Here is a 66,885-nt window from a genome sequence, read left to right as displayed (position 1 = left end):
TCGGCCAAAGGAGATGGTAGACTCCACTACATACAATGATTTAGGGGTTTGAAGCAGTATCTTTAAATACAAATAATCTCAAAAATGCTAATATATAAAGTATATTACTTACTGTGTTAACTAACCAAAATAGTTAAATTTGTTATCTTTCCTCCCTTTATAATGATGAACCCATTATATAGATTCTGTACAAAATTGCAAAGATCACTTTTTCCTTTTTAAAATTTATTTGTTTTAATTTTTAATAGTGAGAACCTTAGTGTTGGGTAAACTGCTGCACAATTACTGGAAATGCTGAGAGTCTTTCTGAAAAGTGTAGAAGTATAAAGATCATGAAAAGTACATTTCTCCAATGTCAAGTCCTTTGAGACTCTGTCTAGTTGTACTCTGAAGAGATGGAAGATTAAGTACCAGCACAGGACACTAGGGAACAGGCTGCCAACTTGAGGGCTTCCCGTGCACCACAGAGTGTCTGGCAGACTCTTGGAGATTAAATCTGGGCTTTGTCCATGGGTGCGCCCTGAGAGGAGGATTTTGCTTAAATGATCAGAAAATAGACCACCTTTTTTCTTGATAATAAGTAATATTTACCATGTAAATTTCTTTATAAATCTCTGAATAAAATAAAATTATAACCCATATAGAAATCAACTCTTCCTGACAAGCCCCACAGCCTTCTCTAGAGAGCTCAACAGAAAATGTCTGAGCTGGCTGTGAATTGGTCTTCTCTGAAAGCCAACCAGCCCTTCATTGATAGCCCTGGATAAGGAAGGCCAGATACAATTCTTTGAAGATGTTTAGCTGAATTCAGAGCCAAAAATCCTACCTCCATTTGGCTCCTCTGTGAGAATGGATGGCCGGCCTTATTTCACAGGCTGGGCAGTTGAGGTTTCAGATGAGCTTAATTGTTCTGTTCCACAGGGATGGAAAAAGAGGAATGTGACATTGATTCAGTGCTCAGATTTTGCAGGTAAAGATAGGGTCATAGAGGGGAATAAAGATTTCAGCAAATTGGTTTTTTGTTCTCTACAGTGGAAGTAATTTAAGAAACAGTCTCTCACTCCAACTTCTCTTCCCTGTTATCTATCAGTAATATCGCTGTAAAAATTCTCTCTTTAAAAATTTCAGTCTTGGGCCAGCACCGTGGCTTCGTGGTTAATTGCGTGCACTCCGCTACTGGCGGCCCGGGTTTGGATCCTGGGCGCACACGGACCCACCCCTTCTCCGGCCATGCTGAGGCTGCATCCCACATACAGCAACTAGAAGGATGTGCAAATATGACATACAACTATCTATTGGGGCTTTGAGGAAAAAAAGGAGGAAGCTTGGCAATAGATCTTAGCTCAGAGCCAGTCTTCCTCAGCAAAAAGAGGAGGATTAGCACGATGTTAGCTCAGGGCTGATCTTCCTGACACATACACACAAAAAAAATTTCAGTCCTTTTTCTTTGTAGTCTGTTTATTATCATCTTTATGAATGCTTTGATTTCACCATCTCCTTGGCACCACAACGGTAGCCATTGAGATGTTATTATAGTTTCAGTTTTGCAATTTTATCATCTTATCTCTATTTCCTCTGCCATTTCTTAGTTTTAGTTCTTACTGTATCTTATGTTTGAAAATATTTTAAGCTTATAGTGTGTGTCAGTTCCTTATTTTCTCAACTTTTTATTATCTAAGTTCCCTAAACTATCACTTTTTTTAAAAAAGAAGTGAAATACATAACAGAACAATACAGTGTAATAAATTGACCACTTATAAAATTGTTAAACCTGAAATCCCTCTCCACTTAACAGAGACCATCTTTCATAATTCACCATGCTTTAGTTTGGACAGGGTCAGTTTATCAATGATTTTTGGATGTTTTAAACCACATGAGATGAATACAATATAAGGTAAAATTGTTAATCTTGCAGAAGTTGTAGAAATTATTGATGGTTAGAGAAGTTGATGGCAGAGAACCTGAATCATATGAAAAGTAGTTGATTAATTAGCACCTGACAGAGTTTGTTAATTTGTTAAAGATGATGATAAGACATACATGTTGAAAAGATAACTTTGCATATCAGAGTATTGTCAGAGCCCACTGGGAAAATTCATAATGTTCTCAAATACTACAAAAAATGACCATTTTTTCATAAAAGATGTCATACATGATGGCATCACATACTTCTGTCAGAAAATTTGCAATGAAAAAAATTAACACGAGTCATTTTAATTTTAACAAATTGTTCATGCTTACTAGTAGGTTAAAAACAATTTTTAGAAATAAAGTGATAAATGATGTACTTGCTTAATTTTTAATTTTTTTTGGAAAAAACTTTTTCACAGTTTTAAAAATTATTTATTTGTATTTATTTTATGCTGAATTTATTCCTAGGCCCAAAGACTTTTTTTTAATTAACTAACACCAATTCTTTTCAAACTCGTTCAAAAAGTTGAAGAGGAGAGAATACTTCTAAAGTCATCCTACGGGGTTAGCACTACCCTGATATCAAAACCAAAGACACTAAGAGAAAGGAAAACTACAGGTCAATACCTTTCATGAATATTGATACAAAAATCCTCAATAAAATATTAACAAAGCAAATTCATCAGCATATTAAAAGGATTATACATCATTTTTAAGTGGGATTTATTCCTGGAATACAAGGATGTTTCAATATATGAAAATGAATCAATGTAATTAACCACATTAACAGAATGAAGGAAAAAAAAGTGATCATCTCAATGGATGCAGAAAAGGCGTTTGACAAAACTAAACATGCTGTTATGTTAAAAACACTAAAAAACCCTCAGGGTAAAAGGAAGCTACTTCAACATAATAAAAGCCATATATACAAATCCACAGAGAACATTGTATTCAAGGGTGAAAGACTGAAATCTTTTTATCTAAGATCAGGAGAAAGGCAAGAAGGCCCACTTTCACCACTTCTATTCAACATGGTATTAGAAGTTCTAGCCAAAGCAATTAGATAAGAAAAAGAAAGAAATAGCATTCAAATTGGAAAGGAAGAAGTAATATTATATTTGTTTACACATAATGTCTTATATGTTGAAACCCCTAAAAATTCCACAAAAAATTTTAGAACTAATAAATTATGCAGAGTAGTGGGACACAAAATCAACCTGCAAAAAAAAGTTGTTCTTCTATACATTAATTACAAGTAATCTGAAAAAGAAATTTAAAGACTTTACATTTTTACTTACAATAGCATCAAAAAGAGTAAAATACTTAAGAATCAACGTAATCACAGAGGTAAAAATTCCAATGATTTTTTTGCAAAAATAGAGAAATCTATCCTAAAATTCCTATGGACTCTCAAGGGACCCTGAACAGCCAAAACAATCTAGAAAAAGAAGAACAAGGGCCGGCCCGGTGGCTTAGCAGTTAAGTGCATGCGCTCGGCTGCTGGCAGCCCAGGTTCGGATCCTGGGCGCACACCAACACACCGCTTCTCCGGCCATGCTGAGGCCGCATCCCACATACAGCAACTAGAAGGATGTGCAACTATGACATACAACTATCTACCGGGGCATTGGGGGAAAAATAAATAAATAAATAAAATTATAAAAAAAAAAAGAAGAATAAAGTTAGAGAACACACACTTCCTGATTTCAAAACTTACTACAAAGTAATCAAAACAGTGCGGTACTGGCATAAATACACACAATATACTAATGAAATATTATAGAGAGCCTTGAAAGAAACCTTTGCATATATGGTCAAATGATTTTTGACAAGGGTGTAAAGATCATTCATTGGAGAAAGGATAAGTTTTTCAACAAATGGTGCTGGAAAACTGGATACCCACATGCAATAGAATGATGTTGGACCCTTACCTTACACCATATACAAAAATTAACTCAAAATGGATCCAAGATATAAACGTTAGAGTTGAAGCTATAAAATCCTTAGAAGAAAACACAGGGTAAAAGCTGCATGTCATTGGGTCCAAATGCCATTGCCAACAATGATTTCTTTACTATGACACCAAAGACATAAGCAACAAGAAAAATAACAAATTGGACTTCATCAAAATGAAAAGTTTTCTGTATCACAAAATACTAGCAACAGAGTAAAAAGGCAACCCACAGAATGGTTGAAAAGATTTGCAAATCACATATCTGATAAGGGATTAATATCTACCATATATAAAGAACTCCTACAACTCAACAATAAAAAAACAACCCAATTTAAAAATGCACAAAGGACTTGAATAGACATTTCTCCAAACAAGTTATAAAATTGTCAGTAAACACATGAAAAGATGTTCAACATCACTAAGTATCAGGAAAATGCTAAATAAAACAACAATGAGATACATCTTCACACTCATTAGCATAGTTACTATCACAAAATCAGAAAATAACAAGAGTTGGCAAGGATGTTGAGAAATTAGACCCCTTGTGCAATGAAGGTGAGAATATAAAACTGGAAAACAGTATGGCAGTTCCTTCAAAAATTAAAAATAGAATTACCATATGATCTAGCAATTCCACTTATGGGTTCTGAAATAATAGAAAACACATTTATCAGTCTCTGCCTCCAGTGCCTGGCAGAGAGCTCCTGAAACTTTGTAATTTCCTAAATGATAAGAACACTAGGAGCAACTCTTATTCTAATATTTGTCTTTGACACCATCCCTGACACAGAGACCATAAACTCTTGTAATTTCCCTTTTTTTTTTTTTTTAGGAAGATCAGCCCTGAGCTAACATCCGTGATAATCCTCCTCTTCTTGCTGAGGAAGACCGGCTCTGAGCTAACATCTATTGCCAATCCTCCTCTTTTTTTTTTTCCACAAAGCCACAGTAGATAGTTGTATGTCATACTTGCATATCTTTCTAGTTGCTGTATGTGGGATGTGGCCTAAGCATGGCTGGAGAAGCGATGCGTCGGTGCGCGCCCGGGATCCAAACCTGGGCTGCCAGTAGCGGAGCGTGTGCACTTAACTGCTAAGCCAAGGGGCCGACCTCCTTGTAATTTCCTAATTGATAAGAACACTAGGAGAAGCTTTTGTTCTATTGAAGCAACTCTGGGTGGGCTTCTGGATGGCTCCTGGATGTGGGCTGGTCACCAGGAAGACCCAGCCCTGATTAGAAGCTTCGAATTTTTAGCCCTACCCCTTATCTGGCAGAGAGGGGAGGGGGGCTGGACACTGAGTTAATAATTGATCTTGCCTACGTGATGGAGCCTCCATTAAAATCACAATAGAAGGAGGTTCAGAGAGCTTCCAGGTTGGCAATGACAATGAGTGCTTGGAGAGTGGTGCACCTGGATATGGCATGAAAGCTCTCTGTCCCTTCTCACATACCTTTCCCTATGCACCACTTCCAACAGGCTTTTCTTGAGTTCTATCCTTTTATAATAAACTGGTGATCTAGTAAATGTTTCTCTGAGTTTTGTGAGCCACTCTAGTAAATTAATCAAACCCAATGAGGAGGTTGTGGGAACCTCTGGTTTATAGCCAGTCAGTCAGAAGTACAGGTAACAGCCTGGGCTTGTAACTGGCATCTGAAGTTGAGGTGAGGTTTGGTGGGTGTGCAGTCTTATCAGACTAAACCCTCAACCTGTGGAATCTGATGTATCTCTGGGTTGACAGCATCAAATTGAGTTGAATTATCTGACGACTAGCTGGCATTCCAAGTATTGCTTGTTGGAGGTGTGGGGGACCCCCCCACGTGTGAAAAAATGAATCTCAGAACACCATTTATGGGCATACACCCAAAATGATTGAATGCAGAGGTATAAAGACATAAATGTACACCCGTGTTCTTAACAGGATTATTCAAAATAGCCAGAAGCTGGAAGCAAACCAGGTGTCCATCAAAAGATGAAGTGACAAAAAATATGTGGTGTATACACACAGTGGAATACCATTCACCCTTAAAAAGGAAGAAATTCTGACACATGCTATGACAAGGACGAGTCTTGAGGACTTTATGCTAGGTGAAATAAAGCCAGCCACAAAAGGAAAAATACTGTATGATTCCACTCATATACGGTACTTAGAGTGCTCAAATTCATAGGAATAGAAAGGAGAATGGTGTTTCCCAAGAGCAAGAGGGAGGGACAACAGGGAGTTGTTGCTTAATGAGCACAGAGTTTCAGTGCAAGGTGAAAATAGTTCTGTGGATGGTTGGAGGTTATGGCTACACAATAATGTGAGTGTACTGCATGTCACTGAACTGTACACTTAAAAATGGTTAAAATGGTCAATTTTATGTTATGCATATTTTATGACCATTTAAAAAAATTAATTATTTTCAACAAATCAACAAACACTAGCTACATGCAGTAACATGGATGAATATCACAACCAAAATGCTGCATAAAAGAAATTATATTCAAAAGGCTATATATTTTTTAATTCCATTTATATAAAATCCAAAAAAGAAACAAAACCGAGGTCTGGCTTCCAGTAATGGTGGAGTGGCTTGTTGAACTAACACTCTCACAGATAACAATGATAAAATCTGCATAAAATATTATGTATATTTATATAGAATCATGTATTTATATGTAATACACATATAATAAATGTGTATATGTGTGTATGTATAAATCTCTTCTGAAAGCAAGCAGAACTGAGAGGGAGTCTTCCCTTAAATGATGGGAATTGCACCAGGAGATATTTGCAAGCTTGAGTCTTTTGCCTCAAAGCATTCCAAAATCTGTACGTGGCACAGACAGGGGAAAAACTACAGTCTTACTTGTAATGTTAGAGGATGTATTTTGGGGCTAACAGAGTAGCTGGAAAGTTAAGGGAGAAATTCTGGAAGGGAGGGAGACACAAAGAGGAAAATCTCAAAATATGTATGTAAGTCTCCCCCCCACACACAACAAATTGGCAGATTTTTGAACAACACACATGCAGGGTAGACCCCAGAGGGCCTAGTGTAAAAACAGCAGTTGGAAGATGAAAGAACTGAATGAGGATTTCAGCTATGCTGACTGTAAAGGAGAGAAGATTGGAGTTTCAGTCCAGCCAAGTTAACTCCCTGCTAGAACAATAACAACACTCTTCAAAGGAATACAATAGAATCCAGAGTCTCTATAACTATCGTTCATGGTTTCTAGTACACAGTTTAAAAAATCATGAGATTTGAAGAGATGGGAAAATGTAATCCATATATGACCAAAATCAGGCAGTAGAAACTCTCCCCAAGGTGTTGCAATTATCTGAGAAGGATAAGAATGCAGCTATTATAAAGATGAGCAAGATGGTATGAAAAATATTCTCATAATGAATGAACATATCTGGAAACTCAGCAGAGAAATGGAAATTATAAAAAAGAACCAAATAGGAAGATTAAATTTAATAAATGCTTTTGAGTTTACATGTACATTAGAAACAGTAGAAGAGGGGCTGCACCGAGGCTTAGCGGTCAAGTGTGCGCGCTCCACTGCTGGTGGCCCGGGGTTCAGATCCCGGACACACACCGACGCACCACTTCTCTGGCCATGCTGAGGCTGCGTGCCACATACAGCAACTAGAAGGATGTGCAGCTATGACATAGAACTATCTACTGGGGCTTTGGGGCAAAAAATAAATAAATAAATAAAATTAAAAATAAAAAGAAACAGTAGAAGAAACATGAAGATAGAGCAATAGAAATTATCCAGTCTGAACAAAAGAATGTAAAAATTTTGAAGAAAAATGAAGAGAGCCTTACCTGTGAGATGATTGAGTCCCCAGCAGAGAGGGGAGAGACAGAAAAATTAAATGAGGCAGAAAGGCAAATCAATAAGTAGTAACATAAAACTTCCAAAATTTGGTAGAAAATCTAAAATTTTAGATCCAAGGAAGTCAGCAAACCCAGAAAATAAAATACAAAATAAAACCACACCTGGGCACATGATAGTCAAGCTGCTAAAATCCAAAGATAAAAAGAAAATCTTGAAAGCACTCAGGGAAATCCATATATACAGGGGAAGACATTACATACAGGGAGAAATAATGTCAATGATGGATGATATATTATCAAAAACAAAAGAGACAAATCAGCAACAAAATGACATCTTTCAAGTGCAGAAAGAAAACCCAAAAGTCAACACAGGATTCTATATTTAGCAGATCTCACTTTCAAAAAGGAGGCAGAAGCCACAATAGTATTCCACACACCTATTAGGTGGCTGAAATAAAAAATAAAATTGCAAATATCAAGTGCTGGTGAGGACAAGGAGCAACTAGAACTGGGAATGCAACATGATAGTTGCATTCGGATAACGGTTTAGCAGGTTCTTACAAAGTTAAACATACACTTATTATATGACTCAGATATCCCACTACTAGGGATTTACTCAATCAAATTGAAAACTAATGTTTAAACAAAAATCTTTGGGTGAATGTTCATAACCATGTTATTCATAATTGCCACAAGCTGGAAATAAACTAAATGTCCTTCATCAGGTGAATGGAGAAAGAAACTGTGGTGAATTGGGACATTAGAATACTACTTGGCAATAAGAAGGATAAACTCTTGATTCACACAACATCATGGATGAATCTTGGCTGCATTTCTCTAAGTGAAGGAAGCCCAATTCAAAAGGCTGTACAGTATATGATTTCATTTGTATGACTTTCTAGAAAAGTCAGCATTACAGAGATGAAAAATGATCAGTGGTTGCCAAGGGATGGAATGGGCGAAGGGGTTGACTACACAGGGACAGTATGAGAGAATTTTGGGGGGTGAAAAAAACGGCTCTGTATGCTACTGTGGAGGTGGATACATGACCATAAAGTTGTCAAAACCCACAGAACTGTACACTACAAAGAGTGAATTTTACTCTGTAAATTTTAAAAATCAATCAGGATGCTGGGGAACTCAGAAGAAATGCAGTGACAAATGAATCTCACTGTATTACAAGCATGTGACATAGCCACACATAATGGGTGGGGATGAAAGGTCCTGACCTAAGTTACTTTGGAAGACAGTGTTTTGATGGGATACTGTGAAACTAAAGTACTGTACACAAACACTGTACTCTAGGTGGTAAGTTTGTTTTTCATAAGGGTATGGATTAGCAATTCTGAAACTAGTTGACACATTAGTAGATATATTGTAGCTAACTGGAGTTAAGTTTCTCACTGTTGGTGAAAGAAGTTAAAAATAAACAAAAGGAGAATGCTAGAATAAACTCTGTGGTGCTGGATAGGAGTTGGAAGTATCAGTATGAATCCATGTCACTTCTAATATATCTATCCAGATAGATGGATAGATTGATAGATCAATAGATAGATGTGTATACCTGAGTTTATATTCATACATACATTTCCATGCTCTGCTGAGAGGATCCAGAAGCAGTGACACTCTAGTATCAATGAGCACACTTAGCTCCCAGATCTTGGTTTCTAAATATCATTCTCCAATAAAAAGAACCAGATTTTCTTGGAGAAATGGCTAATTCTAGGGCTGGAGATGGAAAATACAATATGAACCTGGACCGTCTTGTAGTGCCAGAAGGTAGGAAAGTGCTTTAAATAAAACACAGCAAGTGATGAGATGTGTCGAAAGGAATCAATCTGAAAGATTTCTCAATGGCTCAAGCTGAAAAACTGTGAGCAACATAATAAATAATGGTAGCATTGGATTATTACACAGAGAATAAAATGAATATCCATGAGTGTATACTGACATAAAATTGATTAAATAAGAAAGGAAGAAAGAAACAGGAATAAAAAAGAATAAGAGAAAGAAAGGAAGAAGGAAGGGAGAGGGAGGGAGGGAATCTTCCTCACAGAATTCAAAATAATAAATATGGCTGGATAGCATGAAATAGAAAATCGCCACTAGAACACCACAGTAATAATTATTGTGGGTAAGGCTGACTGATGAATGCAAAAACTGTGGGTGAAACTTAAAAAAAAATACATTTGCAGAGCCTCAAATCATCTGCCTCAAAATACATAACTTTTTTCTGTTAATTACTTTAAAAGACCTATGACTATTGAAAGCAAAAATTATAACACTGTATTGTGGGATTTACAACATGGGAAGATGTAAAATTTATGACAACAATAGCACAAAGGACAGACAGAGGTAAATGGAACTGTTCTGTAGCAAGTCTTCCATATTTTACATTGATTAAACTGGTGCACTATTAAGTCTAGGTAGGCTGTGATATGTTAAAGATGCATATTGTAATCTGGACCAACCACTAAAAAATGCAAAGCTGTGTCACTTAAATGCTAATAAAGGAATTAAAAAGCATACAAAAAGGGTTTGTACAAAAATGTTCACAGGAGATGACCTGCACGTCCCCAAGAGGAAGATGAGCCCACTGCGGGGCATCCTCAGAGCAGAACACCCTCAGCCGTACCAAGGAGCAAACGCTGACACACACATGCTGGGAGAGACTCATCAACCTCGTGCCGAGGGAAGCAAGCTGGACAGAAAACAATACACGTGGGATGATTTCAGCCAAGATGAACCTATGCTGAAAAAACCAGAACAGTGGTTGCCTCGGGGGAAGGAAAAAATTACCTAGGAAGGAACAGGAAGGGGTTTTCTGGGGGTGATGGAAATATCCTATTCTTAAAGGGGTGAAGGTTATATGGGAATGTTTATTTGCCAAAAAAATAAGGTTGAGATTTGTGCCTTTCAGTGTGCGTACTTCTTACACCCCCCACACACAAAAGACTAAAAGAATAATAAAGTGAGGTGGGAATGGGATGGAGTGTGGAAGAAACAAAAATGGCAGATGATTAGTAGTTGTTGAAGCTGGGTGACGAGCCTACTATGCTGTTTTGTTTATTTTGTATATTGTTTAAATTGTTGTGTAATAAAACACTTGTATAAGAAGACAAACTCGATATATAGTGTTCGCTGGTAAGATGTCAGTTACCTTTGGGGAGGAAGGAGGGAGAAAGGGATTGTCGGGGCCTGAGTGAAGCTGGTGCTAGTTCTTGGTCACACAAGTGTGTTCACTCTGTAATAATTCTTTGAGGTTTACATGGATGACTTCTGCATATATTTTGATACGCATGTTATACATCAATAAACATTTTAAATCCGGCATATTTGCAAAAAGATCCTAACTCAATATCTCAGAATAACAGCAGTGTTTTGTTTTAAAGTGGAACACGTTCACTCATGACATCATCAGATGGATTTTAATACTCCCAAGTATCTAGTAATGCCCTCACCCTTGAGTGGCCCCCCTGGGTCATTCCATTTTTGCCTCAATTTGCCAAGTGGTATGGCTTTGAGTTTTTATGATGGGTATGGGCCCTTAAGCTGGGTGGGTTCCAAGGGGAGGATCTCTGCAGTGACCCTGATCACGGGGTCCAGAGGGAGGATCGTGGCAGGCTGGATGGATGCAGGGGATGGTAGGACAGATGGCCTTGAAAAGGCAAATTCCAGGATCCCATGCACCCGGTATTTTCATTTTAGATATTGAATTTACATTTCAAATACTGGCCGAAGAGCTTCCACCAGGGCTGCAAGCATCCTCAGCAATAGCCAGGCTGTTGAGCTCCACTCCTACCTGAGTACTGGCGTCAAAGGATGCAGCCCAACCACACTGCACAACTCTGGGGGATGGGTAAGGCATGGAGAGATGGCATCGTATAGAGAAGAGGTGGGGTAGAAGGTGGGGTGTAGAAGCAGAGGGGCGTGGGCCAGGGGTGGAGGGACAGGTGGGAGTTGGGTCTCCTAGCTGTGCATGCTTGGTGCTTTTGTCTCTTAACCATTCCCTGCTGGGAGCTTGCAGGACTGCAGAACTACAACTCCCAAGATGCTCTGGGCATGGGGCAGTGCCTAGCCCTGGGGGGAGGAGCATGGCGGTGAAGGCTTGCCTTAGGGCCAAATCGCCATTGACTCAGGAATCTGGTCCTGCACCAGCTCCAACTGGACTGAGTCCCGGAGGGATGTGACGGGATGAGAGGGACCAGGGAGTTAGGAGGGTGTGGCAGCTGCATGGGCAGCCGCGGGCCTGCAGCGTGCAACTGCTTTTGTCCAAAATTGAAGCTGGACTCGCGCCTCTTCCCCACTGCCTCCCTCCGTTGCTTGATTCCTCCTCCCCACTGTGTGCCTGTGGGTCATTCCACAGCCTCCTACCTAGTCCAGGGTCAGGTGCTTCTCTAAACTGCTTATGGGAACTGGTTTGACATCCCAGAAACTTTCCACTTTGCCTGCTGCCCTCTGCCTTCTCCAGCCAAAGTGCCATCATTTCATCAGCTTTTGGGAGACATTCGCCCTTCTGGCCCCTCTTGCAAGCACAACTTAAGAGCTTTGCAGGGTGGTAACATTAGCTGTTGCTTGCCTTTTTTGCAGATGTGGAAGTTGAGGCATCTGTGAGGTTAAATACTGTTTTACCCAGGATCCGCTAAGAGCAGAGAAGAACAAATCAATTCCCAGGCAAGTATCTAGTAGGCCATTTTCACCAACCCATTCCAGTGCAGAAGCCTCCGAAACAACATCCTTAAGATGAGAATAGCTTAAGCATTTTGCCCTTTAGATTGATCACCTAATCTCAGCTCAGGCCTGAGTGGCCAGTCTCTTAGGGACAGGGGTGGTGACTCTGATCCCTCAGGAAGAGACCGGTGGTCCAACTTTGGGAGAGGCATGTTCATGGTAGGCAGCACCTGGGCAGCATTTGAAACCCGTCAGCTTTAACATCTCTGCTTTGGATTCAGGCAAGGTTCCCAGATAAACATGCCTTGGGATAGTCAGATGTACCGTATTCTTTAAAAATTGATTACAGCAGTGAAAAGAACAGAACATAAAATATCCTGCTCATTTGCAAAAGATAAAATGCAAGCAAGACTTTCTTGTTAATTTTTTTCTGCTCATTCTCTTGGCTGTACTGTATGCTTGAATGCAGAAGCAAAAAACTTGAATTGCCTTATTCTCTTTTCCTGAGATTGGTAAATTAACTTAAAAGTCTTATTGAAACCTGTGGAGGAATGATTAGCAGTTTTCCTGATTTATGTCATCCTTAAAAGTCTGGGTGTTGATCTAAATGAAAACAAGTCCTTGTTTATATTACACATCCCAATAGGTTACATTTCCAATTCCTGAATGTGGAATATTATCAAAACAACTGGAAAACCTGATCATGGAAACTAGACCCTGTCACGTTGTCAAGAATTTGCCTCTTTATGAATTAATGACACATGAATTCTTTAACATTTTTGTAAAGAAAGGTTGAGAAACTCTGCAGAGTCTCTGAGTGTGGCAAGACGGGGAATTCTCGTTAGACCACATCCTCGGGTTCTTCTCTCGTGTTCAACAGGCCCGGGTGATAGTCCGTGTTGTCAGGTGCAGCGCCACTCCCCCAGCCCCCAGTGTTCCGTCCTACTCTGGCCTGTGACCTCTTCAGGGGGTTCTGATGACATTCGTCCACAAGGGTTGGAAGGAGACATTGTAACATGAGGATATTCTTCATCTTGAAACAAGGATTAATGGAGAGGAAAGTCTCTGGGTCTGTGTGCTCCGATGCACTGCTGTTGGGGTGTGGCTGCAGTGACCACTGTGCTCCCAGCAGTCCCCACAATGGCTGCCTCAGACATTTGATCTCCTGCTGCAACCACAGCAGCTGTTGACAGAGCTGGGCGCTCGCCGTGGTTAAGTGTCTTCCGTCAGATTTTGTGGTGCTGAACCTCCTCTGCTCACCCCCTTCCCATTCCTAACTGCTGCATTGATTGCTTTGTAGTTGTTTCCTAGGAGACACTGTGTGTAACTGGATTTCACAGTGTCTTTAGGGACCCACCCTCACTACACGAGTCATTGTACAACAGCCACTTATCCTGGTGTAGCCCATGTTTGTCCTCTAAAGTGGAGCTGTGAAGAACCCTGCTTACTCGGAGCTCCTCTCATTCTCATGCTGCTGGGGCTGCTTACAAAGGTGGGCATCTCGTCTTTGGTCTCATCACATTATTCTTTTCATCGATTATTCTGAAGTCGGATATGACTTTGTTAATAATGTGACACTGGCTGTCATAGGCACTTCTATGTATCTTCCCCAACAGCTCTGTGAAGTAGGCCTGTGATCCCCATTTTACAGGGGGGACACTGAGGCTCAGAGAGGTCGAGTAGCTTCCTTCACACAGTTTCTTGGTGCATTTTGAGTCTGTACCTGGAACTACGCCTCTCAGGTGTGTGCACTTAGCTGGTGTTCCACTTTGTCCCTCTCTGCCAGCCGCCCCAAAAGCACACATCACATCCTGAGTCCATTGTCTGATTGTTGGCAGTCACCTGCACAAACAGGTCCTGGGTGGGGAGTGGACTACCAGGGCGTGGTCGTCAGGCCTACCTTGGGCAGATTCTAGGTTTATTGCAAGAGCTGGAGTAGTGGAAGATACTGACCATCACACTCACCTGCAAGGTTTCTTATATAGAAATACTCCACTGACTTTTTGCAGGTGTTATGTCTTTTTGTCTTCATTGCTCCTCTAGGCCTTCTCCTACAGTCCATGCTGTGCAGTAACATACAGTACAGAGACTAGTGAACATAATACTGTTGCCCTGCACCAAACGGTCACATCACTCATTTTTCTAATTATGAAAGAATTACATACTTTGTAAAAAAAGTCAAATTATATAGGTCTATGTAAAGTGAAAGCTTCCCCTTCCATCCCCTTCCCTGCAAACTCACTCCCCTACTCAGAAGGAACTATGTTAAGAAGTTGTAGCTTATTCTTCTGGACATTTCCAATGAATTTATAAATACACATAAAGTTTTTTTAACATAAATTACATAACTACATCGTTTTGCAACTTGCTGTTTCCCAAACCATATAACATAGATGCCTCTCCTTATCAGTGCACATCACTCTAACTTAGCTTTTTAGAAGTTTTAGAGCTACTCCAAAGAACAGGAATACCACGATCTGTTTATTTCTTCTTTGATAGAGATGGGGTTATTTCCAGTTTCACTATTATACATAATGCTGCAGTAAGATCCTTGTATGGAATTTATTACACTGCTATTCAACTGCTCAATTTGCTTTGTTCCCTTTTAGTCAGAGACTATGATATATTTGTAACAATTTTATGGGAATTATTTTATAGGGAAATTAATTTTATCTCTGAATAAAGACATTTATGGGGAAACTGGAGTTCAAGGTCATCCATCTCAGTATTCTGGAGAAAAATCATGAAACTTAGAAGGTATTATGCTTGCTGCATCACATTCTAACAAGTCACGTTAACAATTTAAAGTTGAATGTTTGGGCTGGCCCGGTGGCGCAAGCGGTTAAGTGCAAGTGCTCCGCTCCGGCGGCCCAGGGTTCACGGCGGCCCGAGGTTCGCAGGTTCGGATCCCGGGCACTCACCGACGCACTGCTTGTCAAGCCATGCTGTGGCGGCGTCCCATATAAAGTGGAGGAAGATGGGCATGGATGTTAGCCTACGGCCAGTCTTCCTCAGCAAAAAGAGGAGGATTGGCAGATGTTAGCTCAGGGCCGATCTTCCTCACAAAACAAAAATAAAAAACAAAATAAATAAAGTTGAATGTTAGTATAGCCTCTACAGTCTATGTTCAGAAGAAGGATGACTTTTTCTTGTCTTGAAAACTTCTGACTCCAGGGGCTCTCAGTTGGGCTTCAGAGAGGATAAGATATTGGTGTTGTATCTGTTTCTCTTCAGCTGTAGGCTGCATCTTCTAAAGATCATAGAATTGAACATGGTCCAATCGAGATATACGATTTGGGTCAAAAATTCAAAGTAATGAACCCAAGATAGGAATCTATAACTTTGGTTCTTAATGAAGAATTTCCTTCGATATCCTCAAGTCTCTGTGATCACTAGTAAAAACTCACCTATGGATGAAGAGATGTGGTTCTGCTGGCAATGTCTGGCTTGAACATCCATAGTTAAGCCTGCCACATCCCTAGGTAGATTAGACTTGACCTCTTGATGACCTCTACCCTTGTTCTTTGACCTGGGAAAAATAAGAATTTAAAAAAGCTTTTTACTAGCACTGAATGCTAGAAATGCTCATTAAAGAGTGAGTTTGATTTGGTAAACCAAAGGGAGTATAAGCAGAACAAAGTCCTTAATATCTATGAAATTTCAAAAAATTCTAATTTTTTAAAATGTAACTCTATTTTTGCAACAATGCAAAATGTATATATATGAATGAAATATCCCTCTGTCCATTTCTTAAGTTGTTTCCATTGATTTGATGGATTTATCCTCTAATCAGGATTCCAAGTGTGAAAGAACATCTTGGTCTTTCAAAGAAAAGAAGCCATTGATATTTGATTTCCTTTTAGCTCGGCATCCTACAGGTTTGAGGAATAAATTATCATGTAATGATACAATGATTCTGAAAGCTAATTGTTAATTAGAGGGGTGTAAGGGATGATTGAATGGTGGTTCATCCCCATGGTGAGGGGTATTGTACACAAGGACATGTAAACACGATTCAGGAAGCTGCTTCAGCCCTGTGACATCCCTGAAAACCACAGTGCAGGAGGATCTAGGGGCACAGCCCTTTGCCTCGATCTCCTGGGTTACATGTAGATCCAGAGGTCTTGACAGTGGCTTCAGAGCAGCTAACTTTTGTCTATTTCTCCCCTTCCTTCTCTCCAGCTTATCTCAAACAGTCCTGACTATCATGTTTTAAAGTAAGACCAATTATAGTTATTTACATGAGCTTCTTGTTCATTATTGCAGAGTAATAATCAGGGATACCACTAAATATCATTTAATCTACCTAATTAAATTTGTTGTACCTTTTAATTGATTAGAACACTAAAGTTAGTTCAGAGTTTGATATGCACCAAGTGTGTTAATCTGCTTACAACTGTCATGTGCCTCACTCCTCTTAGAAGTGTATCTTTGGCCCATCACAAGATTTTAATGACTCAAATCATCATAAATTAAGATAATGCACTGTCTTTTGATGACCGGGAGGCACATGGGTCCATTTTGGAAATATGCCCATCTGTCTTTGCTCCCCATGGGAAGTTGCTGGTCACTAGGTCTCCAGGTGACTTGCACAAGCCCTAGGTCTGTAATAGCTTGGTGCCTCTCCTTCTATTTGGGGTAGAAATAAAAGAGGTCAGAGAGACTTATTAAAGTTTTGGTTGCATGAAGTCTTCTATGAAGACCATCCATGCATATTGTTCTGGATAGCTCTCTGTTCCTAAGACTACTAGTTATTTTAAGGGCTTGTCAGGAACTGTGAAAGGTCTGATGTTTTACCTTACCTGCAAACCAATAAGTTAGCCTACAATGGTCTTACAGATGCTGGCAAAAGTCACAAGACCCATGCGTCAGAGACAAAGGACTTAATGCCACAACAATAGCAGTGGCCAGAGTATCAGCATTTGCACCGGTTCACTAAATCTCACTTCCTACAGGGTGATACACAGTGGGCCAGGTGACATGCAGAGGGTTGCAAGATCTCAGAGCCTAAGGAACTCAAATCTTTGATAACGGGCAGGATGTCTGCTAACCTTTGCCCTGGGGGGGTGTTAGTTTTATTATACTGGGCAGTAAGCAAGCCTGCCCTTTGCTCCAGAGGAGGCCACTATTTCTATCTTCCAAGGCTGACAGCTCTACACACATCCTTGAAAAGACAGCCTGGTTTTACTTGCTTTTAAAGATAAGCTTGAACGAGATTTGATCATCATTCAGTTCTTCTGTTTCCTTTATTGAGATTGGACAAATATGCTCTTTTCTCTGTAAAGTTCACTAACTTCATTCGTACATAAGATATGCTTTTCTTTTTATTTATTAAGTTGAAATTTTCTTATTAGAGAAAATGATGAAACTATTATGGGTTGGATGTGAAAGTATGTTTTTCCAGGAAAAATGTGAAAGTAGATCGGTGCTCACAGAACTTTGCCACAAGGAGCTGATAGCAACTTAAATGATTTTAATTTGAATACTGTTTTGTACAACTTTCTTCCATCTTACATCATCCTCTCTGCTTCCTGTAATTCCCATATGGGAATGGGGCAGTTTCAGAGATTCACTGAACTCATATACAGTATTCAAATGGTTTTGTCTGTTGTGTTTTTTTAATTGAGATAAAGTTGACATACAAGATTAAATTAGTTTCAGCAGTACGACATAATGATTCAATGTTTGTATATATGTTGAAATGATCACCACAATAAGTCCAGTTGACATCTGTCCCCATATAGAGTTACAAATTTTTTCTCTTGTGATGAGGACATGACATATTTCAAGGTGCAGAAGACTCAACGATGATGTCATACTTTTCCATATACAGCTTGATGAATTTCGACATAAGCATACACCCTTGAGACTGTCACCACCATCAAGGCCACAAACATATCCATCATCTCCCAAAATTTTCTCTCACCTCCTTTATTACTATTATTCTCTGCTAAGAACTCTTAATATCTACTCTATTAGCAAATGTAACGTATGCAATACAGTCTTGTTAGCTGTAGGCACTATGCCGTATCCTAGATTTCCAGAACTTATTTATCTTGATAACTGAAACTTTGTATCTTTGAACATCAGCTCCCCATTTCTCCAACTCCCCAGCCCCTGGCAACCACCATTCTAACGTCTGCTTGTGTGAGTTTGACTATTTTAGATTCCACAAATAAGGGAATATTTGCCTTTCTCTGTCTGCCTTATTTCACTTAGCACAATGTCTTCTAGGTCCCTCATGTTGTCAAAAATAGCAGCAATTCCTTCTTTTTTCAATGTTGACGAATATTCCATTTCTTTATCCATTCATCCATCAGTGACGTTTAGGTTACTTCCACATCTTGGCTATTGTGAATTTGCTGCAATGAACATTAGAGGGCAGATATCTCTTTGAGACCCTGATTTCAAATCCTGTGGGTGTATACCAGAAGTGGGATTGCTGGATCATAGGCTAGTTTTCATTTTTGGAGGAAATTCCGTACTGTTTTCCATAATGGCTGTACTAGTTTACATTCCCACGAGGGTTCCTTTTCTCCACATCCTCACCAACATTTGTCATCTTTAGTTTTTTTGATAATCGCCATCTTAACAGGTGTGACATGATAGCTCATTGTGGTTTTGATTTGCATTCCCTGATTTGTGATGCTGAACACCTTTTCATACACCTGTTGGCCACCTGTATGTCTTCATTGGAAAAATTTTACTCTGGTCCCTTGCCCATTTTTTAAATTGATTTGTCTTTTTGTTTTTGAGCCAAACAAAAAAAGAGAACAAAATTTCCAGGCATTATGGGTGCTTCCCAGTTGATGCAGATGGCTTTGTGTTTACAGTGGTACAAAAAGATCATGTTTCATGCTTTTTCTTCAGCTTGTCATAAGACCAGCAGTAGCTGCGGCATGGCGGATAATCGGGATCTTCTGGGTTTGGAGGTTTACAAAATAAATGAGTGGTAAGGGATTTTTTATTTTTCCAAGGAAATTATTGTGATCATAGTTCATGGAATCCAGGATTGATAGGTGTAGGAGGAAATTAAGGTGAGGATCGTTGATCTGGCATTACTACGGATCTTGAGGGACAGGTATCTACTGTATGAATGTTTGAATAAAAATATTAGAGATCAGGAATTTGTGGTGGGTGAATATGTTTTCTGAATTATTTACTTTTGAACATAACCATTTGGATTATGTGAACATCTGGGATATGGGAGTAAGTTGCTAACAGGGGGTGGTTGATAATGTCACTATTGATTTAACCTCTGTGAACACCAAGTGGTCAATGGATTAAGCAAATGAGTAGACAGAAAACACAGAAATGGTAAGATTTGGGATTTAGTAAAGGACTGGGGACTGACTGTCCTGAGAGGGAGTGCCAGGACTTGTGCGGTTGAGAGTGACAAGGAAAAGAAGAGAATATAATTACACTCAAACAAGTAGGGCGTGTTAACGGGATGGAGGGGGAGAAATGATCTGGAGGAACCTTGAGTTTGACCTTGAGCTTTCTGTTCTTGATGCAAATCTGCCTGATGACATCCCAGGACACAGGTCAGATCTATCCCCAGAGGATAGAGGGGGGGTGGAAGTACAAAACAGCCAGGATAATTGTCCTAAAAAGGCAGGCCTCCTTTATCATTTGACTCAGTTTCATGATTTGTTTTTATAGGGTAAGAGGAAAAGAAGGATGATAAGTCACGTCTTCACAGAAGAAGCAGCGTAACTGTGGGAACCAGTCCAAACCAAAGCCTGGTTTAAGCATTTCCATTCTTTTGAGGATGTCCAGTGACATATTCAAGAGGCCTGTTACTAGAATCCCATCCCATCCTGGCAATGACTGGTCTCTGAGAGGACAACTTGGACCAGCCCCACCAGATCTGCTGGCCCGAGAGACCGCAAGGACTCCAGGTCTGCAGCAGCGCAGGACAACTCGTAAGTCCTTTCAATCTTGCCAAAACGTTGCAAAAACTTGCACCTAGTCACACAGGTGAATCCCTGCCAGGTGTGCTCGCAGGTAGTCTGCACTCCAGGTCCCATGCCCACTCCTGCTGGTCTTCAGATTTGGCAGAGATGATTCCAGGAGCTGATCTGTGCATTCCATAGCTCCATTGTGGAGGTATCAGGAAGGAGGAAAGGGCAGTGAAGAGCACAGGAGCGAGACTGGTGATAGCACTGATGGCGGACAGACTTGCTAGCGAGGCAGAGAAAGTGAGGGTCTAGCAAGACCGTCCTGACAGCAGATGAAATGGAGCAGGCACCTCAGTGAGGTCTCATGGCTGCGTCCCTAATGTTTCCTTGTTTTGAGCTCTTGAAACATTAAAATATATCGATATTTTTCTTTTATTAAACTCTGCTTCGAGACATAGAAAATATAGACAACAGTTTCTTTCTGAAGTGAGAGGTTGAGTTTCAGGTGAGGAGAGAAAGATCTTCCTTTTTCATGCTGTTCTCTCATTTTCCTTTACTATGTATATTATTTATTTTTACTTGAATGTCAGCAGCGAATTATCAACGTCACGGGGTGATTCAGTTTTTCCCCTCACAGTCACAGTAAAACCTACTAAAAGTGGATTATTCTTTTTGTATAATATTCCAATAGATTCCAAAATATTATTTCAAACGCACTTTTATGTCTATGTTCTCAAATTAGATATTTACTTCTAGGTCTCCATTTTTCTGTTCTCTGTTGCATGCTAATTCAGAGTTGCATCTAAGGAAATACCAGATTTCCCTCAGTTTTTTAGATCCATATGTGTTGGAAATTTGATTTATGGAAATGGACATGGCAGTTGGGGGATCGTGCTATTATCAAAAGAGATCTTTTCAGCATCAGTAATGCTGAAAGAAACCACTGCTTGTTGGGATTTAATTGTCTATTTGCGGCATGAAGCTTTCACTGTTGGAACTTCTCTTTCTCCTTGGAGGGAAAGTACAGCGTTCCCAGTCTTTACATTACCAAATCACATTCCTGGGTGATTGGGGTTAGGAATGGCTTGGGGTTAGGGGTTAGGTTAGGGTTAGGTTAGGTTAGGTTAGGTTAGGTTAGGTTAGGGTGGGGCTAGGGCTACGGCCAGGGCTAAGGGTAGGGCTAGGGCTAGGGTTGGGGTTAGGGTGAGGGTTAGGGTTGGGGTTGGGGTTAGGGGTTAGGGTTAGGTTAGGTTAGGTTAGGGTTAGGTTTAGGTTAGGGTTAGTGGTTAGGGTTAGGGTTACGGGATAGGGCGAGGGTTAGGGTTAAGGCTAGTGTTAACGGTTAAGGGTTAAGGGTTAGGGTTAGGGTTAGGGTTAAGGGTTAAGGGGTATGGGTTAAGGGTTAGGGTTAGGGTTAGGGTTAGGCTAGGATAGGGTTAGGGTTAGGTTAGGTTAGGCCAGGGTTAGGGTTAGGCCAGGGTTAGGCTAGGCTAGGTTAGGTTAGGGTTAGGCCAGGAGCCTAGGGCCTAGGCTAGGCCAGGCTAGGCTAGGCTAGGCTAGGGCCAGGGGTTAGGTTAGGGTTAGGGTGAGGAGTTAGGGTTAGGGTTAGGGCCAGGCTAGGGTTAGGGCTAGGGTTAGGGTTAGGGTTAGGTTAGGGTTTAGGGTTAGGTTCGGTTCGGTTGGCGGTTCAGGTTCGGCCAGGCCGGTTAGGCCAGGGTTAGGGCCAGGCTAGGCTAGGGCTAGGGTTAGGGCTAGGGTTAGGGCTAGGGTTAGGGCTAGGGCTACGGCTAGGGCTAGGGTTAGGGCTAGGGCTAGGGCTAGGGTTAGGGTTAGGGGTTAGGGTTAGGGTTAGGGTTAGGGGTTAGGGTTAGTGTTAGGGTTAGGGTTAGGGTTAGGGTTACACATGTCTAAATAACCCACTGTGAAATAGAAAGACTCTTGTGGGGGCAGGGTGTATATGGGAAATCTCTGTGCCTTTCCCTCAATTTTGCTGTGTACTTAAAAATGCTCTAAAAAAAAAGTCTTAATAAATTGTTTTAAAATTAGGAAAGCTCAAGGAGAATAAAAAAATACTTTGAAGTGAATGACAATGGAAATAAAATGTATTAAAACTTGTGAGATGCAACTAAAACTGTACTTAGCAATTAAATGCCTATATAGGGAAGAAGAAAGGGCTCACATTTATAAATGAACAGCCTAAGCTTCCACATTAAGAAACTAGTAAAAGAAGAACAAACTAAACCCAAAACAAACAGAAGGAGAAAAATAAAAGAGGTTAAAAACAGAAATGAATGAAATTGAACACAGAAAATAACAGGAAAGAACAATGAAACCAAAAGCTAATCTTTGAAAAAAATCAATAAAATTGAGAAATGATTAGCCAGACTGATGAAGAAAAAAGAGATAAGATACAAATTACCTATATCAGGAAAGAAATGTGGTTATCACTACAGGTCCTACAGACAGTAAAGAAAGGTAAGAAGAGAATGCTGAACTTAAGATGAAATGGGCCAATTCCATGAAAGACATAAACGACCAAATCTCAGTGAAAAAGAAATAGATACCTTGAATAGTCTTGCATCTTGAAATCAATCAAACTGAATTTGTGGTTGTGACTTTCCAACAAAGAAAATTCCAGGCCCAGTGTTTTTTGCTGGTAAATTCTATCAAAAATTTCAGGAAGAAGTAATGCCAATTCCACTCAATCTCTTCCAGAACACTGAGGAGGACCAAAGCTAGCATCACACTAATATCAAAGTCAGACAAAGAAGAAGGAAAAAAACTACAGACAGGGGCCTGTCCCATGGCCTAGTGGTTAAGTTTGGTACGCTCTGCTTCGGCGGCCTGGGTTCTGTTCCTGGGCATGGACCTACACCACTCATCAGCAGCCATGCTGTGATGGTAACCCACATACAAAATAGAGGAAGATTGGCACAGATGTTAGCTCAGGGCAAATCTTCCCTAAGCAAAAAGAGAAAGATTGGCAACAGATGTTAGCTCAGGATGAATCTTCCTCAGCCAAAAAAAAAAAAACAACAGACAAATATTCCTCATAAACAGAGAGACAAAATCAACAAAATATTGGCAAATCAAATCCAGCAACATATAAAAAGGACAATATATCACAACCAAGTGCATTCACCCTGTGAATATAAGACACATTCAATATTCAAAAATCAATGTAATTCACCATATTAACAGGAAAAAAAATAAAAGCCATATGAACAAATCAATAGATGCAATTAAATTATATGACAAAATTCAACATCCATTTATGATATTTTTTTAAAAGCCTCTCAGCAAACTAGGAATAGAAGGAAATGTGCTCAAACTGATAAACAATATGAGCAAAGAAATCTATAGCTAACATCCTACTTAATTGCAAAGCCTATTTTCCTCCTAAAAAAGAAATAAGGTAAGGATATACACTCTCAGCATTTCTACTCAATATTGTACTAGAAGTCTTAGCCAATGCAATAAAACACGAAAAATAAATAAAAGCCATGACGATTGGAAAGGAAGAAAACTATCTCTACTAGCAGATGACATGATTGTTTACATAGAAAAAAAGAGAATCTCATGGAATCTATAGCAAAGCTCTTAGAATGAATAAGTGAGTTCAGCAAACACAGGATATAAGGTAATATGCAAAAATCAAATGAATCTCTATATACTAGCAATAAACAACCAGAAAGTAAAATTTAACAAAACCAGACCATATGTTTCACTGCAAGGATATACAGACAGCAAGCAAACACATGAAAAGATGTTGAACATTATTAGCCATTTGAGAAATGCAGATTACAACCACAATGAGGTATCACTACACACCAATCAAAATGGCTGAAATTAAAAATACTAACAATGTCAAATAACTGGCAAGAATGAGGAGAAACTGTATCACTCACACATTGCTGGTGGAAATGTAAAACGGTTCAGCCACTCTGGAAAACAGTTTGGCAGTTTCTTTTAAAACTAAAGTTGCAACTACCATACGACCCAGCAATTGCCCTCTTGGATATTTATGCCAGAGAAATGAAAACTTATGTTCACACAAAAACCTATGCATGAATGTGTATAGTAGCTTTATTAACAATTGCCCAACACTGGAAACAATCCAGATGTCCTTAAGTGAGTGTCTGCTTAAACAAATTGTGGAGCATCCATATCATGAAATACCACTCAGTAATAAAAAGGAACAAACCATTGACACACGTAACAACTTGGATGACTCTCCGAGGAATTATTCTGAGTGAAAAGAGCCAATCCCCAATAGTCACACATATGATTCCATTTATATAATATTACTGCAATGACAAAATCATAGAAATAGAGAACAAATTAATGTTGCCAGGGATCAGGGATAAGATGAAAGGAGAAAGTAGGGGTGGCAATAAGAAGGCTACATGAGGTATCCTTGTGGTAGAGTAACTGTTCTGTATCTTGACTGTTTCAATATCATTATTCTGGTATTACACTACAGTTGTGCAAGATGTTACCATTGGGGGAAACTGAGTAAAGCCTACCCAGGTCTCTCTCTATTATTTCTTCCAACTGATATGAATCTACAATTATCTCAATAAAAATGTCAATTAAATATAATAGATTTAATAAAACGCTCATTTTTAAAAGTACCATCTATAATAGCACTAATAAAAATACAACACAAGTATAAATCTAACAAAATATGTATGGGAACCATACACTGAAAACTATAAAACACTGATGAAATAAATCAAAGATCTATGTAAATGGAGAGATATATCATGTTCATGGATTGGGAGAGTAAATATTGTTAAGACGTCAATTTTCCTCAAGTTGTTCTATAGATTCAACGAAATCCCACTCAAAAATCCCAGTAGGATTATTTATAGATATTGACAAAAGTATTATAAAATTTAAAGAGGCAAAGTAATTAGAATAGCCTAAACAAATTTTGAAAAAGAACAAAGTTGGAGGACTCACACTACCTGCTTTCAAGACTTATGGTAAAGCTGGGATAATCAACACAGTGTGGTACTTGTGAACAGACAGACACATCAGTGGAACAGAATACAGTTCAGAAATAGACCCTCAACGTAGCCAACTGATTTTTGACAAAAGTGCGAAGGAAATTCAATGGCAAAGGATAGTCTTTGCAAGAAACGGTACTGGGACAACTGTACATCCATATGCTGAAAAAAAAAAAATAGGACTCAACTCTACACTAACCTCACACCTTATCCAAAAAACTAACTTGGAAACGGATCACAGGCCTAAATGTAAAACCTAAAACTACAAAACTTCTAGAAGGAAGTAGAGAAGAAACTCTTTGTGACCTCGGGTTAGGTAAAAAGTTCTCAGAGAAACATCAAAAGCATGTTCCATAAAATAAAAAAATTAATTAATTGGATGTCATCAAAATGATAAACTTTGCTCTACAAAAGACACTACTAATAAAATTCAAAGATACACCACGAACAGGAAGAAAATGTACATCACATATTTGGTAAAGAACTTTTATTTGATATACACAACAACTTTCAAAGCTTAACAATAAGAAAACCTATTTTTTTTAAATGGCCAAAAGATATGAACACTTTGCAAAGAAGATATTTGTACAGTAACAACGCACAGGAAAAGATATTTGACATCATTAGTCATGAGGGAAATGCAAATTAAAACCACAATGAGATACCACTACACACCTATTAGAATAGCTAAAATAGAAGAAAAATTGACACCACCACGCACTGACGAGGACGCAGAGCAACTGGAACCCTCGTACATTGTCGATGGCAATGCAACAGGGCACCTCCACTCTGGGAAACAGTTTGGCGGTTTCTTACCAAGTTAAACAGTTACTTGTCATATAACCAAGCAATCCATCTCCTAGGTACAAACTCAATAAAAACAAAAACACACGATCATACAAAAACTTGTATGCAAATGTTTATAGCAGCTTTTTCATAATCACCCAAACTAGAAAAAACTCAAATGCCCTTCAACTTATGATTGGATCAACAAAGTGGTACATTAATGCCTTGGAATACAACTCAGCAATTAAATGGAACAACTACCAGTACACACAAAAACATGGAGGCATCTGAAATGCATTATGCTAAGTGAAAAGAGCCAGACCCAGAGGCTACATACTCTATGCCTCATATATTTTTCTAGAAAAGGCAAAACTATAGGGATAGAGAACAGATCTGTGGTTGTTGAGATGCATGGGAGGGTTTGACTATAAAAGGGCAGCACGAAAAACATTTTTAGGTGATTGTGGTGGCGGCCACATGGTTCTATGCATCTGTCAAAACTCATAGAACTGTACACCAAAAAGAGTAAATTCTGGTGTATGTTAACTAAAAAATAAATTTATACAAACCATATGTATATATGGAAACTTTGTTTTCAATAAAAGTATATATATGGCTCAAAAGGCAAATATCAAAATACTAACGTTGGTGTCTATGAGTGATAAATATTTTTCTCTGTAATTTAAAACTAATTTTTATATAGAATATGATTTTTCTGAAATCTGACTATATATGTACACACACATATATACATATACACATATATATCTGAAGTCTGACTCTCTCTCTGTGTTTCTGTGTGTGTATAAAGTTCTGAAATGAATACAATCTTCAAGCACTAAAATGCTAAGATGCACAGAAAATTAGAGATAATCAAGATGGAATATATTTTCTTTCCTATGGTTTCCTATATTGTACAAATTTTCTATAATTCTATGTATCGCTTTTGAAATTAAATTAACACAGCCTGACAGGTCTAAATATAAGTCAGTATGAAGAGGGTAGGCCATTGTCTAACTGACTTTTTAGAATTCCATGCTCCTAAAGCATTGTAATGAACACATCCCGAATTCTCAAGATTCAAAATGACAGTGTTCTTGCCATTTTGCAAATTCAAGCAATTTCTCTGGTTGTGCTTGATTAGCCTGTGTTGATCAGGCCTATGGAAGCCACATCCTGTATCTTGCTCCCCTCCACAGTGGGTCTGATCAAGGAGTCTCTCACATTCAAAGAGAACTCTGTGCTCACAGGGCAGGACTAACCTGTAGGTGAGAAATGGGCCCTTTAACTGTCTAGCCACAGGCTTCTAGACACAAAAGAAAGCTCTGTTGTTATGGAATCCTAAGCAGAAAGATTTTTCCAAGCATGCTTTGGATCACAGGCATGTCTGATTCAAGACAGAAAATTGTACTATCGTTCACGGTTCCACAGAAACACATGACATTTCAGGAGAACACAGAGAAACAAATGAAAACCCTCAAGAGCAGCTACCAATTTTGCTAAATGTTATACCAGACGCGGGGGACGGTGGGGATGGGAAAAGAAGTGACCTCAACGAGTGGTCAGATGACTTTCTGTAATTTAAAAAACAGTTGCAACTAAGAAAGAGGATGGGCGATTATATCACCAGCTATTTCCCCCACGCTGAAAAACCCAGGCCCCTGTTTTATGTCTGATCCAAAAGAAACACTTTCAAAGAAGGTGAAGAAGATTCTACACAACGTATTATACTCGCAATTCTTCCCCTAGGTTAGGAAACAGCATTATATAATCCCTAAAATTTATGTGCACATGTCAGGGTCAAGTCTGATTCTACCGAAAAAAAATGTGCAGTTTTACCCTCTTTGTATAATATCCAAAAAAAAATAAAACACCCACCTAACTTTGTTCACTGAGTACTCAATGAATTACTGGCCTTCGCATGGCACTCTGTGGTTTTGGCTGGCAAGCTAAGTACCATAGTTACATAATAATATACAGAATCTCTTCTCAAGATATTTCATTTCCTATTTAAAATTAAGCCATGAACTAGAGTCAAGAATATTTTATAAGTCTATAAGTAAATACGAGACCAAATGCATTATTTAGGATACTTATGCAGTTTGTTTTGCCTTTTTCACACTTTTTTAAAGGTCAAAAATTCTTAACATGTCTAAAAGCAAAAATGTATCCTCCAGGTATACTTGATGATTTCCTGCTCTTTGAACACCCCAAGCTTTTCCACATCTGAGCCCTTATTTATCTTGCTCCCTCTGTGATTTTCTTAAATTCTTTTGCAATACGGATTTAGATAACAAAAATAAATGCTTAGATTATATTACTTTAAACCTCTACAAAAATGCCTTCAACCAGTCAAAATATAGGACCATACCTTTGGCTGTCATAAAAATCAGATATAAGAAACATCAAGTGTAAGAATATTTCTATACCATATTCCGCTAAAAAAACAATCAAAAGCATTACTTACTACGCTACTCGATGTCCTTTATATGACAATCTGAGTGATAAATAACCTTGAAAAGTCAGTGCTTGGAAAGAACTGTATGTTTCCTGATAAATTGTTATGGTTCCTTTATTCCAACACTACAGACAATGCAATCAAACGTGTATTCTTTTTCGCCTTGGCTGCCCTGAAGAGTAGCTAAATTTGTTTCTCAATTGCAATAAATAATCTATCCCTGGTGCCTAATACATATTTTTCTCTTCCTTTTATTTTAAAGTTGTAATTTTTTACAACACATTTTTAATTATGTCACAGTAAGAGTCACCTTAAATATGTTTTGAAATATGTTTAAATATGTGTTAAAGGCAGAATTAATATATCAAAGCTGTGTCCTACAAGACATTCCATGTTAACTTACAAAACAAAAGCAGTGTGTCCCAGAGTTGCATTTATCAAACCAGAATGTGCAAAGAAATCACCTAGAGGTCTTCTTAAAGTGTAGATTCCGATTCAGAAGGTCTGGGATGGAGCCTGAGCTTCCACATTTCTAGCAGGCTCCCAGATAAGGCCATCCTGCTGGTCCTCAGACCACACTTTGAGGAGGCAGGCCCTGAGCAATCTTCCGCCCATGCATGAATGACAAGTCAGTACAGGAGGAATAAAGAGTAAAATGGAGCCTTTCGAGATGATAACTCTCAAAATGGTGAGTACCACAAACTACAGCAAATGAGATAGCCAGATGTTTGTTTCAATCTTTGCAAATCAAAATATTCCAAACCCAGCATCAAAATTAATTTTTAATAATGAATGTCCAGTTCACGTTTTCCAAAGAAGTTGATTCTGACTCATGTATCAATCAGACAGTCTACCATATACATCTGAATAAAGTTCTAGTTGTATGTTTCAAAAATCCCTATTATTTTGAATGTTTGAGAAGGAAATAGGACAAGAAAAGAATACTCACTGAAAATTTGGAAAGGGAAAGTTTCCATTTATTCAAATGTCTACTAAACACCCATCATACTCCAGCCTTACACTGAGGCCTCAAACTAGAGTTGCCTTTTTCTTTTAATTTATTTATGCTCATTTTATTCTGATTCCCCATTTTTATTATCTTTGGGGGCAAGTATCCTTTAATGAGTGAATAAGTGAATGAATCTGCATCATTTGAAGAAGATTCATCAGCTGTGATACTGGTTAAGGAAACACTTGGACATCAGGTAGTTTAAATTTTCTTTCTTTCCAGGTTATTTCCAGTTAAGAGTATTCCTTCTCTCGGCATGACATGTCGCATAATGATAATTTCTAAAATACTTCCCAGTAAAGCGAAGACCTAGTTTTCCCAATGTTGGTCAATTTTTATAGATTCTCATATTGTCCATTGTTATATGTATGTCTTCTCTGCATAGCTTCATGGATTCAGTAGGCAAAAACCTGTATTTTGGTGAAAGCTAAAATTAACCAGTTATCTAACATACATAAAGAACTAGCTGAATCACTACATAAGCACAACAACATTTAAGTTTTTCTTGTGGGTCAGAGGATTGAGAGCCAAGTGTACTAGTTTTCTATTGCTGCTGTAACAAATTACCATAAATTTAGTGGCTTAAACTACAAGCATTTGTTATTTTACACTTCCGGAGGTCAGAAGTCCAGAATGGTTCTCACTGGGCTAAAATCAAGGTGTCAGCAGGTCTGTGTTCCTTCTGGAGGCTCTAGGGGAGAATTTATTTCTTTGCCCTTTCCAGCAGCTAGACACCTCCCACATTCCTTGGATCTTGGCCCATTCTTCCATCTTCAAAGCCAGCAATGTTACATCTCTCTGTGATTTTCTTCCACAGTCACATCTTCTTCCATCTGACCCTTCTCTTCTGCCTCCCTCCATTTTCAAGAACCCTTGTGATTACACTGGGTCCACCATGGATAATCTGGGATAATCTCCCTATTTTAAAGTCAGCTGACTAGCAACCTTAATTCCCCTTTGCCATGTAACAACATATTCACAGTTTCTGGGGATTAGGATGGAGACATCTTTGGGGGCTCATTATTCTGCCTACCATGCCAAGACAGTGGTCCATTTCCATTTAATAACTTAAATTTTCCTAAAGCACTTTAGTTATCTTGAAGCTCTTAGGGAATAACAATATACGATTACTGATAGCAATAACTTGCATTTCAGTTTTTAACCATGAGCTCTGATTCTATCAAGATGACTCACATACTCAAAGAAAGATACGGATATAGCTGGAATGGCCACTGCCACATAACCATCTGCTCCCAGATACACGTAGCCTGAGCTTCCCGATTTACGTTCCAGTAAACTGAGGCCATGGAACATAGAATCAGACTGTGGCCACCAGGATAAATGTCCTGACACTGCAATCCAAGCTGGTTAGAAAAAGGGCCTTCTCGTTAAAGTTTAGAGAAGGTAAATCATCTTCCAAAATTGCTCTAGTGAGCTTAGAATCATTAAAATTGTCCAGGGCACAAAGTAAGAAAGTTTATTCGTTTTTTTTTTAAACACACAAAAAATGAAAGTGAAATGGGTAAATTCTAGTAGCCAAATCTTTTCCTGCCATTACTAAAGATTGACAGGTTGGTTGTTTTAACAGCTGTCCAATGTTTAAGCTCTGAAGACTTTAAATCTCTAATAATAAAGAGAGTAACACTTCGCATGAGTGTTTTTATGACTATATTCTAGACACTGTGTTTATGACTATATTCTAGACATTCTCACAGGAAGTCTTGATTAAAGATAATTATTGTATTTCAATCAGAGGCCACAGAGAGTAAAAAGTTTGAATGATTGGCTGAAGGCTCCATACAGACTGAATCAAAACATGAAACAAAGTAAAAGTTTCAAATTTGAATTTATGGCCTGCCTGAATTCTGATAGACAAAAGCATATTTGCCGTGATTAGTGTAACTTAAAATAGGCAAGTCCAATCATCAAATGCTATATAAATATAAACTGCATGACAGTTTTAAGTAGAACCAAGTTGGCTCTGCTACAGTTTCATGTCACTCAAAGGTTAGGAGAGGGAATGGTTTCTTGTGAGTCATTTTTTTTAAATAAGGAAGATCAGCCCTGAGCTAACACCCACTGCCAATCCTCCTCTTTTTGCTGAGTAAGATTGGCCCTGGGCTAACATCCGTGCCCATCTTCCTCTACTTTATATGGGACGCCGCCACAGCATGGCTTGATAAGTGGCACGTCAGTCTGCACCCAGGATCCGAACCTTCGAACCCCAAGCAGCCGAAGCAGAGCGTGTGAACTCAACCGCTATGCCACAGGGCTGGCCCCAGCGGTGTTTTTTAACACTCAGTAAGCAATGCCAGTGTGAGAAGCAGTCATATCTCATGGGTTAACCAACACCCTCAACTCCTACCCCTCTCACCTGTTGACCCCGTCCTCTGCTCCCCCAAAACTGTACCTAATGCAGAGGTGCTTCTGAGAACTGTTCACAGTTCCTGTGGCTCTGGCGGAGTCTCCATCAGTATTCTAGCTCAGCACTGTTCCTTGGCAACACGCAAATGGGCCAGCTCTAAGCAAGATCTGACTGAGGAATGGTATAAGGTAGTCATCCAAGAGGAATTTTGTTCACACGGCCCCTAAAAGAACTCTGAAAATCTGTGCACATATTTTTAAAGAACATCTAAACATTTTTAACATAAGTTTAAACATTTGAGAAAGGGACATGATTTCTAACGCTCTGATACATATTTATTGGAACCTCAGGGCTGCAGGTTTCCCTCATTCATCTATGGAAAATGTCTGCTATATAACATAATTGGCAGAGCCAATTGTCATTTACAGGCCAGTCAACCAATAAGACTTTCTGTTAAAACAAGTCTGACTTCGTTTTTCAATCAAATATGAAGATAGTCCTGGTGGCAACCATCTACCTTCTGAGTGCTTAAAAGGAACAGATAAATACAGCACAGAGCCTTGTCATGTGCTCGGCCCTTGAATGAATAGGGAAGAAGAAAGGAGAACTGGCAGGCATCACCCATGTTCAAAGGCAGATCAGTTTCAAGAACCGGATGGAAGTTGAGGGTCTGAAATTGAATCCGCTGAAACACTCTCTGCCCTGAGAAGCTGGGTATGTGCACAGTTGGGAGACTGCTGGGAAAAAGAACTTAAATTCCTCTCTGAAAGTATCTAACATGATACAAATATAAGGCAGTATTTCTAAACAAAAACTCTCTGCATTTCTCTGAGGCATCCTAAGCCTTTGTCAATATCTTAAAACAGGTTTCAAGTTCTCTTCATCAATATGGAGGATCAACAATTAGAGATCATAAGCTTGCTTGAGTAGCCAGCCTCATGTGTAATCTTGGACAGTTCTAGCATCCCAGGAATCGGTTCTACATTTTCTCTAGTCCTTAGAATTAGTTGCTCTTGTTTTGACTCTCTGCCCTTATTTTATCATCTCTTAGTATATGTTTGACCCAGTCTAAATTAGTCATCTTTCACCCTAAAGTTCCTAGATTCCTCCCCATGTTATTACTGGGCCTTATGCTTCTGTTCTGATTCTCTGGCCCTTTTAGTGCCAGAAGGGGACACGCCTTTAAAAAAAAAACAAACAAACTCCAACTGCCAAGGTTACCAAGTTGTGCAAAAGAGGAGCTGCTTATGCAAACTGCTTCAGACTTTTATACGGGAAGGAAGAGTGCAAAGTGACACTGGAAACGCATTTTGCAAATCTCTCTCCCCTAGTGTTTCTGGGGTAAAAGGTTGTAAGTAAATTACTGACAATGGGCAAAAAAACACATGGAAAAAAACACTTTATTAGGTGCTTTCTCTTCTTTAGGAAGAGAATTTTGGTCCTTTCAGAGGAAGCTCCAAGTAATTCGACAATGCCCAGTTTCCTTCAGTTGCTGCAAGTGGATCCCACGGTGGGTGCTCTGGAAAGCACCTTGGGGGCGAACGGGTCTGAGGCTGCTCATGATCAAGGTCGTCCAATCCACTTGCAAAGTTGAGAATCTTGCCGTGTCACCTTAGCAGCAGGTCTGTGTAAGAGCCCCACCTGGCGCACCCCACCTCCACTCGGGCCCCAGCCACCAGGTAACGTCGGGCGCTTTAGAAGGTGCTGCTGCGGGGCCGCTTCAGACGCAACCACCGGGGAAGAGGCGAGGACAGGGGTGGATGCTGCAGGCGCGCGCGCGCACCCACAAACACACACAGGCTCGGGGTGCGCGGAGGACGGGGAAGGGGCGGGGACGGCCTTACCAGATCAATGAACGTCAGGAATTTCCAGCTCCCTCCGTAGGTCTGATGCGAGGGCATTTCGACGGCCTTGTAGTTGCACAGGATGGAGCAGTAGGACAGCAGGATCGCCACCGCAGCACCTGGCAGGGGACAAGCGCCATGTCCGCCAGAGGCCTGGGCGGGCGCGGCGGCGACGAGGGTGGGCGGGAGCGCAGGGCGGGGGCGGGCGCCGTGGGAACACGGGCGCGGCCGGCGGCGCGGGCGGGGGCTGCGGCGGGGCGCCCCCGGGGGACGGCGCGACTGCGGGCGCCCGGCGACCTGCGCGGGCGGGGCTATTGCGGGCACTGCTGGCGGTCGGGCGGCGTGGCGTCAGCTCTTTCGTCACCTCCGTCATTCTGCTCCTGCGTTCGCGGGGTCCCGGGACACCCGGCCGGGGGCGCCCCCTAGGAGTCCCGGCGGTGGGTGGGTGGCCTCCGAGCGCGCTCGAGCTCCGGGGCCGCGGCTGGTGGCATCTGTCGGGCGGAGAGCGACGCGGCCCGGAGAGGGAGGTCGGCAAACCTGCACTGAAGGAGGGGACCCCAGTGTAGACAAACGTTCCAGCCGGGGCATTGCAGCGGAGGTCAAGGGTGGCTCCTGTGGCCAACTGGGGTGCTCTGTGGCCACGGGAGGTGGAGGCGTGAACTTGGGGTGTAAGCCCGCGCCCCGGTGCCCCCGAGTGACTTGCTTTATTTTGGACCCAATTGAATTTTCAGTGTTAAACTACTATTAATCACTATGAAATTCCCTTATAAATTCTATTCCAGTGCCTTGCACTTTTCCACGGGAACTTTATAAATATCATATCAGTATATAATATAACAAGACAGGCTATGCACTTTGGACAAGAGGTGTATACGTGAAAGATTATAAAGGAAAGAGTGTCAGATAACTTTCTGCTACAAGATTACATTCAGCTTAAAAACAAATCATTCTGAGTTTGGATGTAAAACCCAGTGTGTAATTTGATACTAATCTTTTGAGGGTTAAACGGGTTTTGCCCTTTTACTTATTTGTTTTTTCCTACACTACAATACCAGGGCTTCATGGAAGGAAAATAAATATCAACTGGATTCCCTCTGCCTTCCAGTAAATGTTGTCACGCTGAAGTTGCATCAGTCTGTGGGCAGCATTTTTTTTTTATCACGATCGCATTTCAGCCAACCAGATGCAGGGTCAGATGATGAAAAGACCACATAGGTATTTCCTGTGGATCCATTTAAAACAGGTGTCCTCTCCAAATAGTCTCTGAGTCAGAGGATGTGGAGGGAGGGCGCAGGGAAAGCCGAGTGTTAGAGAGAAAGGAGCAACTCATGAATGTTTTCCTGAATTTTTCCAATGAAGCTCTAAACCAAAATAAAGAAACCCCGTAGATTTCTTTAATTGGCCTTATAATTATGCTAATAGAAATTGATGTCACAAAAATCAAGATAATTCCAAGAAGATTCTACTGGCATAAAACTATTTATTATTGGCAATTTCTACTTTTATTTTTATGGAAAAGTTGGGTCTATTTTTTTAATTGTGTATCCATGTTACATGTTCATAAGATTGCAAAATTAAAAAGTAGATCTATTGAAGATCTGTCTTACTAGGTCCTTAATAAAGTTTTATGAGTTAGAGTGATGTCCTCAGTGTTTGATATACCTTCCTACCTTACAATTTAGAAACTCATTAATGAGACTCTCTGTCCTTATCGTTACAAAATATAATAATATTTTCATAAAGTCATTTAAAATTTTATTCTATGGTCAGTTTCTTTTTAAATAACTATAGGACTAAAATAAGTGATTTGAACTTATTCTAATGTGTTTGCTTTTGTTATTTTGTGATTTTCTAACCACAGTAAGATAGTGAGTTTTGTGTTTGTTTTTTAATCAAACATCTGCATAAATTTTGCTTCAAATATTTTATGAGACTGTCAGTCTACAATATCTGGAACTTCTTGGTAACTGTGTATTAACAAGTCCAGGTTGCTCTTTTTGCTTTTTAGACCATATCTAATAATTTTAGTTATGCTTTAAAGGTATTCTTTGTGAAAAAATATTAAGCTATACACAGTTTGTGTCTTTACAGTGTAAAAATACAATGGGGTGTTGCTTTTAAAACATCACTCAGTAGGTTATCCCTTTTTATGAACTATAATACTTTATTCATTGATAAGTATTTACATGATGATTCCATATTCGAGTTACAGAATACTGTTTTTTATTGTATAGAAGAAATATCTGCATGTCACTTTTTTGTCTTTTTCATTCTACCATACAGTTAGTGGGGATGGAGGAGAATAGCCTTATCCAGTTGAGTTTCATGGAAACATATTTCCCAAGGGAAGATTTCTAGGCCCTGTTTTAGCTTCTCATTACATTAGTGTACTTGGATGATTGTAACAGCTCCTACTCTTTATATGTGGGCTGAAGATATTCTTCCTTAAGAACGTCTAAAAGCGGATACAGACTCCTCATTCCTTTCTATTTTGGAGGGGGAGGGTGTCTGACATACTGGTGATGATAATCCTTGCTAATTTGGGAAATGACAGGGACCCCTGGGTCTCCCTTATGTTGTATTCCAAGAAGCCAACTTCATACAGCCATGAGTCTTGGCTTAAAAATTCAGGAGGAAGAATCGTGTTCATGCATATCCTTACAATATTCAATGTTAATGCTATTTCCTTTGGTTCTGTATTTACATTAGATAAGCATTTTCTAACGATATCAATATAGATGAGCAATTCGTTTTTCCCCCTTTACATTTCTCTGCACAACAAGGGTAGAAGTTGGGATGTATCCCTTTGAGACATTTGGGCATCACAGAAAAGACACTGTGGGTTTCTTATTTTTTCTTCATTATAAAAGTAGCTTATTTATGATATTAAAATAGGAAAGTTTAAAAAAAATTACCACCACTCTCATCAACCAGAGAAAACACTGCAAATATTTTAGCATGTACCTGCCAGTCTCTTTATAATATGAGGCTAGTTATGACACACTGTGTAACAATTTGCATCAAGCAGATTTTTTTGCTTTAAATTTAATAAGAATGTTTCCTTATTATTTAAAATTCTTTGTAAAAATCACGTCTAGTGATTGCATAGTATGACATAATACGAACTTATCATATTTTGCTTAAACTTTTCTCTGCTTTGGGATATTTAGGTGTTTCTAGTTTATCACTATAAATACACTATAATGTCTGCATTTTGTGTTGAAAAAGCCACTTTTTAAGGATTTTTTGTAGCCCAAAACCAGTCAAGAAACCACCCTTTTATAATCTAATGTGTATATTTCTTTACACGTGTTTATATGAACTGAGGTGCCAAGGAGAGCTCTTTCACGCTAGAGGGCAGTTGGGAAAGATTAAGATCTAAGTAAAAGAAGTAGGTGCAAGTCACTCTTTTTTCCAGCCGTTGATGCTCATTACAGATTTTAAAAATCGCCTTGGATATGAAACATAGTGCCAATGCATTTCATCAGTCAGATTTTTTGCTGGTAACCAGAAAGAGCTATTTACAGCCTAAATGAGCAGCAGCTACTAACAGCTGTGCTGAGGCTGCTGGTTGCAACAGTTTTCACAGATTTAAAAATGGACTGTATTTGCTGTAGAGAACTCCGCTAAATTATGAGATTTCTAAACACTAAGGATTCTATGGAGGGTCACTGATAAGCTTTAGAAAAAGTAGTGTTGAGATTAGGCTCGAGTCGCTGGCTAGATCTCATACAGATCTGAGACATCCTCCTCGCTCCCTGAAGGCTGTCGGTGCATCTGCCTGGAATGCTATCTCTTTGTGTGTGTATATCCAGACCCAGCACATCTGGCAGGACTTGGTATGAGTCCACTTTGACAGTCCCTCTTCGGGACGTAGGATGTGGTCTTCCTGCTCTGAACGACCCACGTGGATGGCTTACTGGTGATTCAAATTCTACATGTACTCACTATATCCTTCTTAGAAACTACCCACTCTGCAGAGTCCGCAGTCTCCGGAAACAGCACCAGCATGCTGTTAGAAACATTAGGATGGAGCCAGATGGCCTGGGGGTGCCAGTCTCTTAGTGGTGTTAAAATGTCTCTGGAAGTGTAGCAAGGGAAGGTAATCCACTTGCCAGAATTCTTCTCGTGGAGGGGACTGTGTGCTGTTAGAAGAAACACTTTCATAAACTGTGGTGGATGGGGGTGATTGGTAGGAGAGACCTTCTAAAGCATTCTACGATAACAGTACGCCATTGCTAACTTTCTTCTCCCCAGTGGGAGTTGGGGTAACTGCAGAGATTTTGATTTGCTGAGTGGACTGTGTACATGGATTTAGGACTGGAACTCTATTGCTCTGTGTAGTGGAGGAGAGGCAGACTTCCACCAGGAGGGTCTTTGTTTCCCACAGCCTTGAGCCTCTTGTCTAAATAAATGTTGAGCAGGTATTTAAAAGACATTTCAGGGGGCCTGCCCAGTGACATAGCAGTTAAGATCGCACACTCCCATTCTGCTGCCCGGGGTTCGCAGGTTCGGATCCTGGGTGCCGACCAACGCACCACTTGTCAAGCCATGCTGTGGCGGCGTCCCACATAAAGTAGAGGAAGGTGGGCATGGATGTTAGCCCAGGGCCAATCTTCCTCAGCAAAAAGAGGAGGATTGGCAACAGATGTTAGCTCAGGGCTAATCTTCCTCATTAAAAAAAAAAAAGACATTTCAGAGGTCTTAAACTCAAATCCTTTAGAGCCCAGGCACGTATCATAATTAAGTAAAGCTAGATGTAAGGTAATAGGGCATAATTGGGCCTACAAAAACCTAAAGTAAATGCCCTACCTAGATGCACTTCAATTCAAACTTTTTAACATTGTGTGAGCCAAAATAAAAGAAAAGCACACTTGCAGAAAAGCTAGATTCAGCTGCAGGTAAAGACTTTTGGATTATCCTTTTGAAAGAGTGCCATGTGAACATCTTACCCAGAGTGTCCAAAAAACCCTGTCCCTCACTCCTCCTCCTCAGCTGCAAGAGTTAGGATTACTTTGGCTGTAATTGATAACCCTATTCCTTGAGGCAGGATGGAGGAAAATATGAAGACAGGCCAAAAGGGCACATGTACACTGTCCCTTGAAGATGGTTTGCCGAGGAAGCTGTCACACACCAATCCACCTACACCTCATTGGCCAGCACCCTTCCACATGGCCAAAGCTAGGAATAGCAGCCTCCCTTCTGGGTGGCCATGTGCCCAGCCCGAAATCAGGGCTCAATTAGTATGGAAGGAGGATGTTACGGGTTGAATTGTGTCCCCCAGAAAGATATACTGAGGTCCTAATCCCCAGTACCTCAGAAAGTAGCCTTATTTGGAAATAAGGTCATTGCAGATGTAATTAGTTAAGATGACATCATACTGGCATAGGGTGAGCCCTAATCAAACATGACTGGTGTCCTTATAAGAAGGCAGAGACACACAGGGAGAATGCCACGTGATGATGGAGGCAGAGATTGGAGTCATGACAAGCCAAGGGATGTCAAGGATTGCAGACAGTCACCAGAAGCTAGGAGAGAGGCCTGGCACAGATTCTCCCTCACAGACCTCGGAAGAAACCAACCCTACCGACACCATGATGTGTAGCCTCCAGAACTATGAGACAATCAATTTCTGTTGTTTTAAGCCATCCAGTTTGTGCTACTTTGCTAATGGCATCTCTAGGAAAGTAATACAGGGGAGAAAACAGATATTGGAAGATCACTAACAGTTTCTACTACAACATCCAATCAACAGTCAAATTCTAGTAATTTATTCTCTGAAACATTTCTCAAATATGAGCCTTCATTTCTCTTTCTATCGCTGTTGCCTCATTGAATAAGCTCTAACTGGCTTCCTGCCTCCATTGTCGCATCTCCACATCACCCTTATCACTGCCTAGAATTATCTTCCTGAAACTATAGATCAGATTATATCACTCTTCTCCTCAAAAATAATCAGTGATTCCCCACGGGCTACAAGAAACCTCAGTATTTCAACTTTCACTCCTGCTCCTTTTAAAATAATTATGCATTCCATTATCATGGGAATACTTATTTTTCCCCCAAACTCAACATGTACTTTTAGTCTTTCATGCCTCTCAGGCACTAATGATTCACATCACCTTCTCCATCTATTAAAATTCTACTCATCTCTCAAGACCCAGCTCTGGCAGAAATTCTCTAATAATGTCTACGTTTGCAAATACTTTGCCAACGTATTGCAACGTATTGCAGGAAGCACTTGCACCTTATACTAAATGGCGATCGTAGCATCTTCTGATGGGGCAGCCCGTGATCATCCCTGGCACGACCACCGTCACCGTCCTATCACGGGATTACCCTGAGATGCCCTTCACATGGAAGTAGCCAATCCATAGGGGAGATAGTTGTCAGAAAGTGTTCCCTCTCTTTTGTGAGATGGAAAGCATATTACCCAATAGATTGAGATCACGTGAAGCAGCTAACTAAACTATCCCCTTGGGTCCTAGACTCTGTCCATAGAAGGCAAGCCTTTGGGGGACCTGGTAGCCTCTGCAGCAAGGCAATGTCACAGAATGTGGAATGCAGGGATGGTGGGATGGGTTGCCACTTCTTACCATATTAAGCTACTTTCCCCCAGAATGAAGGTCAGCTAAAACGTCTGCAGCCCATTTATTGGCCCTCTGTGTTAGTTATCCTCAAAGGTAGTTAAAAGTCTGTTTTAGAAACACTTGTAATAAACATCCAGCACAAAAGAGGAGTTCGATAAAATTAAACCAAATACCATCATTTTGTTTTCAGGAAACATGTGATCTGCCATGAGAGGTGGCAGCATTAGGCAGTCTCACCAAGTGCCAGGAGCCAGTCTAAATTGTCTGTGAAGGTGGCCAACTGAGGGCAGAGAGAACTCTCACTTCCCTCGTCCTGAGGGAAGACCCTGGTCGCCAAGCAGGCCTGCTGGAGCCAAGGCTACTTCTGACGCCTCGCCCCCCAGGAGCTGAGCATGTAGTTTTCATTCCTCTCAAGAATTCCTGTGTCAAAAAATGCAGGTGAATGGTCCACATCACTGACGGCTGCGCTCTGAACATAGAAGAAGATAGCGGACCCACAAGGATGTTTGGAAGATTGCCTGGGAATGCAATGATCCGGCTGGGCCAAGCCGTGGTTCTGAGAAAGTTGGAAACTGCTGGAAGGATTTCCGAGAAATAGTTCACTAGTGCAGCCCTTCTCATCTCTATTTTTTCCTGCTTTATTGTGTACATGATGGCTGGAGCTGCAGTAGCCATCTTGTAAGCATGAGGAAAAGAATCAGAGGATCACAGAGATCTTGCCCTGACATCCATAACCTGCTGAACCAATGCCAGCAGTGGCCTCCTTCCAGACTTCTTGTGATGTGAGGAAAATAACCTCCTATTTATTAAAGCAATGTAGTAGAGGGTTCTGTTACATGCAGCTAAATAATGGTACAAGGAGATGTTTGGGGTTATTTCCTGGCATGCTTCAAAAGTGCTAAATCATGGGATAGTGGGATAGTACTAAGGAGATTAGGGCTCAAATTTACGTATTTTTTATTTAATAAACACTCATATAACACTTACTGTGGGCCAGGCTCTGATCTAAGCACTTTACAAACATTAACTCATTTTAGCCGCACTGAGGGTGCTTACTTACTATTATCATCTCCATTTTACATAAGAAGAAATGGAGGAACAGAGAAAATTAGGTAAAGTACTCAAGGTCACACAGCCAGTAAATGGCAGAGCTGGGATCTGAAACCGTGTATTTTGGTTCTTTTTTTTTTTGCTGAGGAAGGTTTGCCCTGAGCTAACATCCTTTGCCAATCTTCCTCTTGTTGTATGTGAGCTGTATGGCCACTGACAGATGAGTGGTGTAGGTCCACGCCCAGGAACTGAACCTGGACCACCAAAGCACAGTGCACCAAACTTACCCACTAGGCTACCAGGGCTGGCCCTGGGTTCTTAATCATTACACTAGACTGCCTGATGCTGCCAGTTGGTGCATATCACATCCCACATTCTAATTCCCCTTCTGCTACTGGTGAGGGGTGTGATTTTGATTGTATTTTCTCATATGTTAAAGTTCTGACCTCCCCTCCCAGGTGGCTGCCTACTCCTCCCACATTAATATCTGACACAAACACATCATATCAGCCAGAAACAACATCTGTATTTCCACATCTTTGTAGGCATCAGTGTCTGATTTATAAGAACGAGAAAATTTTAGCTAAGAATTCCAAGAGCCACAAATCATTTCATAATAACTTTCATGAAACGTCTATTACCGACAATCTCTCTGTTACCATTTAACTACGTCATTTAATTTCATGGCACCTGAGGCATCTGAAGTTATCTTTTAAAAACTTGAACTCTATCATCTTTAAATGAATGCTTCAATACCTATTTATGCTCCATTTCCCCCTTATTCCTTTCATATAAATTACATTTGATCACCAGATTCATCCAATAATTATATTGTTTATTTGCCAGAATTGCATAATGATATTCCTTTGAGTTTTGCTTCAATTGATGAATTATTTTCTTTCAAAATACTTTTTTCCTCTATCATAGTATATATTGGAGGCCAGGCAGTCACAGAAAGATAGAATCTTCTATTTGGAGGAGAACTAGTCCAGTCCCTTCATTTTATAGATGATAGAACTGAGGCTCAGAAGAGTTAAGTGACTTGCCTGAAGTCACACCGTTAGTAGCAGAGCTGGATCTAAAACTTCCCTTAGGGTAATTTTTTTCTTTTCTTTTTGTTTTGCTTAAATTAATAGATTTTATTTTTATTTATTTATTTATTTATGCAAGGAAAGATTCACCCTGACCTAACATCAGTTGCCAATCTTCCTCTTTTTTTTTCCCTCCCCAAAGCCCCAGTGCATGGTTGTATATCCTAGTTGTAAGTCCTTCTAGTTCTTCTATGTGAGCCACCACCACAGCATGGCAACTGACAGACAGGTGGTGTGGTTCCATGACCAGGAACTGAACCAGGGCCACCAAAGCAGTGAGAGTGCCAAACTTTAACCACTAGGCCATCAGGGCTGGCTCAATAGATTTTATTTTTTAAGAGCAGTTTTAGGTTTACAGAAAAATTAGCAGAGAGTACGGAGAGCTCCTATATACTCACTAATTCCCTGCCATACACAGTTTCCCCTGTTATTAATATCTTTCATTAGTGTGGTACATTTATTGCACTTGATCATTACTGGTAATTACAGTCCGTAGTTACATTAGGGTTCACTGTTCTTGTGTTGTACAGTTGTATCGGTTTTGACAAATGTATGACATCGTGTATCCACCATTAGAGTATCATGCAGAATAGTTTCACTGCCCTAAAAGTGGCCTGTGCTCCACCTATTCACCCCTCACTTCCTTTCCCTGAGTCCCTGGTAACTATTAATTTTTTTATTGTCCTATAGTATTGTCTTTTCTAGAACGTCATATAGTTGGAATCATACAGTATGTAGTCTTTTCAGACTGGCTTCTTTCACTTAGCAATATGCATTTAAGGTTCCTCTATGTCTTTTTGTGGCTTGACAACTCACTTCTTTCTATTGTTGAATAATATTTTATTGTATGGATGTACCACAATTTATCCATTCACTTAAGGACGTCTTGGTTGCTTCCAAGTTTTGGCAATTATGAATAAAGTTGCTACAAACATTTGTGTGCAGGTTTTCTTGTGGACATAAGTTTTCAACTGATCTGGGTGAATACCAAGGAGCACAATTGCTAGATTATATGGTAAGACTATGTTTAGCTTTGTAAGAAACTGCCAAACTGGATTCTGAAGTGGCTGTACCATTTTGCGTTCCCACAAGCAATCAGTGAGAGTGTGTATTGCCCCACATCCTCATCAGCATTTGGTGTTGTCAGTGTTTTGGATTTTAGCCACTGTGTAGTGTGTATCTCATTGATGTGTTAATTTGAATTTCCCTAATGACATATGATGTTGAACACCTTATATGTTTATTTTCCATCTGTATATATTCTTTGTTGAGGTGTCTGTTCAGATCTTGTGCCCAGTTTAAATCGGGTTGTTTTCTTATTGTTGAATTTTAAGAGTTCTTTGCATATTTTCCAGACAAGTCCTTCATCAGATATGTTTCACAAATATTTTCTCCCAGCCTGTGGTTTGCCTTTTCATTCTCTTAACAGTGTCTTTTGCAGAGCAGAAGTTTTAAATTTTAATGAAGTCCAGCTTATCAATTCTTTCTTTCATGAATTTTCTCTTATGTTATCTTTTAGAAGTTTTATAGTTTTGCATTTTACATTTAGGTCTGTGATCAGTTTTGAATTAATTTTTGTGAAAGGTGTAAGGTCCGTACCTAGATTCATTTTTTTCCGTTTGGGTGTCTGGTTGTTCCAGCATCATTTGTTGAAAAAACCATCCTTTCTCCATTGAATTTCTTTTGTTAAAGATCAGTTGACTATATTTGTGTGGGTTTATTTTGGTTCTCTATTCGGTTCCATTGATCCCCTTGTCTACTCTTTCTCCAATACCACACTGTCTTGGTGACTATAGCTTTACAGTAAGTCTTGAAGTCAGTTAGTGTCAGTCTTCTGACTTAGTTTTGTTTCTGTTGGCTATTCTAAGTCTTTTGCCTTTCCATATAAACTTTTGAAATAGCATTGCAAAAATAACTTGCCGGGATTTGACTGGGAGTGCATTGAATCTGTATGAATCACGTTGGGAAGAGCTGACATCTTAATAATGTTGAGTTTTCCTATCCATAAGCATGGGATATCCATTTATTTAGATCTTTTTTGATTTCTTTCATCAGAGTTTTGTAGTTTTCCTAGTATAGATCTTGTACATATTTTGTTAGATTTATACCTAAGTATTTCACTTTTTTGGCACTAATGTAAATGGTGTTTTGCTTTTACTTTCAAATTCCAACTGTTCACTGCTATTCTTTAGGAAAACAGTAGACTTTTGCTTAGTAATCTTGTATTCTGCAAACTTGTTATAATTTTTAGTTCCAGGAGTTTTTTGGTTGATTCTTTGGGATTGTCTACATAAACACTTATGTCGATATGAACAAAGACAGCTTTATTTCTTCCTTTCTGATCTGTATACTTTTTATTTCTTTTTCTTGTCTTATTGTGCTAGCCAGGACATTCAGTACAATGTTGAATAAGAATGGTGAGAGGGAACATCCTTATCTTGTTCTCAATCTTAGGGAGAAAGCATCTAGTTTCTCATCATTAAGTATGATGTTAGCTGTAGGTTTTTTTAAAAGATATTCATTGTTAAGTTGAGGAATTTCCCCTATATTCCTAGTTTGCTAAGAGTGTTTATCATGAATGGCTGTTGGATTTTGTCAAGTGTTCTTTTCTGCATCTATTTATATGTTCATATGATTTCTGTTCTTTAGCCTGTTGATATAATGGATTACATTAATTGATTTTTGAATGTTAAACAAGATTGGCATACCTAGAACAAACCCCACTCGGTCATGTATAAATTTTATACATTGTTGGATTTGATTCGCTAATATTTTGATGAGAATTTTTGCACCTGTATTCATGAGAGATATTAGTCTATAGTTTTCTTTTCTTGTAATTTCTTTGTCTGATTTTGGTATTAGGGTAATGCTAGCCTCATAGAATGAGTTAGGAAGTATCCCCTTTGCCTCTATTTTCTTGAAGAGATTGCAGAGAATTGATGTCATTTCCTTCTTAAATGTATCATGGAATTCACCAATGAATTTACCTGGCCTGGTGCTTTCTATTTTGGAAGGTTATTAATTATTGATTCAATTTCTTTAATAGATATAGGCCTGTTCCCATTATCTATTTCTTCTTGTGTGAATTTTGGCACATTATGTCTTTGAAAGAATTAGTTTGTTTCATCTAGGTTATCAAATTTGTTGGCATAGAATTGTTCATATTGTTCATATCATTCCTTTATTATCCTTTTAATTTTCATGGGATCAGTAGTGGTGATGCCTCTTTCATTTCTCATATTAGTCACTTGCATCTTTTCTCTCTTCTTCTTGATTAGCTTGGTTAGAGGGTTACAATTTTATTGACCTTCTCAAAGAGCCAGCTTTTGGTGTCAATTATTTTCTCTATTGTTTTCCTGTTTTCAGTTTCATTGATTTCTGCTCTAGTTTTTATTATTTCTTTTCTTCTGTTTACTTGGTATTTAATTTGTTCTTCTTTTTCTATTTTCCTAAGATAGAAGCTTAGATTCTGAATTTACATCTCTCTTCTTTCCTGATATATGCATTCAGTGCTATAAATTTCTCTCTAGTCACTGTTTTCACTGCATCCTACAAATTTTGATATGCTGTATTTTCATTTTGATTTAGTTCAAAATATTTAGAATTTCTTTTAGGACCTCTTCTTTGACCCATTTGTTATTTACAAGTGTGTTGTTTGATCTCCAAGTATTTTTGGATTTTTCCAGTTTATTTTTCTGTTATTAATTTCTAATTTAATTTTCTTGTGGTCTGAGAGCATAGTTTGTATGATTTCTGTTCTTTTAAATTTGTTAATATATGTTTTATTGCCTAAAATGTGCTCTATCTTGGTGAAAGTTCCATATGAACTTGAGAAGAAGGCATATTCTGCTGTTGTTGGATGGAGTATTCTATCAATGTCAATTAGATCCAGTTGATTGATGATGCTCTTCAGTTCAATTATGTCATTACTGATTTCCGGCCTGCTGGGTGTGTCAATTACTGATGGAGGGGTGTTGAATTCCCCAACTATAATAGTGGATTTGTCTATTTCTCCTTGTTATTCTGTATTTCTTTTTTTTTTTTTTTTTTTTGCTTCATGTATTTTGATGCTCTATTGTTAGGTGCATATACATTAAAGATTGTTATGTTTTCTTGGACAAATTGACCCCTTTATCATTATGTAGTACTGTCTTAGTGCATTCAGGCTACTATAATAAAATAGCACAGGCCAGATGGCTTATAAACAACAGAAATTTATTTCTCAGAGTCCGGAAGCTGCAAGTCTGAGATCATCATGTGCTGGCATGGTTGGGTGAGGACTCTCTTCTGGGTTGCAAACTTATTGTGTATCCTCACATGGTGGAAGGGCAAGGGAGCTCTCTCATGCCTCTTTTATAGTGGCATTAATCTCATTCATGAGCACAGAGCCCTTATGACCTAATTATCTCCCAAAATCCCAATTCCTAATACCATCTCATTGGGCATTAGGATTTCAACATATGTATTTTAGGGGGACACAAACATTCAGACCATAGCAAGTACCCCTCCTTATATCTGATAATTTTCCTTTTTCTGAAGTTGACTTTGTCTGAAATTAATATAGCTACTCCAACTTCCTTTTGATTAGTGTCAGCATGGTGTATCTTTCTCCATTCCTTCATGTTAGTTTATCTGTGTCTTTCTATTTAAAGTGGGTTTCTTATGGACAACATATAGCTGAGTCTTGTTTTTTATACACACTATCTCTGTTTTTAATTAGCGTATTTAGACCATTCATGGTTAGGGTGATTATTGATATGGTTGGATTAACATCTACCACATTTGCAAGCGGTATCTGTTCATTGCCCTTGTTTCCTTTTTTGTCTTCCACTCTTTTTCTGACTTTTCTGGTTTTAATTGAGAATTTTATTTTATTCTATTTCTATCATCTCTTACTACATCAATTATACTTCTTTTTAAAATTCTTTTAGAGGTTGTCCTAGATTTTGCAATATACACTTACAACTAATCCAAGTCTACTTTCAAGTAACACTATACCACTTCACAGGCAGTGGCAGTGCCTTATAACAGAGTATTCCCAATTCTCCCCTCCTGTGCCTTATAATATTTCTATCATTCATTTCACTCATCCATAAGCTATAATCACCAAATACATTGTTGTTATTATTATTTTAAATAAACTCTTATCTGTTGAATAATTAAGAATAAGAAAAATAAAATACTTTATTTTACCTTTATTTATTCCTTCTCTAACACTCTTCCTTTCTTTATGTAGATTCTAGTTTCTGACTTATATCATGTTCCTTCCCTCTGAAGAACTTCTTTGAACATTTCTTTCGAAGCAGATCTACTGGCTTTGAGAACAAATTCCCTCAATCTTTGTTTGTCTGAGAAGGTCTTTGTTTCTCCTTTATTTCTGAAGGATAACTTTGCTGTACACAGAATCCTAGGTTGGTGTGTTTTTACTTTCAACACTTTGAATATTTTACTTTATGTTCTTATTTGCATGGTTTCTTACTAGTAGGGTAATTTGGATCCAACTTAGTCCCAATTTTCAAGAATAACTCTCAAAGCAATGATTTATTGTTTTTTCATGTCCTTTCCTTTAATAACTTTTTTATGTAGTACTTTATAACCTCTTTGATGCCAGAAAATACTATGTTCCCCCCTGGTCCTTTTTCCTTCTCCATCCATCATTCTGAAAAAGGAAAATGTACTCAACTCAAGGTCCAAATCAACTGTCTTTGTTTCTCTGACTTTCATTGACATCTACCCCAGCTTCATCCTCATCACCTGTCACTACTAACACCCCAAACAGGCTGCCTCCTCTGTAGTAGCAACTTCTTATACTATTTATCAAATCATATTATGCCTACTTTTATAGGACTTGTCCCTCCTAATACATATACATTATGGGTTCTTCAAGAGAGGACAGTTCTTTAATTAATACAAATGCCCAGAACTCTTTTGGGAAGCTGTGACCCTTTGGAGTATTGGTGTAACTTAAAAGAAAACCATTGAGTGCCATGGACAGATCGTTAACATCCCTTTTTTTGTACTTGTTCTGAAGCAATTGAGAAGGGAAACAGCTACAAATTAATATCAATTGTATTACTGGTAAAGCTGGCAAAAATGAGAATACCCTTATGAAACTGTCAACATCTCTTATTGGGACAGAGCTTGACCCAACAATTTGACTCTATTAAGAAGAGAAGAATGTGGGTATGCTGCAAGGACACTCATCTGAAAGCAAATCAGAAAATAGGCTTCTTTCTCATTTTCACCAGTTAGAGAAATCACTCCTCACCAGGAGTAATGAGCATGAGAAGAAGGGTGTAAATTGTCTACTAATACATTGAGGAAAGAAGAAGAAATTCCTATTTGGTGGGTTAGCAGGAACCCTGAGAACATTGGGGAAAAAAAGACAAAGACTAGTAAAATTAAAAATTGATATATGAGTTGTAATTTCTAAGGCAATCACTTAAAAGATGGTAAAACAAAACAAAACAAAAAAACCAATATAATCTTTAGTTAATACAGAGAACAAATGCCCAACCTACATATAATGATGAGAAAAGACGTTGGGCCCACATGGAAAATCTGGGATAATATCGCCATTTTAAGGTCAGTTCATTGGCAGCCTTAATGCCCCTTTGCCATATAACCTAACATATTCACAGGTTCTGAGGGTTATGACGTGGATATCTTTGGGGGGCCATTATTGTGCCTACCATAATGTCTCTCGCAGAGTTTGTCAGAACAAGTAGGTAAGAAAAATAAAGCTGTAAAAGATTTTAATAACTCAACTAAGAAATGATTTAAAAGTCTACAGAGAGCTCTATCAGCCAATATATAGAACATTTATAAAAATTATCACTAGATCACAAATAAAATCTCATCCAAAAGTAGAAAGTATACTGAATGCTGTAGCCTTCCTCTACCATCTCAAATCCCCAGATGTGCCCTAAAAATATATAATTAATGAAGAAACCCAGAACTTCTCTGGAAAACAAAAAAAGGTGCCTCAGTGGATCAGAAGCTGTATTGAATAACTGAAGGATGGAAAACAAATACAATCAACTGAAGAGGAAATGTGTAGTCCACATGCATCCAGGGTAGGTGTTTATAAAAGAGTTCTTCATGCCCTGGGTTGGCAGATGCAGTGGGCAGGAAGAAGACATCAGGAGTAATGGACTTGGTGATTAGTTGGGGTACTTCAGCAAGAGCAACCAGATGAGTCAACCCCTCTGCACCCTTGCACCCCCAGAACAGGCAGCAGCCTCAGGTGGGAGCAGTGCCCATGGCCGCATGGGTCAGAGTGCCCTGGATGCTGGAACCCCCATTCCCAGTTGTTTGCTACCAAAAAAATGTATACAGTACTCAGAAGAATATGCTTATCCTTAAATGTATTTATGAGGAAAGAAAGATTTTAAATAAATTTTCAACCCAGTAATATAGAAAAATAGAAACCAAAAAATATTATTTGAACAATTTAAAAAGACCTTTAAACATACATAAACTTTGGCAAAATATGCTAATATTTACTTCAAAGGTCTGTTTCCATGAGCATAAGTGAGTTTGGCCTCACTTTGCATTTCTAATCCTGTGATTTTTGAATTTAGTATTAAGATTATAAAATAAGCTGGGTAATTTTCTAAAATTTGGTATAGAATAAGGGTTACCTATTTCTTGATGGCTTGTTAAAAACTTGCTTGCAAAACCATTTGAGTCCAGAGTCTTTTGGGCAGTGGGTGGTCAAGGATTATTCTGACTAGCAGTTCAATTTCTTTGTGTGTGTGTGTGTGTGTGTGTGTGTGTTAGGAAGATCAGCCCTTAGCTAACATCCATACCAATCCTCCTCTTTTTGCTGAGGAAGACAAGCCCTGAGCCAACATCTATTGTCAATCCTCCTCCTTTTTTTCCCTTTTTCTCCCCAAAGCCCCAGTAGATAGTTGTATGTCATAGTCGCACATCTTTCTAGTTGCCGTATGTGGGACGTGGCCTCAGCATGGCTGGAGAAGCGGTGCATCAGTGCACGCCCAGGATCCGAACCCGGGCAGCCAGTAGCAGAGTGCACGCACTTAACCACTAAGGCACGTTGCTGGCCCCAGCAGTTCAATTTCTTTAATGATTGTGCAAATTTTGTATTTCTACTTGGGTCAATTATATGAATTACATTTTAAATAATCTTGTCCGTTTCATCTAACTTCTCAAAATCATTAGCATAAAGTTATTGATATATTAGCTCATGATTTATTAATTCTCTATCATATCTGTACTTATATATCATTCTTAATATCATTTCAGTGTGACTTCTTTTTCTTCTTGATCAGCCCTACCAGAAGTTTCTCTGACTTATTAATCTTTTCAAAGTCTGTTTTTATTTCATTATATTCTATCTTTAAATTTATTATTTTCCTAATTCTGCAATTTTTAGGTGTATTGCTTTCTAACTATTTGAGTTGAACATTTACCTAATTTGTTTCCAATAGTTCATATTTTTAAATACATTCCTCCTGACCTTTAGCTGTATCCCGCATGCTTTGGCATATGTTGATTTCTAATATCAGTGCAGAGTCCGCAGATGACATGATTTCTGTTGTGATGATTCTTATAATTTATTTATATTTCTTTGGTGACATGGCAATATTGGTAAATGTTCAATGTATGATTGAGAAGAACATTTTTTTCATTTGAGTAGGATTCTATTCAAATATATTAGATCATGCTCATTAATTGCACTTTCAAATATTCAAACTTTAAAAGTCAAATATGAATGTCTATGTTTTTAAATGTGAGTTGTTTTACCAGCTTATATTTATTCTGCAATTTATACATGTTGTCACATGTATGTCACAAGAATGGACTAATTTTTCCATTTGTTTTGTTTCCTGATGGCTCCCCTTTATTTCCTTCACTGTTTTGAAGGTTACATGTTTTATTTCTACTGTTTGAGTGCCGACATTTGAAATTTAACATACACATCTATCATTATATTTTTCTCACAAAGTATAAAATTAAGCAATATCTCTGTTTTGCCTTTGAACAGCTCAAGGACCTTAGCATTCTCTAGCTTCCCTTTCATCTTCCTCCATCTCTTGTTTCACGTTACTATAGATATTTTATTTCCACCTTGTTTTTAACATAAGTATAATTCCATTATTACTTAGTGAATGATGATTTAGATTTGCTAATATATTTTTCTGATTCTTTTTTTTTTTGAGGAAGATCAGCCCTGTGCTAACATCTCCCAATCCTCTTTTTTTTTTTTTTTTGCTGAGGAAGACTGGCCCTGGGCTAACATCTGTGCCCATCTTCCTCCACTTTATATGGGATGCCGCCACAGCACACCTTGCCAAGCGGTGCGTCGGTGCGCACCTGGGATCCGAACCGGTGAACCCTGGGCCGCCGCAGCGGAGTTCGCACACTTAACCGCTTGTGCCACCGGGCCGGCCCCTCTGATTCTTGCACACCCTGTTACTTCTTGTGTCATGTTTCTTCTTTCAGTATTGATACTTTTTTGCTGAATTATATCTTTCAATAATTCTTTCAATGGGTGCCTGTTGAGAATAAATTCTCTTAGGTTTTTAAATGTCTGGGAAAATCTATTTTGCAATAAGTCTTGAATAATATTGATAAGGGATTAAATTATAAATTGAAGGTAAACTTTATTATTTTAAATATATTTTACCATTGTTTTCTAGAATTAATTGATTCTGTTGTCAGTCTACTTGTCATTTCTTATGGATACTCTATACTTTCTCCTTGGTACCTTGCAGGTTTTCTATTATTGATGTTATGCATGATATTATGTATCTAGATGTGGACTGTATATTTAACAGGTTTGTGCATTTTCAATATTTATTCAGTGTCTAGAAAATTTCCAGGTCCTGTTCACATACCCTGTTGGAGATTTCCTCTCCTTCATCCCCTTTATTCTCTTCTTTGGAGGCTCCTATAGTAAACTTCTTCCAGTAGACCTCCAGGTCCCCTAAATTCTCTTTCATATTTTCTATCTCCTTGTCCCTCTGTGTTGAATTCAGATTTTTCTTCTCGAATCTGTCTTCCAATTCACTGGTTTACTCTTATGCTGTGTTCAACCTACTATTAATTCTTGTAATGAGTTTTTCTTATTTGAACAACCACGTATTTTTCACTTTTAGTATTTCAATTAGGTTCTTTCCTATATTCACTTGTTTTTGATCCAGTCATGGCTTTCCTTTTGTGGACCAAATACTTTCTTTATTTCTTTGAATGATTTTAAACATATTAATATTAACATCTCTTTCTATGAGTCTTATATTTTTACTTCCTTGGAAATTAATTTTTCTTCTTATTGGGTCCATGGTTTGTCTTCCATGATAATTAGCTCCTTCATATTTTTAGAGTTCATCACATGCTCTGGAGCCTTGTTATTGAACAGTTTTGTGTTATTTTTGCTTTCACTCTATGAGATTCAACAGATCAGAAGGAGTTTTTACTTGGTTTCATGACTCTGTGTGTCTGAACCTATGTGAATGTATTTCATCCTTGCCCAAAGGCAGGTAGTTTGATTTAGCTCTCAAACTCCAGCTGAAGGGTAGAAAATTTCAAGTCCCTATTCACAGAAGTGTCAGTGATTCCTTGCTCTCCGCTTTATGCAAGGAATCCAGTGCCTGGAGTCTTGATTCTGATTCATCGAGAGCTTCAAATCCTCAGCTCCTGACGTGTCTATACAGGTCCTCAATGAGAAGGCCCCAGAGGATGTTATGGATCCTTAGAAAATACAACTCCATGGAAGATGAGTTCACACTCAATAAGTGCAGTATGGTACTAGTCACTAGTGGTAATATGCAAATAACAGAACAGAGGTTGAAAGGATACACAACAAATCAATAACTAGAGTTGCTACTAGAGATGGGACTGAAGGAAATTGCTTTATCTACATTATATGACTCTTTCACAATAATAATATATTTATATGCAACTTGTGTAATTAAAAACTTTATATATTTGAAAATTAATAATACGTACAGGAAATATATTTTGATTCAATGCAATAAACATAGACATTAACATTAAAAAGAGTCAACTATTCAATATCACCTGGAGATAAAAATACGATCTTCTAGATAACTCCTGTAACAAAGAGGAAGAAAACCTGATAACATAATGTAATTGTAAGAGATGTAGCCAAATTATAACAGAAAAAATTTTGTTAAAAATAACTTATATAACTGAAATTTAAAAAGAGCAAAATAAATCAAAAGAGAGGAAAGGATCTAAAAGCAATGATTTAAACAAGAGAAGACCAAACATTAGAGTTTATTGATAAAAACAGTGAGCTGTTATTTAAAAAACTGTAAAAACAAAACAAAATGAACAAACAAACAAATCAACCCCTGCTAAGTCTAGCCAAAATAAAATTCAAGAGAACACAAATATAATATCAGGAAAGAGAAAAAGGATATTAAAAAAAGGAAATTACAATTTTAAAATAAAATTTGTACACTTACCTGCAAATAAAAGTTTAAAATAGATTTTTTTCCCTAGGAAACTACAAACAATTGAATTTAACTGAATGTAATCTAAGAAGCCTAAATAGATTAATATCCATAGAAAAGCTGCAGATTTTAGCAAAACTCCTATCAAATCCTTCTGGGCCTTGTTGGTTTTTTCAGAAATTTTTATCTAATATGTAATAAACAGTTAAATTCTATATTATTTAACTGTTGCAAAGCTTTTTTTAAAAGCTCTAAAAAGCCTAACTTTGATATAGTATACTTAAAAAAAATTTATCACAAAACCATGAGCCAATCTCTCTGAAAAGCACAAATGAAAATGATCTATTATGAAATATCAAATCCAGCAGTAGATTAAAAGAATAATATAGTACACCTGATCAGATTTGTTCAGGAATACAAAAATCACGCAATGTTAGAAATATGCTAATATAATTTTAGTGGATGGTGAAAGGGCATTTTCTAAATTTCAACATTCCTTCTGATTAAAATTCCCAGTGAGCTATGAAAGAAGCAAACTTTCTTAACTTGATAAGGAGTATTTTTCAGAAGTCCAGAGCAAATATAATACTTAATACTAAAATATCAAAAATAACACATTGAAGTCATAAATAAAATAAATCTTTCTGCTAATACCACTATCAGTCAACAATATTGTGGAACTTCTAACCGATGAAAGAATATAAGAAAAGGAAATGAAGTATACATATTGGGAAAAAAATGTACGATCACTTACCAAAAATTATATAATTTCCTTGGAGCAAAACCAAGAAAATTATTTGATATATTAATAGCAACAGAAAGTGAGTACAGAGAAACAGTCAATACAAGAATAATATACCAAAAATCAATAACAAGTTTGAAAATGAAATGGGAGAGAAGGCTCATTAACAACACTAATAAACACACCTAGCCTAGAAATAAATCCAACAAGAAAGACACAAGACCTTTAATGAAATGCAGTCATGTATTGCTTAACAACAAGAATATGTTCTGAGAAATGCATCGTTAGGCGATTTTGTTGTTGTGCAAACATCATAGAGTGTACTTACACACACCTAGATCGTATAGCCTACTACACGCCTAGGCTACATGGGATAGCCTATTCGTCCTAGGCTACAAACCTGTACAGCATGTTACTGTATTGAACACTGTAGGCAATTGTAACACAGTGGTAAGTATTTGTGTAACTAAACATATCTAAACATAGAAAAGGTACGGTAAAATATGGTATAAAAGATAAAAAATGGTACACTGTGAGGGCACTTACCATGAATGGAGCTTGCAGGACTGGAATTGAGTCAATGAGTGATGGTGAGTGAATGTGAAGGCCTAGGACATGACTGTCACTACTGTAGACTTTATAACACTGTACACTTAGGCTGCACTAAATTTATAAGAATATATTTTTCTTTCTTCAATAATAAATTAACCTTAGCTTACTGTAACTTTCTTACTTTATAAACTTTTTTTAACTTCGTGACTCTTTAGTAATAACACAGCTTAAAACACAAACGCATTGTACAGCTGTTAAAATGGCTACGATGTCACTAGGTGATGGGAATTTTTCAGCTCCATTATAATCTTATGAGACCACTGTCGTGTATACATGGTCTGTCATTGACTGAAACATCATTATGCAGCGCATGACTGTACAAAAAGCAAACTGAAATAAAGAAAAAACATAACCATACTGGGGAAAGAGTATAAAGTGATAAATTATAATAAAGTTATTGCAACTCAGTTAAAAACTAAATGTAGCATTTTAAGAACCTTGAAAATTTAATTTTAATTGTATTTGGAAAAGAATACATAAGTTAGAGCATTCAAGAAAAATATAAAAAAGATTAATGAATTTTTGACTTGTAATTTATTAGAATATATTATATAAATTAGTAATTAAAATATCCTGATACTAATAGAGATACAAAACAATAGATCAATAGACCTTGATTTATATGGGATTTGCTATACGATAAAAATGACAGTTCGCATCAATGGAAAAAAGACATATTATTCAATAAATGGGGTGTGAAATTTGGCTATCCAATTGGGAAGAAATGAATTTACATTCCTATATCAAAACCATATCCTAAATTGTCTCCAGAGCAATTAATGCTTTATCCATAACAAAAATAAGACATTTACCAGGAGAAAATAATTTTTATGTGGGGAACACCTTGCTATAGGTATATAGCATCATGATAAACACCATAAAGAAAAAGATGAACAGAAGTGACTATATAAACAAAAATAAAAGACAAACGACAAAAGGAGAGAAATTTAACAGTCAATGTGTTACAATTCTCTCTCTTACAAATCTGAGATAAAGGAAAACACCACTACAGGAAATATACAAAAAATATGACAAAATTCACAAAATAACTACACGTGATCATTAAACGTATCTTTTAAAAGATACTTAAACTCACTTGTAATTAAATAAAAGTAAATTTCACTTAGACTGGCAAAGACTAAAAAGGATTAGAAATTTACAATATTAGGTATGACAACAGGGAAATGAGGATTTTCATACATTCTTGGTGCAAGTATAAATTAGAAAAACATTTTGTCCTAGTAATTTCTAGGAATTTACCATGGAGAAATATTGCCCCAAGTAATTGAAGATACATGTATAATGATATTACCTTCAGCAAAAACATCAAAGTAATCCAAATGTCCGTGACCAAGGGACTGGTTAAATGAATTATGATATCTCCATATGATTGAGTGGAATACTATGCAGCTATTAAAAAGAATGTAGTGACTCTGTGTATATTGATATAAAAAGATGCCCAATGTATATTGTTAACTAAAAAGAAAGTGCAAGTCACACACACACACACACACACCCCCCACACATACACACTATGATGTATTTTTTGGTAGTACTTGTACATACATGTTTGCATAAACACAGTCAAAAAGCTGGAAGGATATACACCAAATGTGATTAGCAGTTTTCTCCGAGGGATGGAGTGGAGATTTTCACTGTTTTCTTCTTTTGAATGATTTTTGCAATATAAAACAAAGAAAAGTAAAAACTAAGAAATATATGGTACAAATGGTAACTCAAAGCTAAACTTGCACCTAGCTCTGACTTTAAATGCCAGAAGAGAAGAAACTTTGAAAGAATACAGCTTAGGCTAGTCCTAAATCTCTGGAATCCAGTAAATTTCATAGTTTTTTGCCTTGACTTCTCCGCTGATTTCACTGGGATTATCTGCTACACAGATTGACGGCGAGTCCAAAGGGCATTGTCTATGATCAGGATGCCAGTGTGTGGCGCTAGAGAGTCACCAAGCCCCAAACGAAACTCAAGCGCTATAGCAGGGTAGGGTTCCCCAGTCAACAAAACCAGGAACCCGTGCCTGCCAAGACAATAATCCGACCTATGGAGCCATCTTTATAATCATCTCTCAATACTCTTCCATTGCTCCATGGACCATCGCTGAAGGGCATGTAAGATGACAGCAGTTGAATCAGGTAAAACCACCTAAGGTTGGGCAGAAGAGATGCTCTGAGGACATGAAAACATACCTTTAAAGTAGCAGGACACTGACTCGCAGGGCTGGAAAGAGTATTAGGAACTGACTCGGGAAGCTCTTTTGGAACACAGACCTCCTGTAGAAGCAGAAGTTTGCTCCGAGAAAATGGCAGCGAATAGGACTGCAGCCACAAAGTAAAGAACAGTCCAGAAAACACAAATGAGCGTGTCTCTTCCTACAAGTAACTATTTATCTTTATAGTATCACCTTCAAGCCTCGCAAATTTCATTGCCTCTACAGCTTTATAACTCTTCGGAGAGACGATTTAAAAAACACCACTGTTCACGAATAAGATTTTAGCGCATATACGTAGTTATAAATAGTGAGATTAGATGGGAGGGAAATCCATACGGTGGTAAAATTAGTTTATAAATTTTTGACTAGCTAGTGCTTTCATCTAAGTAAAAGAATCATGATTTTTTTCTCAGCATTTCCTTTTAAAGAGATAATAAAATTAGGCTGTAAAAGGATTCACAACATCCTGCTGGAACAATAGATGATCAAGTCCAGGCAAATTGTCATTGGCACACACTTGTCTTTCTCCTGATGGGAAGGGAAATTTCAAGAAAAACTCTGCAAACAAAGTAATTTTTATAGAGTGAAGGTAACTGTGCATTAAAATGTGCATTTGTCTGGATTCAGGCCCAGTTCTGCTATTTATTAATACATGGAATTGCTTAGCTCATCTTGGACAGCCTCTACAAACCCTGAACCTCAAAATCAATTTTTTTATCAAAAGATGGGACTGAACTAGATGTTTATAGTTATCAACACATACATGTTATGTTGTAGATTTTCAACAAATTGTAGATTTTTCAACAAAATGCTACAGTGTACATATATCCAAGTTACTAATTCACAAAGAGTTGATAAATAATGTTAGAACGAGGAGGAATCCCAAAAGGACCTATTTAAATAAGGACTTCAAATCTATTAAAATGAAAAATAAAAAAAACATGGGAATGAGGAAAAGCAGCAGCAGCAGAAGGAGGGAGAGGGAAAGAGAAAAAGGAAAGGCATAGAGGAAAGAAAGAAGGAAAGAAAGACGTGCGAGAGTAAATTAAATTTAGAATGATTTCCAGGTTTAATCTAAAAACTAATCTTTATTGACAAAAGTAAATTTATTCTGTTTTTTCAATGGTACTGTTTTTAAAATGTGCTTTTTTCAAATTAATAAAAGTATTTTTTCAAATTAATGTTTATTCTATTTGAAGTCATAGTATATGTTATTGTTTGTTCTCAAAACAATACAAAGAGAGTTGTATGTAGGAAAACAGCCTAGTTTTGGTATAAGCTTTTAAAATAATTATTATAAGTTTTTGTATATGATATACACAAACTATACGCGCAAATGTCATATCACCAGGAAGACATTTTGAGTTGTGTAATAACAAAAACACCCAGATCCCAAATCAGATAAATTAGAAATGCTGTTTCCTCATTGAACGGGGAAAAGTGTTTATAAGAGAAAGAGGTGGATAAGGAGTCTGATTTTTTAAAACTAAACTTTTATTTTTGAATAGTTTTAGACTTACGGAAAAGTTTCGAAGACAGGACAGAAGAATTACTATGCACCCTGGACTCAGTTTCTCCTATTGTTAGCATCTTACATTTTAGGATACATTTGAAACAAATAATGTACAATGGATACATTCTAATTAACTAACACTCAACAAATTAGGAATAGAAAAAAACTTTCTCAACCTACAAACAGCATCGATGAAAAACCCACGGCTAACACCATATTCAATGCTGAAAGACTGAAAATTTCCCCCTAAGACCAGGGACAAGACATTGATGTCTTCCCTCATCTCGTATGTTAATCACAGGTACCAGAGGCTCTAATGAGGGCAATTAGGCAAGAAAAAGGAATAAAAGAAACCCAGATTGGAAGGAAAGACGTAAAACTATTTGTTTTGCAGATGAGAAGATATTGTATATAGAAAAACCTAAAAAATACACCCTCCCCACACACAATATGTGAATCGTATCCCAATAGGTGTATAAAAAATTTAAATTGCCCCATCTGGTGAGTGGCTCCAATATTGGAGAGCACAGTTAGACCGCTAATATTTGTTGAACGTTTCCAGAAGAGGAGGAGGAGGAGGATGCTGGAGGTTGGTGGCCCCAAATGTTAATGCTTTTCTCAACCCCCGAAAACCTATGGAAGGAAACGGTAGGATTAGCTGACAGGGATGTGGGGAAGACTGGGCACCATGTCAGTGACTTCCACATCAAGGATGTGTCACAGGAGCTCAGAGCCATCAGCCACCAGCTCAGCCAATGCTTCCAATCTCCTCAACCTAGATCAAGTTGGTGACCAGGCAGGAGTGGAATATGTCTCACAGCTGGCTGCCTCTATAGAGCTTGGTGAACTAGAACAAACACGAAGGAAAGTGGGTGAGATGGAGGTCTCCTGGAGATGCAGGGGGCCACTGGAACCAGTGAAAGATCACAGACCTTGGGGCAAGGGAGACCTGACTTCAAATCCTGGCTCTGCCCCTAACTCACTCTGTGACCTTAGGCACAATAATCCCCTTACTGAGCTTCGGTTTACTCATGTGAGAAATGGGGAAGGCAGCTAGGACATCACCTCCGGACACTGAGAGAACCCAGGCACGCAGGGAAAGTGAAGGGTTGAAACAATCACGTTAACAGATGTAAGTCAGATGGAGGAATGACGGTGCCCTCAGGGCAAGGAGCGATGCGAGAGGGGAGACCCCACCTGGTCCTGGGTGTCCCTCAGCAGGGCGGTGTACTCCGAGGATGTGGGCTCCGTGTTGCTGAGGTTCCAGCTGATGATGTGGAAATGTAGCTGGTGCTCTCTCTGGATGGACAAACTCTGTGCTGCAGAGCCTGGAGCCACCGAGAGGAAGAGCAGACATTTGGAGACTCTCCGCTCCCAGCAAAGAGGCATGGTGGCACACGGGGTCAGGATGGTAGGTGCAGACGGCGTCCACACTGCTGGCTTCCCCATGCTTCTCAGGCCTGGGGAGAGAAGGACGTGGGGACTCTAGAGAGAGGTCCTGAAACCTCTGGGGTGGGGGCCAGAACAGGAAGGAGGAAATGGGAGGACGGGGGGAGACAGAGAGGGGCGGTGACAAAAGTGGTCATTAGGGGCAAATGCTCAGGGGAGGGTCTCGCCTGAGGGAGACCAGTCTGCAACTCAAGGAGAAGAGGCCCAGGCTGCTCTTCTTGAACAAGGATCCAGCTGGCGAGGGAGGAGGAGGAGCAGGAAGGACAGGGGTTGGGGGAGGGGCTGGGTGGGATTTAACCCACCAGGAGCTGCTGGGACCAGGGTCTCCCCAGGCTCTGCAGGACCCTCTCAGTGGAGTTGAACGTGGCTGAGCCGTTGCTCCTGTCTGATGAATACCGGAGGGTGGAGATGGGGAAGGTGACTGTGAGGGTCTTCAGGTTGTGCCCCAAAGCTGCAAGACGAGAGGGAGAGCGATGGCCATCACTGAGAGCTGGCCTGAGACCACACCAGAGTCCTGCACTCATTATCATCTGTCGTCTTCTCTCCCAGTGGCACCACCACCCACCCGTGTGGTCACCCAAGTCAGAACAAGCACATTTGCTCAGCTCCTCCTCCCTCCCAGTAACACCAATTCCAGTTGCACACTGGTCCTCACACACACTCCCTCTCTCCATCCCTGTCCCAGCTCAGGTCTTAACTTCCTTCACCCGGACCAACACCCCAGCAGGCTCACTGGATGCTCTGTCTAAAGGATGTTCTACATGGACCACTAGAAGAATCTTTCTGAAATGAATACCTCACTAGGGCCACCACTGCTCTAGTACCACCCATGGCTCCCTATGGCCTTCAGTGTTTAGTTCAACCATCTTGACCTGGCACTCAAGGCTCTACTCAATCTGGCTCCTGCTGAACTTTCAGTCTCATTTTATCCTTCTACTGCGGGTTAAACATTATGCTTCACAGAACCCAAATTCATTTCAATTCTCTCCATACGGCATGTTGTTTCCGGCCAGAGCCTTTGATCATGGAATCCTCTCAGCCAGGAAAACCCTTCATCCTCTAGTTGCCATCGTCCCTCCTGCTTGTTCTTAAAGACTCCATTCTGGTGAAACTTTCTCTAGCAAGCTCTTCCTCTCCAAATTATGCCAGGCGCCTCTCCCCGAAACATCCCACATTGTACTATAATGGTGTGTTAATATCACAAGATTAGGGGCTCTCTGAGGGCTGGCCTTAGACTGAATCGTTGGTATAATCTTTGTGATCAGCATGATTGCCCAAAAAACAAAATTTCACACCCTGGCTTCCCAGCTCCTGGATCACAACTGGCTGGTGGAGGACTGGCGCCGGAGAGCTTCTCTTGGGAAGGAAAAGGGCCCCCCAGATACTTGTGGTGGCTTCTGTTGGCACAAGTGATTATGAAGTATGCAGGGATGTGGTGTCTGGCTCGGGAGTGGTGGCAAGGGCTGTCATCAGGGGGCGACAGTGTGGGAGGAGCCCCCAGGCTCACTCAGGCTCCAGTAGTGGCTGTCCCAGGACCACCATTCACAGGTGATTCATAAATGAGAGTGAGGGGACGGGTGACTGTGTGAGTAGAGGGATGAGCAAGCCTGTGGATGAGAGGAGCCCAAGAGAGAGAGATAGGTCAACAAGAGAGACTGAACTCGGAGGAGAGACAGATGGATGTGCAGAAAACTGGACAGATGGATGGGATACCTGGAAAAGGAGGACCAAGGGCGGGGCTTTAGGAGAATTAAAGTGAAAACCACGTGGGGTCAGAATGTGGTGGAGAACATGTCTGTCACTAAGGCTTTCTCACACTGGGCTGGGACTCTCCACCAGAACCCGGGAGGCAGAGAAGGGATGATTTAGGGCCTTTCCAGGTGCTTCCCTCACCAAGGACAGTGGGTGAAGGAGAACAGGTGCTCCCCAACCCCAAATGCGGATGGGACCCAGGAGATCAGGACCAGCAATACTCACTGGTGGTAGTTGGGGCCGTGGCTCCATAGGTGTAATGTGTGGAGAGAAGGTGAGAGGAGCTGAGCAAGAGTTGGGGTGAACATAAAGGATTAAGGGAGAGGGAGGATGTAGGGACCTTTGTAGGAAAAGCAGAGGGGAAGTGGGGAGTGGTGTTCAGGGGGAAGGCAACAAGATGGAAGGTGGCTGGACCCAGTGATCACACAGTGATGAGAAGACTGATCCCAGACCAGGAGCATAGAGAGATGGATCATAGCTCACTTTAGAGCAACGGAGGCAACACAGAACTCTGACTGGGAGAGAGAGTGTGGCTGTAGCCCAGCCCCTCACCACTGACTTAGAGGCTGTCCCAGTCCAGGGTGAGGGAGCCCAAGTGGGTGACGCCCTGGGTCTCATGGCGCGGCTCCCAGTAGAGTCACTCTCTGTCCAGCCTGGGACCTGCGGGGGTCAGAGTGGAAGGTGCAGATGATGTCCACCCCAGTGGCTGCCCCACCCTTCTCAAGCCTGGGGGAGGGAGAACCTGGGGACATGGAATACTGAGCAGGGGTCCTTCTGGGTGTGGAAAGCGAGAGAGGGGAAGGGAGTAGGCTGAGGGAGAGGCTGAAGGGGCTGCTCTGATGTCTGGAGTGGCCCTCCTCAGTGTCTCCCATGTGAGACAACCCCCTCACAAGTAAGGCCTGACTTCCTTTAGGATGTGGAGGGGGGCCTGTGAGTGACAAAGAGGGGTGAACACACAGACCTGGGTGGGGGGGCGCCTGCAGGTCTGCACGGACAGCAGCGAGGAGAACAGTCAGTGCCCTGTGCCATCTGACACATGCAGGCAAGAAAGTACCGTTACGTTCTCTCAGTTCCATACTCCAAGGTCTTTTCTTTCTACTTCTTTCCTACTCCACAGCCATCACCCAGGCCTAGGGAACAGTCACCTTATTCCTCATCTTATTCCCAGCACCTCCCATCTCGCCTCTTAAGGGTTCATTCTTAACCATGAAGTCCATCTGAACCCACGTGCCTAGACCAAACGCTAATCACATCTTCCTTCTACTAGCATCTATCCAGAGTCTTCCCACTGGTCTTAGAACAGAGTCCCAAGTCACCCCTGACCTGGTCCTGCCTGTCCCCCCTCACCGGTGTGGCTCACACCCCTCCCGCTGTGTTGACTCGGCTCAGCCATCCCTCTTCTCAGTTCATGGACACACCAGGCTCTCTGCTTCAGGGGTGTCCTCATGCGGATCCCTCTTTCTGAAACGCTCTCTTGAACACACTCCCACACCCTCACTCCAGTCTAACCCTCCAACTAGCTAAATCCAGTTGCATCTCTAGCTCTCAAGCTAAATATCAGTCCTTCTCAAGAGGGCTTCCCTGTCCCCTCAGGTTGAGTCCCCTTGTGCCAAACTCCCACATCACTCTCATCATGAACTGTCTAAATCCAAATTCCCAAATACAATATAAATTCCATGGAGGTGGGACAAGGTCTCTCTGGTCCTCCAGGTCCCCATGCATGTGGCCCAGGGCCTGGCTCATCAGATGAGGAACCATCCCGGTTTGTCTAGGACTGCCCTGCTTTGAACACTAAACGTCCTGTGTCCTGGAAAACCCCTCTGCCCTGAATAAACAAGGATGGTGGGTCACCATAAATTACAAACTCAAAGACTATCTATTGCATGACAAGCACACATTCCCCTCAAGAACATCACAGGAAAGCTAGAATGAAAAAGGCACACACACATACACACACAATTAGTAGCGGCCAACAACTAAATACAAAATTACTTAACAAGATTCTCTGCAACGTGAATCACCAGACCGTTATTTCAGAAAAGTTTCAAGAAACAAAGTTAATTCCCTTTAGAAGGCAAGGTGGTGAGGACAGTCTTTTTAGAAACTAGTGCCCTGCCCTGCAATCTACAGTGTTGCTTAGTACTCCTCCAAATGATATGAAATGTCATAAAGAAAAAAATGCTCAAAATAAATCTGGCTACTGGCAAATTCAATGTTAAATTTGTTATTAATACAAAAAAGTTCCAATCATCTTTTTTCCTGAATGCTCCTATATTTCAAATTTTTGTGGAGGATTTATAGGACTTTAGAAGTCAAGTTGAATGGGTCTAAGGAATGTGGCTGAGTATCCCTGCTAATATTTAATGGGATGTCTTCTAATACTACATACACACGCAAAACATTTCTGTATTTATATTATACATAAATCCTGACTTTTGAGTATTATGCAATGCAAGTAAATCTATATTTTCTACTATAATACTCATTTGCAGTTATTTACACTTGTTTTATGTGTTCTTATTTGCATATAACTGTACTTACTGAACTATTTACCACACAGAACCACACACAGCTTACCATCTTTCCCTTGAATATAATCCATCAAACATCAATAATTTTTCTTAAGATACCCTCACTCTCAGTGTCCATGTGGTGACAACATGAGCCCAGGAAAGCCCACTAGCAGGTCTTCTGCACAGCGGAGGTGGCCGGAACCTGTTGGTACCAGGTCGACAGGGTACTCACCTGGTCACACAGAAATCCATGGATCAGCGAGGACAGGTGGACCCTGAGCCTGGTTTCACCTCAAACTTGAGCTCGACAGATACTTTTCGTGTCTGAGGGGGGAAAAAAGCGCAAACAAGCTTTTGAGGCCTTTATAGGGTGTTGGATGAAAAGGCACCCCATTCACTTTTCTTTTTTGTATTTACTGATTTAACTGTAACTGTTGGCTGAGACTGGATTTTCCAGATTCCTATCCAGTCACCTGCTCCCCAAGATGGGAGGAAGCAGCTTCGTGCTGTGTGCACTTGTGTCACTCAACTCACTTGGCTGGACAGACACTTTTTGGTGACTCTGGACCCTTTAAACAAGGTTGTCATTTAGGGACCCTGTAAGTGGCTCGCTGACTTGTAAACATTTCCCACACTTCATACAGGGCTCGGGAGATTTTCAATCCCTGGAGCAGGTTTCCCAACCTGGGCACCACTGACATTTGGGGCCAGATGATTCTCTGTCCGGCTATCCTGGGCCCTGGAGGACGCTGAGCAGCATCCCTGCCTCCCCCTCTAGATGCCAGGAGCGCCCCCATTTGTAACAACCCAAACACCGCCTCCAGACGTGGATAAGCCCCCTGGGGACAAAATCACACGGAGGACAGTGACGGGGACTCTGAGGAGGGGCCGGCGGCGCCCGGAGCCGGGAGGAACAGCAGCCTCGGGGGCCCTGAGCGAACAGCCCGGGGGAAACGGGGCTCCGGGGGGACGGAGGGACTCCGGGCCGTGACGGGGCTGCCCGCGGCCCAGGCCCCTCCCTGGACCGCGACCGGAGCCGGGACCGCCCGCCGCTTACCGGGCCTCGACCCATCGGCCGAAGGTCCATGGGAATGCGGTGCACGCCGAGAAGACCGGACACACCGTGCAGACCTCCAGCTCCATCCACGGCGCCACCCGCGCTTCCGCTTCCGGTCTCGGGCTGGCGTTCTGGGAGGACCGACGTTCGGGGAGGACGGACGTTTTGGGGCTCCGGGTTGAGGCGGCGGGGGTGGGCGGGGCAGGGCGGGGCCGCGCACCCCAGCCTCGGGGGAGGTGTCTAGTTTCTAGAGTTAATGAGAGCCCCGTCCCCGGGCTGGGTCAGCACCAGGGACAGGGACCAGGTCTAGGGGCGGGGCTGTGGGTGGAAACCAGTTCTAGAGGTGGGGCTGTGGGCGGGGACAAGGCTGCGGGCGGGGTAAGGGGCGGGACCAGGCTGTGGGCGGAGCCAGGCCCAGTTCCACGGGCGGGAAGAGGTGGGGGTGGGGCTGGAATAAGTCTGGCCGACTTCACAGTGGGAGGAAATCAGCTCCAAGGGCGGGGCTTGACCCCTTGACTGTACAGGTGGCTGGATGTTGAACAGCTTTTCTTCATTCCTTTCCCCACCTTTACACAGCCTCATAGAATGATGTGCCCATATTTAGAATTATAAATTTTTTGTGCGTGTTTGCTGTTCTTAATTTCGTTAAAAAATTGGATCATATAGTCACATTTCTCTACCACTTGCTGTCCCCAGCCAGTAGATAAGGATATAGCGCTATTTTAATTTTAAAAATCTGGGGGGAGGGAGGCCACTTCGTCGTAGATACACATATAGAAAAACTTCAAAGAGTGGTGCAAAGTCAGTAAAATATTCTCACTCTACCACTGTCTCCCAGTCCTTTTGCACAGAGATAAACATCATTTCTCCTCTATCCTTCCAGACATACTGTGTATATGTGGGCCTGTGTATATGTTCAAGCCCAAGAGGGAGGTCCCCAAGCAAAACCTGCAGCCCATGAATTGTCTCATGCGTCAGAAGTTACTGAAAAGAGATTTAAATTTCTGGTGGAAGAAGATGAACCAGTGATGAATCCATAGGAAGACAACAAAGAAATAAGGGAATTTTACCATTTAAAAGGTCAAAGGACAAAGTGAGAAAGAAAATGT

At 39.8% G+C, this 66,885-nt stretch overlaps 1 protein-coding gene and 1 pseudogene across 4 annotated transcripts in view; both read right to left on the bottom strand.

Annotated features, from left to right (window-relative positions):
* Positions 1-15,711: 15,711 nt before the first annotated feature.
* Positions 15,712-33,876, bottom strand: LOC147911559 (androgen-induced gene 1 protein-like; annotated as a pseudogene).
* Positions 33,877-60,029: 26,153 nt separating this feature from the next.
* LOC147911555 (uncharacterized) overlaps positions 60,030-66,885 on the bottom strand; it is an 86,783-nt gene continuing 79,927 nt past the window's right edge. Inside the window, exons 14-16 of one of the 4 annotated variants that reach the window (XM_087428160.1) lie at positions 64,952-65,043; positions 60,757-60,905; positions 60,030-60,465 (exon numbers count right to left, since the gene is read on the bottom strand). The gene's annotated coding sequence lies outside the window, so the exon portion shown is untranslated. The other 3 variants (XM_087428162.1, XM_087428161.1, XM_087428163.1) reach the window with 3 other exon arrangements.

This window comes from Ceratotherium simum, unplaced genomic scaffold (genome assembly GCF_057802395.1).
Source record: "Ceratotherium simum simum isolate JZ-2026a unplaced genomic scaffold, ASM5780239v1 HiC_scaffold_43, whole genome shotgun sequence".
Classification (NCBI taxonomy): domain Eukaryota; kingdom Metazoa; phylum Chordata; class Mammalia; order Perissodactyla; family Rhinocerotidae; genus Ceratotherium; species Ceratotherium simum.
Note: the sequence above shows the minus strand (reverse complement) of the source record. Positions and strands in the feature narration are given on the sequence as shown.